Source organism: Oryza glaberrima, chromosome 3 (assembly GCF_000147395.1).
Source record: "Oryza glaberrima chromosome 3, OglaRS2, whole genome shotgun sequence".
Classification (NCBI taxonomy): domain Eukaryota; kingdom Viridiplantae; phylum Streptophyta; class Magnoliopsida; order Poales; family Poaceae; genus Oryza; species Oryza glaberrima.
Genome location: NC_068328.1, coordinates 15363705 through 15434011, shown reverse-complemented (window position 1 = coordinate 15434011; position 70307 = coordinate 15363705). Strand labels below are relative to the sequence as shown.

Here is a 70307-nt window from a genome sequence, read left to right as displayed (position 1 = left end):
TTGTAGTATGTTGTCCGGGCTAACCAATTAAACCTGCAGTGTGCAGATTGTTGCTAGCTACTCCCTCCGTTTTATAATATAATACTTTCTAGCATTGCTTATATTTATATAGATGTTAATAAATATAGACACATATATATCAGATTCATTAACATCTTTATGAATATGAACAATGCTAAAAAGACTTACATTATAAAACGGAGGAAGTAGCCGCTGCTTTCGTTGGCACAGATCCGATGCTGTCGGTGTCGGTTGGTGACTTGGTGCTCTAATTTCATGACTCCTTTCTTCACCAATTAATTTCTAGTATTATATATACCCTCCTCACGATCCACGGCGTTGCTTATGTCTGCAAAAGAAGAGGCTTCCTTTTGGATCAAATCACTCTCCTGCAGATGTAGGAATTCGTGCAGAAAATTTTGCATAAAATCTCTGCTGGAATCATGACATAAATTCAGATGTAGGGATTGCCCTTCAGAAGGTTGGCAAAAAGGGCAGTGCTGATGCCACAGGTGGAGAAAGCGTTCGTGCTCCCCCCGATTCGTAACCTCCATTTAGTCCCGGTTTTCAAACCGGGACTATTAATCCGGGACTAAAGATCGCTATCTTTAGTCCCGGGTAAAATAAGTAGGACTAAAGATCGATCTTTAGTCCCGGTTGGTAACACAAAAGATATTTTCCCGCTATTTCCAAATTCTTTTTAAACCCGGTTAGGGTTAAGAACCGGGACTATTGATAAACACACTGAATATTGATTTTCATTACATATGTGTTTCTAAAATAGAAAATAATGCATTAAAATTATTTAAAGTCGAAAAATTAATGACAATTACTTCTAAAAATTATTGTTGTCGGTAGTAAATTAAGTGGATAAAACGTAATAAGCATATATATGATTTACAATTAATAAAAATTCTAATAATCATATATAATTAGCATATGAATGATATTAAATTGTTAAAAATTGTAATTAACATATGTATATACATACCACATGCATGATTTAAAATTAATAAAAATTCTAAAAATCATATATAATTAGCATATGCATGATATTAAATTGTTAAAAATTAAACTTTAACATCTGTACATACCACATGCATGATTTAAAATTAATAAAAATTCTAATAATCATATATAATTAGCATATGCATGATATTAAATTGTTAAAAACTCTAATTAACATATGTAAATGCCACATGCATGATTTAAAACTTTTAAAAAAATCTAATTATCGCATATAACTAGCATATGCATGATTTAAAATTGTTAAAAACTCTAATTAACATATGTAAATGCGACATGCATGATTTAAAACTTTTAAAAATTCTAATTATCGCATATAACTAGCATATGCATGATTTAAAATTGTTAAAAATTCTAATAATTGTACGTAATTAACATATGCCATACAACAATTGATTTATATGGATAACCAATACATCCAAAATAGTTTACATCGTATACACAATAATTACAGCAATACATCGGCGGTGACGGTTGACTGTACGTACTTTCTCCTCACTATTGTTCCCTCCTTATGATCGCTACGTGAGTGAGGGGTGTCTTCATTTGATAGGAGGATGCTAGGGTCAATCGTCACCGTGAAAGGGGGTTGCCCATCCAACTTATCGTAATCCTCGTCAGTCTTGTCCTCAACTCCGACGATTTTTCTTTTGCCTGGGAGAACCACGTGACGCTTCGGCTCGTCAGGCCCTCTTGTAGGATTTAGATGTCGACTAGAGCGGGGGGGGGGGGGGGGGTGAATAGGCGATTTAAAACTAAATGACACCTAATCAAAACTAACCTAAATTGCTAGGCTTGGTGAGGGCCAACTCTAACTAAGCAACTAAGTTATGTTTTGCAAACCTAGAGTGATAGTGGCTCAATTATATCTCAAGGAAAGTAAATCACACTTCTATGTCAATGTTTAGTAATCCTAGGGTGATATGATCTCAAGTTTGTCTCTAGAAATTTAAATTGCACAAATGTAAATGCGACAATCAAATGAGACAAGGAGACAAGAGATTTTTCACTGAGGTTCGGAAACTCACCGGTTTCCTACTCCTCGTTGAGGCGAGCCTAACTCCACCGCTCAACCACGAAGCCACCGCACGCCCCCTTCGTCAAGGGGTGGGCAAGGCAGGAGCCGGCCCACGGAGAGGACTACCCAAGCCTCGATCACTAGGGTAGTTCTTCCTTCACTCTGAATGTGGTGAACTCCAAACCACTCACAAACCGGCGCCGGACCTCCTCCACAATCTTCTCGGAGAGGTCACCGTGCAACTCCTCCACAAGCCATCTAGGAGGCGGCAACCTCCAAGAGTAACAAGAAATGACCCGGCGTGGAGATGATCAATCAAGTGCCACACTAGCTCTACAAATGGAAGCAATGCACTTGACTCTTGGCTAATCAACCCTCTAACACACTAGATGGATGAACACAAAGCTCAAGTGGGTGTGAGAGAGGTGCAAGGGGTGTATGCAATTGAATTGGGTGCCAAGAGAGCCCCCTTGCTGCTGGAGGGGGAGTATTTATACTCCCACCAACCAAAACTAGCCGTTGGGGGCAAAATCCCCCAACTTTGTGCTCTGCCGGTCTGACCGGAGGTATGTGGCCGGTCAGACCGTGCTATTTTGCAACGGCTAGAAAACTAGCCGTTGTAGCGCTGTCAGAGGGCCCCATCAGCCTGGCCGGTCAGATCGGCATTGAGTGGGCGGTCAGACCGGCCTCGGCTCGGTCTGACCGAATACGGCTCCATCGGCTCTGTATCGGCCAACCCGAGTAGCACCATCCCGGCCTCCAGGGGGCCGGTCTGACCGCACATGTGCCGCCGGTCAGACTGGCCTTATGCGCCGGTCAGACCGCCTTCTTGTGGGGCCGGCCAGACCGGCCAGGGCACGCCGGTCAGACCGCCACGATGTGGCCAGTCTGACCACCCCTGGTCAGGCTAAGCCCAGTGAAAGCAAATGTGATTGTGTGTGTGTGATGAAAATGTGAGTACAAGTGAATATGCAATGACCTAATGTGGCAATTTAATCATCTCTTTGCTAGGTCATTACCCCCCTTGATAGTACGGCGAAACTAACAAATAAACTAGCAAATTTGATCGCCCTTCACCTCGATCAATTTTAAAATTAAAACACTAGTTTTACCGTTTTCTTTTCTTGGCTTCGCGCCATCAAATTTTAATCCATCGATAGTCATCCATGCACACACATGACGTGGACCTAACTTAAAATATATCTCAATAGCAACGGTTAGTCCACAATTAGTGCTTGTCATTAATTACCAAAATTAACAACGGGGCCTAGATGCTTCAATCTCCCCCTTTTTGGTAATTGATGATAAACACCACAAATATATATATAATCAAACATAGACCACATGGACATATATTGCAATGGAAATCAAAAGCTCCCCCTAAACATGTGCATATCAATCATAGACAACAAATATGGAGCCAATGCACATTTCAATTTCACATTTCAACAAGCACAAACACATAAGCAATATTTCAATGTGAACTTCAAGAAATATTCATCCATAAGCATAAGATGGTCACATATATATCAATATCGCATACACCATCCATCATCGCACAAGTTCACATCACTTAACCATTCAAACCACAAAAGTCACAAATCATCCTAAAAGGGCTCACAAATAAACATAGGCTATTACAAGACCACGAAGGGTCCAAATGACATAGAGTTTAACAAAACGACAAATAACACACAATATAGAGTAATAGCCCATACCCATACAAAATATAGCCCAAAGCACCTTAACCTATTAGATATGAGGACACTAACCTCACTACTACTAGTCCCAACCCACAAGACATAGAAACACACTTTTCTCCCCCTTTTGGCATCAAGCACCAAAAATGTCTTCACTCTTGTGGAGGAGAAGGAGGACGCGCCGAAGTGGAAGGATGAGGAGCATCACGACGATGATGATACACAAATGCTTGGGAGCTCTCCAACATTTAGACTCGAGAATCCAATGTACCCACTCTAGTGTGCAATCTCCCCATGGAAGCATTCAAGTCTCCAACATCCGTGCGCAAGCCACGAACATCCTCATGTAATGCTTCATACCCGGTAGACAAGCGTTAAATGCTTTCACTTAGGGTATTAATAGCCCCAAGTAACGGGTTGAAGTATTCGTTTGGTTGCATTTCAAAGTAGGCATACTGAGAATGGAAGAAAGCATTTGGATCATACCCATGAGGAGGAGGAGGAGGAGGAGGTGCTGAGCTTGAGCTAGCTCCAGGATGAGAAGAGGGCGCCGTCCTAGAGCACAAGGAGCTCCAAACTGAAGGCTGGGCTTGTACTGCTTGTGCTTCTTCAAATTTTGCCCAGCAGCCCCAAGCTTGTCTTGAATCAACCTCATGATGTAAGGGGCATAATAGATTCCCTGAGTGAAGGTCCCCTTGGAGATGGCAATCTCTTGCATCATGAGAGACACAATGTCGAACTGACGGCCCTGAATGATTGCATCGATGACGTGCCAAGCCACGCCCCTAATGTCATCATTGTTGCCAAGGCGAGGGAGGATGGTAGCTCTCACAATCCTGTTAACCACACAGGGGATAGTCTTCAAGCCGGCAACCTTCCCATGTGTGTACCGCACTCCATCTTCATAAAACTGAGAGAGATAGTCTATGGAGAGCGGATTGTGAGTGTGCTCCTCATGCAAGTCATCTCCAAAGTCCAAGCGAATATTGAGGAGCCGCCGGAATTGCCTCCTAGAGATAGAACACTGGAGGGTGTCGGACATCCACTTCATCTCACTATAGTCCCCAGCCACCCACACTGTAGCATAAAACTGCTGGATCAAATCTTCATTGTAGTCTTGCTTGAGGGTCACAATCCGGTCAATGCCAACAGTCTTGAAGAGATCCTGCAAACTCTCAAACTCTAGAGTCTCATTGATGTCTCTCCAAGAAATCCACTTATGCTCTGCAAAAGCTTTCCCTGCATAAACCTGCTCATACACACTCTTCTGGAAAGCGGTGTGAAAACGGGGATCCAGGGTGTCCCGAGGCCTCAAAAACTGATCATGATGCCTCAAGATGGTATACCGCGATGGATTCCTCATATTCACAACAAACTGGATGGAGGGATCAATGTGCATATCATCACTTCCTTCATCCTCATCCTCTCCACTTCCACTATCATCATCTCCACTAGCCTCCTCACTAGCCCCCTCAACATTTGCCTCAACCTCTTCATGACTTTGAGCGTAATCATCTCTACTCGATTCCTCAGGCTCACTCACGGGATCCGGAGTGGGCGCACGACGACCATGACGAGTGCGGGGAGGCATCACTGTCAAAGAGCAAAGGATGAAAGGATATTAGCAATAATTCTAGAAACAATTTGGAGAGGTGAAAATTTGCTTATATCCTATGGAGGGGTGGTCAGACCGCAGCCAGTAGGACGGTCAGACCGACGGCATCAGGCCGGTCAGACCGCCCATGGGGGCCGGTCAGACCGACGGCTGCCGGCCGGTCAGACCGGGCTCATACGCCGGTCAGACCGGCGGCTGACCCACGGTCAGACCGCCTGTGGCTCTGGGCAGACCTCCTCCCACAAGTTCAAGCATCCAAAAATTTTCACATCTACACATTTGAGTCTAAAAATTGCTAGAATAATATTGCACAAGATTGGAACTAGAACATCAAAGGGTTGGACCTATTTCATCAAGATTGGAACAACTACCCATAGCCCTAGGGTGAAATAGATCGATTTGAGAGAATGCACAAGAGGAGAGTGATTTACCGGTTGGAGGAGTTGAATCACACCAAGAAACTACCCTCTATTGGTGCAAATCGAAGAACACCTCGTGCTTCACCTAGGGTTCCATGCCATGGATCAAAAACTCAACAAAAACCCAAACCAATCCATGGAATCGAGAGAGGAAGCGGAGGAGAATCACTTACGGTGTAACCGGAGAGAAATCCACTGTCAAACCGAATGGATTTGATGGAGGGAGGTGGCTAGGGTTTGGAAGAGGAGAGAGGAGGAGTTTTTTCGAGTTAGGGAAGAAGATGGCTGAATGGGAGGAGATTGGGTCGGGTAGGGGAAGAATTGAGAAGAAAAAGGACAAAAGTCCTGGGCCCACCTGCCGGCCGGTCAGACCAGCCCTATGTGGCCGGTCAGACCGCCGCACCTGGCCAGTCAGATCGCGCTTATAGCGCCGGTCAGACCGCCAGGCCCCCTGCCGGCTGTGCACAGCCCTTGCACAAGCCAACAACCCCCACACAATAAAATTCAATAAAAATTTGATTTTTGGAGCAATTTTGTAATGTGTGAGTTGAAATATTGCCAACCATTCATAACATTTGAAAATTATGAAGATTTGCAATAAAACTCACTTGAGTCCTAGGAGGTGACCTTTTATAGTCTATAGGGTTTTTGGGCGAATTTGATTTTCAAATAACTTTTGAATGATTTGGTTTTTGAAATAGGTTTGAATACCAAATACATTTCAAATATTCTTCTCTACTAACTTTGTTTTGAAACTTTTCTCAAATTCCTTCTCAATCTCATTTTGGGGATAAATCTCATTTTAGCCAAAACTGAGAATCTAGTTCTTAAAAAAAGGGTCAAAATGGCATTTTCATTCAAAAATCAATTTTCTTGCAATGTGAGGCTTGGAAAACATGTAGGGAACCTTTTGAAACATTTTCCAAGAGATAGTTTTCAAATTACATTGATTTTGCAAATGTTTTGACTTATGTTGACTTGGGCATTTTGAAAATACTACTAGCACAACTAGTTGATTTGCTCACATATAAAGGGAAGTAGAGCACATGCAAGAGTGCAAAACTCCCCATTAATGTGACATGCTCCATTTTCGCAATGAAGAACCAAATGGCAACAAATCCAAAGCATAAGAGCAAATGACAGCAAATACACATAATGCAAAAGAAGCAACCATGGTGCACAATCTCAAGCCACATTAGAGAAGTATATGACATTTAACTCATTCCTCAACTTGCAAAAGCGGGTTTCATCAAGAGGCTTGGTAAATATGTCAGCTAGTTGATCCTCGGTTCTTATGTGGCTAATGACTATGTCACTCTTGGCAACAACATGGTATCTTAGGAAGTGATGGCGTATGTCAATATGCTTGGTTCTAGAATGTTGGACCGGGTTATTGGCTATCTTTATGGCACTATCATTGTCACATAGGAGTGGGGTTTTGGTGAAGGATATGCCATAGTCCAACAATGTTTGTTTCATCCAAAGCAATTGGGCACAACAACTACCCCCCGAAACATATTCCGCCTCGGCGGTAGAGAGGGCTACGGAGTTTTGTTTCTTGGATGACCATGACACAAGGGATCTACCAAGCATTTGGCAACTACCGGATGTGCTCTTTCTATCCACTTTGCAACCGGCATAATCCGAATCGGAATAGCCAACAAGCTTAAACTTAGCACCTTTTAGGTACTACAATCCAATAGTAGAGGAATGCTTTAAATATCTTAGAATCCTTTTCACGGCCACTAAGTGACACTCCTTAGGAGCGGCTTGAAACCGTGCACACATGCAAACACTAAACATGATATCCGGCCTAGATGCGGTAAGGTAAAGCAAGCTACCAATCATAGAACGATGAAGCTTTAAATCTACCGGTTTACCTCCCTCAGCAAGGTCGAGATGCCCGTTGGTTGCCATAGGTGTCTTGATGGGCTTCGCATCCTCCAAGCCAAACCTCTTGAGTAGATCCTTGATGTACTTGGTTTGGCTCACGAACGTCCCATCCTTGAGTTGCACCTCTTGAATAGATCCTTGATATACTTGGTTTGGCTCACGAACGTCCCATCCTTGAGTTGCTTGATTTGAAGTCCAAGGAAGAAGCTCAACTCTCCAATCATGGACATCTCAAATTTCCTAGACATCATATCACCAAATTCCTTGCAAAATACTTCATTAGTAGAACCGAATATGATATCATCAACATAAATTTGACACACAAAGAAATCATCATGAGTGATTTTTGTGAAAAGGGTGGTGTCAACTTTTCCAATTTTGAAATCCTTTGACAAAAGAAAATCTCTCAATCTTCCATACCAAGCCCTAGGAGCTTGTTTTAAACCATAAAGAGCTTTTGAGAGTTTGTAAACATGGTTAGGATTTTTAGGATCTTCAAAACCGGGAGGTTGTTCAACAAAGACAAGTTCGGCAATTTCACCATTTAGAAAAGCACTTTTCACATCCATTTGAAATAGTTTTATATCAAAGCATGATTCAAATGCAAGAAGGATGCGAATAGCATCATGTCTTGCTACGGGGGCAAAAGTTTCACTAAAGTCCAAACCTTCAACTTGTGTGAAACCTTGTGCCACCAACCTTGCCTTGTTTCTCACCACCAACCCGTTCTCATCTTGTTTGTTCCTAAAGACCCACTTTGTCCCTATGACATTGTGGTCTCTAGGTTTTTCAACCAAAGTCCACACCTTATTTCTTGGAAAGTTGTTGAGCTCTTCATGCATAGCATTCATCCAATCCAGATCACAAAGAGCTTCATCTACATGTTTTGGCTCAAGACAAGAAACAAACGAGTAATGTTCACAAATCGAAGTGACACGAGATCGAGTTTGAACATCCTTACTAATGTCACCCAACTCTTGGTCAATTGGGTGATCCTTGGAAACAGCGGTGTGTATCCTTGGTGGCATAGGTGGATCTTGTGCCTTCTCCTCCTCCACTTCAACTTGAGCTTGACTTGGCGTAGCGGAAGTAGATGGCTCATCTTGAGTGGAGGTGGATGGCTTGTCTTCCACTTCAATAGGCTTGACATCTCCAATTGACATGTTCTTCATAGCTCTTATCAAGCCTTCATCACCTACATCATCCAAATTCTCGTGCCCCTCTTGGGAGCCATTAGTCTCATCAAATTGAACATCGGCGGTTTCTTCCACAATACCTTTGTTCTTGTTGTAGACCCGGTATGCCTTGCTATTTGAGGCATAACCTAGAAGAAACCCTTCATTACACCGACTTCCAAATTTGGTTAGTCGAACACCCTTTCGATAAATATAACACTTGCAACCAAAAACTCGAAAATAGGCAAGATTTGGCTTCCTCCCAACAATTAGCTCATAGGAAGTCTTTTTCAATAGACGATGCAAATAAAGCCTATTGGTTGCATGGCAAGCGGTGTTTATGGCTTCCGCCCAAAAGGAATCGGAAACACCATATTCATCAAGCATAGTCCTTGCCATCTCAATCAATGTACGATTTTTCCTCTCCACTACACCATTTTGTTGATGTGAGTAGGTAGCGAAAAGTTTGTGTTTAATACCAAGATCATCACAATAGTCCTCGATATTGGTATTCTTAAACTCGGAATCATTGTCACTTCTAATTTTCACAAGAGTGCAATTAAATTCATTTTGGGCCCTTTTTGCAAACTTTTTGAAAAGCTCGGCAACAATAGACTTATCATGCAAAAAGAACACCCAAGTATAGCGAGAATAATCATCAACAATAACAAGACAATGACTATTTCTACCAATGCTCCTATAGGTTGTTGGGCTAAACAAATCCATATGCAAGAGCTCCAATGGTCTAGATGTGGACATGATACTTTTAGTAGGATGAGAACATGCAACTTGCTTGCCGGCTTGACAGGCACTACAAAGCTTATCTTTCTCAAAATTCACATCTTTCAAGCCCAGAACTAGATCACGTTTTGAAAGTTTGCTCAATTGATTCATGCCAACATGGGCTAGCCTCCTATGCCAAAGCCAACCCAATGAAGTTTTTGCAACTAAACAAGTTTTCAAATTTGCTTCACTATAATTGAAATAAACCAAATAAAGATTTCCATATCTAAAACCTTTAAACACACAAGACTTGTCAAGAAGGCTAGAAACAATAACCTCTTACAGGAAGAAAGCACATGACAAGCCAAGATCACAAATTTGAACAACCGAAAACAAATTGAAATTTAGAGATTTAACAAGAGAGACATTATCAATTGACAAATCATTGGAGATAGCAATTTTACCTAACCCAATTACCTTTCCTTTGCTATTGTCTCCAAAAGTCACTTTCTCTTGTTCATTCCCTCCTACTTCAAATGTGGTGAACATAGCCCTATCACCGGTCATATGTTGAGTGCATCCACTATCAAGCACCCAATGGCTCCCACCGGTGCGGTAGTTCACCTACAAAAGAAAATCAAGCTCTTTTAGGTACCCAAACTTGTTTGGGTCCTTGGAGGATAGAGACCAAAGCTTTGGGCACCCAAATGACATTCTTTTTACCACCGAGTATAGGAGAACCCACATATCTAGCATCAATGCTACCATCATGAGCCTTCCTAAGCATATAATGAGAATCAAACATGCATGTCTTAAGAGGCTTACCACCGGGGCAATCATTCACCAAATGCCCAACCTCACGACACTTGAAGTAATACTTACCATTGCTCTTGACAAAACGAGTGGCACGGTGAGAAGGTTTCTTACCCTTCTTTGGAATGAATCCAAGTCCCTCCTTGTTAAGGATGCACCGTTGCTCACTCAAAATCTTGTCAAGAGTGTTCTTACCCTTGAAGCACCTCTCCAAACTCTTGTTGAGCTTAGCCACTTGCTCCTTAAGCTCATTGTTCTCAACAACAAGTGAGGCATCACAAATAGAAACACAAGGGCTAGAGCTAGAGCTAGGCATATCCACAAGATCATCACAAGAGGTAGAAATGCTAGATGATGCAACATGAGCAACATGGCAAGTAGCACTATCATCAAGCAAAACACAAGATATGCCAACATTGTTGAGTAGTGCAAAGGAGGTTGTGATGAGCTTCCTTAAGCTTCTCATGAGAAATGGTGAGTTTCTCATGAGAAGTCTTTAGCTCCTCATACAAGACCTCCAAAGAAGCATGATCCTTCTTTAGAGCCTTGAACTTGACAATCTCCTTCTCACTATAAGCATGGAGCTCCTCAAACATACTCCCAAGCTCATCATAGGAATCATCATCACAATCATCATCACTCTTACTATCACTAAAAGATGTTACCTTAGAGGAGCCCTTTGCCATGAGACAAAGTGGAGCGAAGAGTGATGGAGCCTCCTTGATGGCAACAACAGCCATCTTCTTCTTCTTGGAGCTTGCATCATCACCACTTTCTTCCTCGGACCTGGATGAGGCGGAACTCTCCTCATTTGAGTCCCATTCCCCGATGAAGGCCTCAATCTTCTTGCCTTCCTTCTTGAGCTTCTTCATGAGCTTGTAGCCTCCACTCTTCTTCTTGGATGACTTGTCTCCATCATCATCCTTGGAAGGGCACTTGGAAGCAAAGTGTCCCTTCTCACCACACTCAAAGCACCTCAAGATGGAGAGAGTCTTGTTGGGTCTTCTATTTCTTCTCCTATTGCAGTTAGAGCCTCTTCCTCTCTCCTTTCTCCTTCCCAAGAGATCATTGAACATTCTAGCAAGAAGGGCAATATCTTCCTCCAAGTCCTCATTGGCTTCATTCACCTTGCCCTTGCCCTTGTCTTCAACTTCGGTTGGAGAGCAATGCACTTCTTGGAAGGTGAGGCTTCCTCCATCTCCTTCTTCAACTTGTACATGTCATTGGTGTTGATCTTCCCCATGAGGCTTGCGGGTGTCATCCTTGACATGTCGGAGTTGATGAGTATGGTGACAAGGGTCTCATATTTCTCCGGTAGAGCCCTAAGCATCTTTTGGGCAACCTCAAGATCGGTGTAGTTTGCCCCAAGCCCCTTGAGATCATTCACAATGACATTGAGCCTCCCATACATGTCATTCACACTCTCATGAGGCAACATGGAGAATGTCTCATATTTGATCTTGAGGAAATGAAGCTTGGCATCCTTGTACTCGCTTGTGCCCTCATGGATCTCCGCCAACTTGTTCCAAATCTCATATGCGGTCTCAAGGTTGCTCACTCTATCGAACTCCTCTTGGCTGAAAGAGTTGAACAAAGCATTCATAGCTTGGGCATTGAGTTAGAGGTTGCGGTGATCAATCTACGTCAAGGGCGTGCCGGTGATAGCAAAGCCTACATCCACAATACTCCAAATATGGAAGCTCATAGCTTTGATGTGAGTAGACATTTTAATTTTCCAAGTGGAGTAGTTTGTGCCATTAAACATGGGAGCCTTCCCTACATGGTTCACCTCGTTCAACATCTTCTCTCTAGGCGGTGAAGCCCAATCAAGAGAGACCAAGCTCTGATACCACTTGTAGGATTTAGATGTCGACTAGAGGGGGGGTGAATAGGCGATTTAAAACTAAATGACACCTAATCAAAACTAACCTAAGTTGCTAGGCTTGGTGAGGGTCAACTCTAACTAAGCAACTAAGTTATGTTTTGCAAACCTAGGGTGATAGTGGCTCAATTATATCACTAGGAAAGTAAATCACACTTCTATGTCAATGTTTAGCAATCCTAGGGTGATATGATCTCAAGTTTGTCTCTAGAAATGTAAATTAAGAGTAACAAGCAATGACCCGGCATGGAGATGATCAATCAAGTGCCACACTAGCTCTACAAATGGAAGCAATGCACTTGACTCTTGGCTAATCAACCCTCTAACACACTAGATTGATGAACACAAAGCTCAAGTGAGTGTGAGAGAGGTGCAAGGGGTGTATGCAATTGAATTGGGTGCTAAGAGAGCCCCCTTACTGCTGGAGGGGGAGCATTTATACTCCCACCAACCAAAACTAGCCGTTGGGGGCGAAATCCCCCAACTTTGTGCTCTGCCGGTCTGACCGGAGGTATGTGGCCGGTCAGACCGTGCTACTCTGCAACAGCTAGAAAACTAGCCGTTGTAGCGCTGTCAGAGGGCCCCATCAGCCTGGCCGGTCAGATCGGCGTTGAGTGGGCGGTCAGACCAGCCTCGGCTCGGTCTGACCGAATACGACTCCGTCGGCTTTGTATCGGCCACCCCGGGTAGCGCCATCCCAGCCTCTAGGGGGCCGGTCTGACCGCACATGTGCCGCCGGTCAGACCGGCCTTATGCGCCGGTCAGACCGCCTTCTTGTGGGGCCGGCCAAACCGGCCAGGGCACGCCGGTCAGACCGCCACTATGTGGCCGGTCTGACCGCCCCTGGTTAGGCCGAGCCGAGTGAAAGCAAAGGTGATTGTGTGTGTGTGATGAAAAAGTGAGCACAAGTGAAAATGCAATGACCTAATGTGGCAATTTAATCATCTCTTTGCTAGGTCATTACCCCCCTTGATAGTACGGCGAAATAAACAAATAAACTAGCAAATTTGATCACCCTTCACCTCGATCAATTTTAAAATTAAAACACTAGTTTTACCATTTTCTTTTCTTGGCTTCGCGCCATCAAATTTTAATCCATCGATAGTCATCCATGCGCACACATAACGTGGACCTAACTTAAAATATATCTCAATAGCAACGGTTAGTCCACAATTAGTGCTTGTCATTAATTACCAAAATTAACAACAAGGGCCTAGATGCTTCACCTCTGCCCTTCTTCCCTTTGCTAGACATGTCATTCACGTAAAAGACTTGCGTTACATCATTGGCAAGGACAAAAGGTTCGTCCGAGTATCCAACCTTGTTAAGGTCAACCGTTGTCATCCCACTGTCATCAATCGTTACGCCTCTACCAGTCAACCCAACCCATTGGCACCGGAACAGAGGGACCTTGAGAGGACCATAGTCAAGTTCCCATATGTTCTCGATGGCACCGTAATACGTGCCAGTTGTTCCATCGTGTCCCATGGCATCGATACGAACAGCGCTGTTTTGGTTCGTGCTCTTCATGTCTTGGGCTCTCGTGTAGAATGTGTACCCATTGATCTCATATCCCTAAAATGTCGTGATCGAGCCAGATGGTCCCCTCGCCAGGAAGGCTAGTTGTTGGTTGATCGTCTCGTTACCCATGAGATGTTGTCGTAGCCACGCGGGGAAAGTATCAATGTGATGCCGTGTAATCCATGCATCGGACTTACCGATGTTTCTGGCGCGAACTAGAGCCAAGTGCTCCTCGATGTAAGGAGCTACCAATGAAGATTGGTGCAGAACCATGAAATGAGCTTTACGGAATAAATTGTTGTCTACCATCATTATTGCTTTCCTTCCGAGGGTTCCCTTTCCCCGTAGTCTCCCTTCATGGCGTGATTCAGGTACCCCCAATTGGGCGAAGGTCTTCAATAAATTCTACGCAAAATTCGATGACCTCCTCTGTTCCATACCCCTTGGCGATGCTTGCCTCTGGATGAGCACGGTTACGAACATACTTCTTCAGAACACCCATGTACGTACCTCTCGAAAGGAAACATGTTGTGTAGGTACACAGGCCCGAGAATACCGATCTCTTTGATAAGGTGACAAAGCAGATACGTCATTATATTGAAAAATGACGGTGGAAATATCAACTCAAAACTGACAAGACATTGCACCACATCATTCTGAAGGGCTTCTAATATATCCAGATCGATGACCTTCTGCGAAATTGCGTTCATGAAAGCACATAGCTTTGTTATTGTTGCCCGAACATTGTCTAGAAGGATACCCCTTATTACAACTGGTAGCAGTTGTGTCATCAACACGTGACAGTCATGAGACTTTAGGTTTGTGAACTTCTTCTCCTTCGTGCTTATTATTCGCTTTATTCGTGGAGTATCCAGACGGTACCTTTATGCTCTCCAAGCATTCAAACATACTTTCCTTCTCTGCCTTGCTAAGAGTGTAGCTGGCTGGACTCAAGTAATGGCTTCCTTTCTCCTTTGGTTCCGGGTGAAGGTCGCCGTGTTGTTCCATATGCTTCAGATCATTACGTGCTTCCAGTGTATCTTTCGACTTTCCATATACACCTAGGAAGCCAAGAAGGTTTACGCAAAGGTTCTTAGTGAGGTGCATCACATCGATTGCGTGGCAGACGTCCAAGAATTCCCAATAGGGTAACTCCCAAAATATAGAGTTCTTTTTCCACATCGCCGCGTGACCATCTTTGCTCTCTATAGGTTGGCTTCTAAGCCCCTTTCCGAATACTACTTTAAGATCTTTAACCATAGCAAACATTGTTTTCCCGCTGCGATGTTTAGGCTTCGTACGGTGGTCCGCCTTATGTTCAAAGTGTTTGCCTTTCTTCCGTACCGGGTGGTTTGCAACAAGGAATCGACGATGACCCATGTACACAACCTTCCTACAGTGCTTAAGATACATACTTTCTGTTTCATCCATACAGTGAGTGCAAGCCTTGTACCCCTTGTTGGACTGACCGGAAAGGTTGCTAAGTGCAGGCCAATCGTTGATGGTTACGAACAGCAACGCTCGTAGGTTAAACTCCTCCTGTTTGTCCTCGTTCCACACGGGGACACCTTCCTTTTTCCACAACAGTTTAAGATCTTCGACCAGTGGTCTTAGGTACACATCGATGTCGTTACCAGGTTGCTTGGGGCCTTGAATAATAATCGGCATCATTATGTACTTCCTCTTCATCCATAGCCAAGGGGGGAGGTTGTAGATACACATCGTAACGGGCCAAGTGCTATAGCCGTTGCTCATCTCTCCAAAAGGATTCATGCCATCCGTACTTAAACCAAACCGTATGTTTCGTGTGTCCTTTCCAAAGTCTTTAAATTTTATGCGATGTTTCGCCACTGCGAACCATTGGCGGGGTGTCTCAGCATCCCGTCCTGTTGACGCTCTTCAGCGTGCCATCGCATCATTCTAGCATTCCCCTTGTTCCTGAACAAACGCCTTAGCCGCGGTATTATAGGGAAATACCACATCACCTTAGCAGGAATTCTCTTCTTTGTTAGCTGCCCGTCAACTTCTCCTAGACCGTCTCGTCTAATATTGTATCGTAGTGCTTTGCAAACAGGGCATGCTTCTAGGTTCTCGTACTCCTCACCGCGATATAGGATACAATCATTCGGACATGCGTGAATCTTCTGAACTTCCAGTCCTAGAGGGCAGACTATCTTCTTAGCCTCGTACGTTGTCTCGGGCAATTTGTTTCCCTCCGGAAGAATGTTCTTGACGAGTTTCAATAAATCGCCAAATGCCTTGTCACTAACACCATTTTTTGCCTTCCGTTGCAAGAACTCCATAGTGGTATCCAACTTTTTGTGCCCCTGCTCGCAACCTGGGTACAATGACGTACTGTGGTCCTCTAACATCTTGTCCAATTTATGGGCCCCCTTTTCACTTTCGCAGTCCTCCTTGGCGTCCTGCAACATCTGACCAAGAACATCCGCAACGTTGTTACCATCAGCATCCCTTTCCTCCTCGCCCATTTGATTTCCTTCAAATCCAGCATACTGAGCAAAGTCTGGAATATTGTCATCTTCCACTTCATCTTATTCCATTTCAACCCCTTGCTCTCCATGGGATGTCCAACGGTTATAGCTTGGCATGAACCCCGACTCAAACAAGTGGAAATGAATAGTCCTGGATGCAGAATACTCCTTCTGATTCTTACACTTATTGTATGGACAACAAATAAAACCCTTATGCCTGTTAGCTTTGGCCACTCTCAAAAAATAATGCACGCCGTCAATAAACTCTTTGAACCGCCGGTCAGCGTACATCCATTGCCGATCCATCTACATGAGATGAAAAAAAATCGTACACAAATAATTATTCGTACAATAATGACAGTCATACAATAATTATAAAGTAATTACAAACTTTTTCAACAGTCATACAATAATGACATATCATTATTCATACAAAAATTATAAAATATTACACCAAATAATTCTTCTTTACTATTTCTAAAGTTTTAAACTAATATTAATGTGTTGTACTTCTTTTAATTTCCATTTTAGTTTGTTTTCTATTATTTAAGATTAACTTTCACTATATTTTCCTTCTCAACTATTTTATAAAATCTTCTTTAGCAAATAAACTAAATTTCTATATATTCTTTCTTCCCCACACAAATTTTCTCTCTCATCAACTTACAACTAAATTTTGGAGACAAAAAAGTGTGCAAAACATAGCTCCAAATGTAATATGACAAAAAAAACATTGGAGGATGAAGTTGCTAACCTTTTAGGCACCTCCGATTTGTATCTAATCACCAAAATAACTTCACTAGAAATTTTGGCATGACCTCCCCTCTTTTTTGAAGAAATTTTAAAGCTTGCTCGGCAGCTGGAGGAGGAAGAAGACATATATATATAGGGGTGGGACTTTAGTCCCGGTTGGTGTTATGAACCGGGGCTAAAGATCCCCGGTTAAGATCTCGGGGGGGCTGACAAGCCCTGACAGCATTTGAACCGGGACTAAAAATCAAATATGCCCGTTACCCTTTTTAACCGGGACTAAAGATCATCTTTAGCCCCGGTTTTTATTGCAACCGAGACTATTGTGGAAGTCGGCCAACCGACGAAAGATGGTTTCTCCACTAGTGTGCATTAGAAACGGAATTAATTTATCACACATGCATCAATCAATTCTTTTGTCTGAAACTCATTGGCGCGAATGGATTAGTTAGGATTTCATCAGGACAGACGACAACTGAAGAAAGAAATTGAAGTAGATGGATTCCACGTCAAGGCAATAAACGCTTTTCAAAAGAGTGATCAGTAATGGAGCCACAGAAACGAAGAAGTTCAAGACACCAACAAACTTGATAGTCTAGTAACCACCAGCAACCATCAGTACGAACCCTAGCTAATTCTCATTTTTTTTTTCAATGCACGGTAGGTCGTGAAAAATGCAGCTATATCTGTCTCCCTTTTTTTTGTCAGCAGGTGCATTTTCTCTCGGACTAAGATTTCACACCAAATGATTTTGTCCATCTTGGGCGTTGTTTTGTTGATTGCCGGTGCATTTTACGTGATTCAAGCAACGATATAATCCAAGTAGCTCGAGAAAAATATTACTGAGGAAAATTCAAGCACAATATTGTCGTGCATATTGATAATCAACTAGGTTAATCTAATATTATTGTAGTCATATTGGTAAGGAACCAACCAATTTGTTTAGGTGGATGAGAAAGTTTGATTGTTAATATTTGAAGCCTTAATTATATGACTAGTGTTTGGCGGAGCTCTAGCTTGAGAAATCCTATAAAACTAGCTAGTTATGTCTGGATCTAAAATTACTGGAGCTAGAGATCGATCGGGGTAGACTAGTGTTTTGGTGAGCCACCTTCTCCACATTTTAAATTAATAAAATAAAGGCTTAAAATACTTATTTTTAACTTATGGCTCCTTATTGTGCATGAATCTAAGAGTAGAAACTTTGTCAAACATGGCCTGCTCAATAAATCATGCATGGCAATTAAGTTTCTTAATGTTGAGGAAAGTCTACATAATGACTAATGTACTATATATTATGTATAACATAAACAAAAAATATATCAAAACAGACATGGATTGGTATTAATCTGGTCTTAGAAAATACTACTACAAAACCTATTCTTTTGGATAATTGGTTACTGGGATTCCCTAACATATAACTTAGAATTGAAAATTTGTCATAAAATACTTTTTTAACCATGTCAATCGATCATGGTTTACAATTCTGAAAAAAATGGTCAGTTTTCGTGAAATTTCATGATTTTGACAAAAAATGGTCAGTTTCTCGAAATCAGACTTCAAGAGGGATTTTGCATGGTCTTTGATAAATTCAAATTTCAAACAATAATTCACTTAAATTGAACAAATTTTCAAGTTTTCAATATCACGCTTGGGGTCAAAATATAGCCCTAGCCCCCAATGGTGCACAATGAAGTCAGTTGTAGAATCTTTTCGAGAAATGAAAATAGTTGCACAAAAATTTATATGTTCAAAATAAATCCAAAGGCTGAGTCAGTTTGAATTGTTAGCTGATTTAACATTATGGTACTAAAAACAGGTTTCACTAATTAATATTAAGAACCTTGACAAGAGAACAAACCACTGCAGTCCATAATTTGTTGGAGGACCATGGATGGTGAACCATCTTGGAATGATTCGCCCATAATTTAATTAGTTGGTAGACCAGTAACAGAAACAAGAGAAGAAATATTTTCCAAACAAAAATAAAGGAGTAAATAAATAATCTGGGTGGTTGCATTATTGGAAGGTGTCGAGTCAGGAGGTAGCAAAAGCATGCAGTACTATTTAGACCCTGTTGGGATCCATGGACAATAGTACTAGTACCTATCACATCGGATATTATGATACTAATTAAAAGTATTAAATATAGACTAATGACAAAACATATTCTATAACCTTGGACTAATTCACGTGACGAATCGATTGAGCCTAATTAATCCATAAGTAGCCTATGATGCTACAGTAAACGTGTGCTAATTATAGATTAATTAGGTTTAAAAAATTTGTCTTGTGAATTAGCTCTTATTTATGCAATTAGTTTTGTAAGTAGTATATATTTAATACTCTAAATTAGTGTCATATGTCATATGATGTGACAGGACTAAAGTTTAGATCCAAACACCACATTGGTACCGAGTCCTACTATGCAATGAGAAGACATTATGTTTTAACGGAAGAATCGAACGTTGGTAGATCATTAAGATAACCTAAATTCCCCGTGTTTATTTTATCACCGTTTCTTAATTAGTCATTCATGAGTTGCTGCTCGCCGCATGCTTGTTCAATTCGCTGAGGAGTGCGAAAATTAAGCCTTTCTTTCGTTGATATGATTGATTAAACACTAACCGAAAGGCGAAGTACGTTGCAATTTGGTAAAGTGAAATGTAGCCAAGATAAAGGAAATGTGTATTAAGAACATAAGATTGTCCACTAAAACTAATTTCCTTTTTTCCTCCGCACAGACAAAAGAAGTCGAACAGAATTTATTAGATGTAAAATAAAATTACTGTTACATATTAGAACAACATAGTTCTGGAGAGAAAGTCCTAGCCTACACTCCTGCAGGAACCCTTTATAGCCCCGGTTTGCAACCCCTTTAGTCCCGGGTAATAAACCGGGGCTATGAATTTGGGAATAAAAATCGCTATCTTTAGACCCGGTTCAAATACCCGGTAACCAGGACTAAAGATGGCTAAGCCACGTGCCCGGCTGCGCCATCTTTAGTCCCAGTTGGTGTCTTTTTCCCTTTTTCATTGCTTTTTTCTGCTTGAATATTGATTTCAAACCGAACTCAACAATAAAATCATCCTCATTCACAAAATCATCCACAAATTCAACAACAAAATCATCCACATTCACATCACAAAATAATCCACAAATTTACATCACAAAATCATTCACACAAACATTAAAAAATCATTCCCAAATTTACAACACAAAATCAATACAGATATCTACAACACAAAATCCTCCGCGATGGTCACGCCCCGCTGCCCTCCACAGCCTTGGCCGCGCTTCCGCCCACAGCCTCGGCTGCGGCCCTCCGCGACGGCCCGCCGCTGCCGGCCGCCGCATCCCACGGAGGGGAGGGCGCCGCAGCCCTCGACCCGTCGCCCGCCACCCACCGGCCGCAGCCGTCGGAGAGGGGAGGGGAGAGAGAAGAGAGGGGATGGCTCGGGAGTGGAGGAGGAGGAGTGGAGGAGGGGAGAGGAGGAGGAGGAGGGGGAGGAGAGGGGAGGAGGAGAAGAAGAAGATAAGGATGAGTAAGAAGATAAGGTTGAGGGGAGAAAGAAAGAGAGAGAGAGAGATTTTTGGCTCTCTATCCATGCACAATTGTCTCTCTCCCTCCCACACGCTATTTTTCCTCTCTCCCTCCCGCGCGTGCTTTTTTTAATATTTAGTCCCGGTTGGTATAAACAGCCGGGACTAAAGTACTGATCTTTAGTCCCGGTTGTTGACACTAATCGGGACTAAAGATAATAGGGTGCCTGCCAAGACTTGACAATGAATGAACCGAGACTAAAGATGATTTTTAGTCCCGGTTGGTATTGATCATCTAGTCCCATTGGAATTATAAACACTACTACAAAAAATATTTTTCATGGCATCACCCTATTATTTTATCTGGCGGCTATACACAAAAACCGCCAACAAAAACGCAATGAGGGGTGGGAGGCTACGGACCGCCAGTAAAAATAGATTTTCGTTGGCGGCTAAATAAAGCGGGCCGCCAGCGAAAATATAGCATCTTCGCTGGCGGTGCACTTAACACACCGCCAGTGAAATGTAGAATCTTCTCTGGCGGCTGGTAGCGTGGGTTGCCAGCAAAAAAAAAATCCACCCTATTAAAATCTATCCATCGCTCCACCACCCGCCTCCCACAGCTAACTCCTCGGCTCCCCCTCCTCTTCCTCACCTCTCCCATCGCCTCTTCCTCACCGCCCACTCACGTGCAGAGCTCCTCTCGGCGATGGCGAAGGTCACGGCAACGGGAGGCTCCACAGCTCTCGGCGACGGCGCAGGTCACGGCAGCGACAGCAGGTGGGAGACGGCAGATCCGACGATGGGTCGGCGACGACGACTCAGACCACGGTGACGACGACGACGACCACGACCGCGGTGACGACGACGCTGCCGGCCAGGAGCACGGATGTGGCGGCTCCTCCTCTCCCCTCCCCTCCCTCTCCCTCTCCCAGATCTAGCTGGAAGGGAGGGAGCGGCGGCGACCGTGGCGATGATGGTAGCAAGCGGTGGCGGATCTGACGACAGGGTCGGCGGCACCAGAGCAACCGTGACGACGACGACCGTGACCGCGGCGACGACGACGACGACGCTGCGCGCTGGCGGGGAGCACGGATCTGGCGGCTCCTTCCCTCCCCTCCTTCTCCCTATCCCAGATCTAGCTAGAGGGGAGGTGGCAGCGGCAGCCATGGCAGCGACGGCAGGTGGGCGGCGGCGAATCTGACGACGGCGGCGACGATGACGACAGCGACCGTGGCGATGGCAGGTGGGCAGCGGCGGCGGATATGACCGTGTCGGCGATGACGACAACCGCAACCGTGGCGGCGACGACGCCGCCGCCGCTACCGGCGGCTCGATGCATCGCCGGCGGTTGTGAATACAATTGCATATATTGATGTTTTCTTGTTGAATGCTTGTTGAAAATGTGGTGAAAAATTGATGCATTGTTCTCTGTATGTGGATTTGAGTACGGATCTGATGCCGATTTGAATTGATTTTAAATTTGGATTGAAAAAAATTGCAGCTGCTCAGGATGTTGATTGCTTTTTTTTTGGAAAAAAATCTTTTCGCTAGCGGTCCTCTTAAGGGTCCGCCTGCACAAATAGATTTTCGCAAGCGGTCCTCTTACGGGTCCGCCTGCGAAAATTGATTATCGCAGACAGATCGCAACTGCCAGCGAAAATCTTAGATCTTCACTAGCCTTTGTTTTGTGACGGCTCCAAATACCGTCAGAGAAAACCTAAAATAACCGCCACGAAAAATGGTTTTCCTAGTAGTGAAACCGGGATGAAAAATGATGTTTAGTCCCATTTTTATTTAAACCGGGACTAATGTTGTTTCTTGCCAAACCCAGCAAAGATGATTTATCCAATATTGCTAGCGGGTGCTAGGATACGTCGGGCATCGTCACGTCTAAACAAGAAACGACCCCGTAAACAACGAGGTACGTATCTAATGATTTCGTCAATCTTATAATATACCGGTTTTCCGAAGATTTTGATATAGATATGGCGTACGTGTGTGAGTTTTGAGTATGTGTGTTGAGAGCATCGATCTGTGTTTGCAATGTGCTTTTATTTTTATTTTTTAAAAAAAGAAACGAGCTGGGCGAACCCGACAGCAACCGGGTGAAATTATTTCGTCTTCTCCAACAAGTGATTGGAAAAGCTCGTGTACTTTCTTTGAAAAACAAATGCTATATGGACAGTGTAATGACACAGACATGCATCCCCGATCGACGAGCATGCATGCTTTGCATGTAACATAATATAACAAAAGCTCATCTTTATAGGGAAAAAATGCTTAATCCTTAACAATCACGTTCAGTCTATTTTTCTACAAAATAATGGATAAAATTCGACATAGAAGCTGCACACATTATATACTTATATAGTACATCCCCACTAAGTGTAGTTAATATTATTTCTCTTTTCTCTTATTAAGCCACATTGTCTTAATTATTTTTAGCATTTGGATAATAGGTCTATAGTTCAAATTGCCTCTTCTTTCTTCTCTTGTAACATCATGCAATCTCAATTATTTTTGGCTCAAAATTCGTAATTATTTTTAGGCTCAAATTAAATTCGTAAGTATCGATTTGTTTTAGTTTTAATAATTATTTTGCATCTTATTTGTACGTACTATGTAACTTGATTTCCTGGAACAACATGGCGGGGTATTCACCTAATTTATTACAAAATTATTGGCTTAAAACCTAATAATCACATTCAGAATATTCTGAACAAAACCGTAAAAAAGAAGGAAAGGAAAATCCTTGTGAACATGCTCCATAATAATATCACACGCATGGCGATCGGGACGGATGGATGGATGGATTGTCACATGCATGCATCCATATATAAATCAAATCATGCATCCATGTGTTGCGTTGTTGCGTTGCGTGGTTCATCACCGACGACTCTGCTTTGCCGACGTCGGCGATGATTAATCAGATCGATGATATGATCGATCACAGTAACAGTAATCGGCTGACTTGTTGGATCGCTAGCTTCGTACAGTACTGTACCAGGTGTGTGCAGTGGAGGCGTACTCCCTCCGTCCCATAAAAAACCAATCTATTACTTGATGTGACACATCGTAGTATAATGAATCTGTACCAACTATATACAATGCAGGCGTAGTTGGTTTTTTATGGGATAGAGTGAGCACAATGTATTGGTGTAGCTTGCAGAATCAGAATCTTGTACGAGCCTTAGAGATTCTCCCCTAGTATATGGTTGCTTCAATGTTTTTTAAATTTTTTTGAGAGTACAAGTGAGGTCCCGTACCATAGGCTCACATGGCAAGTACATACTCCCTCCATCCTAGACAAAGCCAAATTCTAGGTATGAACCAAGTTGACTAAAATTAGAAGCTTGCTAGCATCTACCGGATGAAACGGAAAATACTAATATGTATCACTCCACAGCTCACATTACTACTTGATCGGTTTTTGCAAACGGTGAAGAGGCGTTTTCGCAAATGGCTGCTTGGCCCACCTCCCCTAAGGTGTCAGCGGAAATATCTATTTTCGTAGGCAGGCTGCCCAACCATGTGGAAAAATCAATTATCCCAGACGGACCACTTAACCCGGTCAATTGTGATAATAAATCTTCATAGATGACCGGATTATTAAGCGGCCTGCGTGGGATAATAGTTTTCCCCACGGTCATGCCAAACTAGACCTGCCTGGGAAGAGCGCGGTTGAGAGAAATATTTTCCACCTATCTTTAATCGAAATGTTTTTCAAATTAAAGTTTCCCAGTTTTCGATATAAAGTGGTACTAACTATTCTATAGCAGTACTTCTCAAAATAGAAATATTTGCGTCAACCCATACAAATATTGAATAAGTACAAATGGAAAGATATGAACATTTGTTTGCGATCTTTTTTTTACAAATGATTGGTCTCAGATTGCATAACAATAAAGTTTCATTACATATGTTCTTTTTTCCACTCTCAAAAGGGCTTGTATTTGTCTTCTATCACAATTAAGTGTGCTCTGATCGTCAACTCAATGTAGAATGTAACATATGACAATCAAATCTAAAAATAGCATATGTTTAAACACTACAAAAGACTATGACAACCATTGCACAAAGTTTGTCCACTTTAAACATGGCAAAAATTCTCCACATCGGACCAATCAAATACAATAAAAAATGATGGCAATAGAGAAGGAATACATGTATCTTACTGTTGACGTAAAACACGAGGCCTGGGAGATCTGCTTAACTGCAATGCAGGTCCAAAGCTCGCTTCGGGTGTGTTAGCATGCCAGTTGATTTGATCCTGCAATCAACAAGAAATAGAAACAAAGAGATCGCGGTTAAATCTATAAATGATAGCCGATCCGCTAAGTGCCGATGACATATCATTTATCTTTGAGCCGATGTCATATGTGAATCGATCGGCGACTATAAATAGATAATAAAGAACTAAACCTACTCGATCGGCTGTAGATATTACCAATATATAGTTCTTATATCGATATATGTTTAAATCAAGTGATTGGGATAGATCGGTCGCCATGCCGAGACAGTATAAATCACTTGGATCGAAATATATATTAATAACAGGACTATATATGTTTATAGCATAGCCGATCATATAGATCTAGCATGTATCGGCTAATACTCCGATACTACTCTATATCAGGATACTAAAACAAGTATAATATATCAAACAAAAGCTTAATATGCTTAAATGCAATAAGATCTTGACATAAAGGGCGGATTTAACATGTCACTGAAACATATAGAGCGAATATGGTTAAATCAGATAAGATCGGCTGAAACTCCGATACTACCCTAATCGGCAACCAGAAGGCAGGCTAGAGATTGATATTCTAAGCACGACTTAATAGATCAAACTCAACTGATGCAGCATTAAGTATGAAAAGAAGAACAATATTTAGACAATCAAGCCGCTGGAAGTTTCATAGAGTGGTGGATATCTTATATAATCTAAATCAACATCAAAATCTAACCTAATTGGCTGCCCTCTACTAACAGATGTTAGCCGATTGTAGGTTAGATAGTGATATTGCCAGAGATTATGTACAATATATGATAACTCGACAGATTACGTAAACAAGATTAGAGTATCATAAAGATGGAAGCACTAATCCCGATAACACAAGCCATCATAATAAGTTTTACCTCTTGTTGAAGATCGAAACCGATGCAGCTCAACCCGAAAGTAAGAACTCGTCGAAATAAAACTAAAGCAAAAAGGTGGCGATGCGCCGAAATTGTATTGAACGTGTGTGTTATTAATTACATAGGGCTCGGGGTCTATTTATACCTGAGAATTACAAGATATGTCCATACCGGACACGACTATTATCTCTAACAAACTCTAAGATACCACAAGTCTTCACGGCAGACTTTTGCCCAAGCATATCTCTAAGGAAATTACATAAAATGTCCTAATTAATAGATACAATTGCTTTCCCAGGACTCTATCCATGCGTGGCAATCATCTTCAAGCACCTTAACCCAACCCGATGTCGTACACCAAGTCGTATTGTTGGAATCGGCTGCATCACCTAACCAAGTCTGACTCCAACTCAGCTGATCCAATCATAGCCGATCCGGACTTCAGACGATTCTTACTCTGTTTCCATGACAATCTTCATCTTCGATCCCGCTTCAATCTAATCTTCATCTCCGATACTGATATTACCAAATTTGGTCGTTAACACTTACCTAAAATAGCAACTTCCACCAAAGATTTTGAGTTCAAGACCTTCTCCTATGTGTTGCTATGTTTAGAGAGAAACTTTGGGTTAAAATAAGATGAGCTCAGGCTGAAAGCCGAATATATGGAGGAATCATCATAGGCGGACGCACCTACGAACATGTATTATCGCACGCTGGTCCTTAAGAGGCCCGGCCTATGGTAATATGCCCATCTTTGCAGTGGATGTTTGTACACTAGCCTAGGAGCCCTAGGGACCGTACCCTAGGAGGGCATTCTCACGGCTCGCATTGGATTTGAACGAAGATCGGGGATAGGAGGTTTGTGAAAACCGACTCTGTAGTGAATAGTGCAGTAGTGTTGGTAACAAACTTTCTACGATAAAAAGGTGATTATCTCCTAGTACCTTTTTAAACACCACAAATCACCTATAATAGTTTTAGTTTCAAAAGGTAATTAAGAGTAAACAAGCTGTTTAGACGAATAATTAATTAATTCGTCCAACAAGCTATTATAAGCCCCAAAACTCTATATATAGTGTACTCGCATGCTAGATCTCCAACATGCATGCAAAGGAAGACAAGTCAGAGTACGTGTGGCCGTCCTCCACCCATTCCATCCAAAGAAGCAAGGGAAAGCTAGCTAGCTAGGACAGAGTACATGCGCCCATGCGCTCTACAGATACTACCCACGAAATCTCTTTGCCCTTTCGTGGTCACACGCACCGTATCCGGACCAAGATCATCAATCTCCCGCCAATTCACCTAGCGGATGCATCGTGCTATTGCTTGTTATAGCACCAAGCTAAATAACCCTTATGTCTCAAAATTTAAATATTTCTGCATAGATATCGGGATAAGCTTTTCTGCCTGAATTTGTGTCTGGATAAGAATTATATTACCTATTGGGTGCATCATGTTTTGCACTTTTGCTAGCACCAAGCTACTTCCTCTATTTCAAAATATAATTAGTTCTGAATATGGAGAGAGTACTATCTATACACACACACCACACATCGTCGGTGTACGCTGCTATAGTTTATGTATGGTGGTCATTGTGATGAATTAGATAATGATTTGTATGCAGCATGAACCAAAGTTTTTATTAGTGATGGGCGAAATGCAAGCTTCTAGGAATCAAATTGTTGGATTGGTGTCCAAAGCCTCAAAATCCTAGCGACGAACCTCTATAAGCACACCAAAAGGAAGAATTGTACGATACATGATGCCATACAACGAGGAAGGTGAATCAATGACAGAAGGAGTGGATGATCAATCGTTTGGAAATGGACAACCAATGAAAAATATAGAGCAAAGTCTGCATATCATTTCCAATTCGAGGGGATGATAATCTCACCGTCGACAAAGCTAAATTGGAAGGAATGGGCTCTGGTGAAATTCAAGATCTTGAATTAGTTGGTTTGTGATATAAAACCAGGTGTGGAGGACAGATCGGTTGCAAATCAGGGGGTTGGCCAAACAATTATTTCTACCAGCTATGCTTCCGAAACCTCGAAACCATTGATCCCTTGTTGTTCGAATGCTCAATCTCGAAGCAAATCTGGTTTGGTATGCTTGTGTGGCTATGACAAGGGCATATCATCCTGAGATATAACACTAATAGAGATCTATTGGATTGGTGGACGCAGGAAACAAGCAACACGGAAGCAATAAAACACAAAGGGCTCAAATTAGTCTTGTTGCTCTTTGGTTGGGAAATCGGGCAAGAAAGAAATGCGAGAATCTTATGAAGAAAATAAGCGATAGCTCATCAAATAATCAATTGTATCCAAGATAAGTTGGGTTGTTGAAGTTTGACCGACGCAAAGCATATTACGATATTGTTGCCAAAAGGACAAAAGACTGACATGTAAGCGTGTTTACAGTCATGAATGTATATATTTTTTTTCACTTTCTTTCAGTGTGTACTTACACTCAATTCTATAATATATCGCCAATCATTCTGTTTGGGCGTTATAGAAATTAAAAAAAAATGTTTATGGCGGCCACAGCAACCATCCGTTGTACGCGCAAAATTGAAGGACACTAGCTAGCTCACTGTTCGATCAGCATCTATCATAGTTTGGCGGACGGTCGAATAACCTGTTGCACTTTTGCATTATATATGCATGATGGTCGTGCACGCACCCACCGTCGACATATATACATGCGAGCGATCTGAGCTGTGCCATATCGATTTGCCTTTTCCGTTTTATCTGTCCTACGTAAGTACAGAGTTACACGCATGAAAAAATTGACAAAAACAAAACAGACAAATTAACAGTGGCATTTGGAAATATGGGTTATCAATTGGCATGATACACTCTCGCATCCGTTACTCCTTCTGTCCATGTAGACATATTATATTTTAGACAGGGACGGAGCCAGAAATTAACGAACTAAGAGTAGAACTCATTTAGATATAACTAATCGATTTAAGGTTTTCTCTAAATTTTTAATGGTGAAATTATTAAGAGAACTTAAAAACATAATTATGTAGGCAAGCCCATGGTTCAAACCCCAACTACCCTAGGCTTACCTCCCCCTTGGTTTTAGGTATCAATAGTTTTCGGAATGGAAATTATGTGGCTACTAATTTCTATTTGTGATACTTCATTTTGTACAAGTGAATTGTTCTTCCTTCCTTGTGAGATCATTTTAGATTAACTAGTGTGTACAATTGTTGTAACAGTTACCAACTAAGAAATTCTTTTTCCAAAATATTATGGAATTATTGATATAATTTATTGTGGTTTTGTATGCCCTAGCTGTAGCGAACGATTTATCTATCATCTTAAAAGAACCGAGAAATTTTTTAGAGCCCGGACAAAACTCTATTACGATCTCGGCTATTGGTATTATCAAACGATAATGGCAAGCCCAAGTAGTTGTGCACAGGTTTGTTGGTATTAGTTGCCCTCCTATATTATGTCAAAATGTTTTAAAAAGTGATAATTCAATCTCCACACTTAGGACGGCTAGATAATCTCCACACTTGACATGTTTCCTAGTATAAATGATTTTAGTTCAAACAAAGATAGTATTTACAAAGCCATCATGATGCTAATTAGTCATAGGAAAAACCTAGCGCAATTGACAAAAAGCGTTCAGTTTTGACTGCTGTAACATAGTTTAACTCATCAATCACTCACTTTCTGTCTGGATTAAATAAAGGACAAAATATATGTCAACTTATATTAATTGTATTAGATGGCTCATTTTAACTATGTCATTGTTTTTTCAATCAGTCATAGAAAACACTAGATTGGTTTTTTTTTCAGACGATTGCCTCTGGTTACTATGTATGTACGATACGAACTACTGTTTCATACTGAATTCTCTGAAGTAAATAGGCGTGCATGTCACCATGCTGTCTTCCTGCCTTTTATAGTGAAACCCCTGGCCATGGGATATGTGAGTCCAGCCATCAAGAGGAGCAGGTTGTTTGAATAGCCCAAAGAGCAAATGGCCAAATGCTCCCTCTGTGATTCACTGATTCTCTGCCTTTGCTTTTTAGAACTGTCGAAACAGTCAGGCATCCTGTCAAGAAAAAGGCACAAGAAACAGTACTCCGTGTAGGGACATGGTAGATTGGCGACACGGACAGGACAAGTGAAAATGTGAAATCAACAAAGGAAAAACTACCTCTGTCCTAGCAATTTATCTTAATTAATACCAAAGAAAAAAATTTACTACTGCCTCCAATTTTTAATATATAACACTATTGATTTTTTTATCAACATTTAACCATTCGTTTTATTCAATTTTTTTCACAAATGTAAAAATATTTCCTGCTTAAATAATATTTGATATTAAATCAAATGACAATAAAATAAATAATAATTACATAATTTTGAAATAAGAAAAATGGTCAAACATAACTTAAAAAAGTCAGCAGTGTTATATATTAAAATACGGATGGAGTAGCTAATAATAAAATAGTAGGGTTACTATATGAAGAAGTAAGGAGTATTAAAGTATAAAACCTTTTTAAACACTATTTTGATTTGTGGGCTGATGGTAGATAAGAAACTCCAAATCAACTTTTTCTGAGAAATTTGAAATGCTAAAAATCAACTCTTCTTAAAACGGACGAAGTACTACTTCCAAAAACATGCAGTAATAGCAACAAAGAAACATACTCCCTCCCTCTGTCCCAAAAAAAAAAAAAGACAAACCCTGGTTCCATGCCCAACGTTTAACCGTCCGTCTTATTTAAAAAAATTATGAAAAAAAATTAAAAAGACAAGTCACGCATAAAATATTAATCATGTTTTATCATCTAACAACAATGAAAATACAAATTATAAAAAAAATTTATATAAGACGGACAGTCAAAGTTGGACACGGAAACTCAGGGTTTGTCTTTTTTTTTTTTGAACGGGGAGAGAGTAGTATATTTAATCATTTCGTGAAGTTTTTCTTCGAGGCCTCTTCTACCAAGTACCTAACCTTCCCTAAACCTACAGCTATAAGCTTTTTGGCAACAGAAAAATATATAGCTCTCCGAGAAAAAGAAAACACCACTCGCTCGCTGACATATAGTGAGAGAGAGAGAGAGAGAGGAGAATGAGCTTTTGTTGTGTATAGTAGCAGGAAGTGAACAAAAAGGGGGGATTTTTTTTTTTTATTTTCTGTCCATCACCTTCTTTCCTGGAGGAGTTCTCCAAGAAGCAGAGAAGCATTACCGCAATGGGGAAGCCGAGCTCGAGCTGGTTCAGAGCAGCTTCAGGCTCGGGCATGGCGTCGGTGGGCTTCACTGGAGTGGTGGCGATGCTCATGGCCACAGCGTTCTTGGGGGTCACTGCCGACACTAGCTCAGACGACGGTTAGCTCCTCTTAATCTCGCATTTGCGTCCATTTTTCTTCAGCTCGAGCACGGTTTCGGTTTGGTTTCTCAAGAACTCTGCATTTCCAGCTTGTTTTGTTTTGTTCAGTTCAGTTTTCTGTGTTCTTGTTTCAGAAATCAATGGGGGATTTTCTGCTCTTGGTTCTTCCTTTCCTCCCCTTCTGTTTCTTGGTCAGACTTCTTAGACAAAGAAATGTTTCTTTTGCAGTGGAACCTTTTCTTTTGATGAATCCTATGGAAATTGCTTGTGAATCCACTTAGCCACAAGCAGGAACTTGTAATTATTTAGATGTTTCTTTCTGTTTGCTGCTTCTTTTGGGACATCTCCATTATACTGTAATTAAGGAGCTTATAATTCTGGTTCTGGGGGGTGATCAGATGCCAGATTTAAGGAGAATTGTTCTGCAAGTTTCTTTAACCAATCAGTCACCATGGTGTTAATTGCTAAGTTGCTGCTGGCATCTTCACTTCCTCAAGCTATTTTCCCTTCTTTTTCTTTTTCTTTTTTTTTGACTTTTCTTACTTCAACTGGTCAAATTTTCTCATATTTGGCTTCATCATACTGTGATTGATTGTGATTTCAAGGTTAAGGCCGATAGCAAATGCCATTAGTTTGGCAGGGTGGCTCCACTTTGTCATCATCATTCTGGTGCCATCGTTTGTCCTGTCCGGATAACCGGGCAGGAAAGATGTGCCTATGCTTCTTTTTATTCATTTCTCCACTCTTCCTTCCATGACTGGCTCCATAATTTTTACATATCAACGCAGCCTTTTCTCATTGGATTGCTAAAAAGTTAGGTTCTCTGTATAGTATGTTTCAGTTTGACTTATAGTTTTAAAAGTGCTGTTTTTTTTAATGCAAATTTGGGGTTTTGAGATTATGGGAGTTATATACAACTAATATTCTGACTACTTTTCTTAGTACCAAATTATATTAAACTAGGCAACTCTAAACCTTCCATTGTTCCAGCCATGTGTAAGTTCACTTGACAATATCTTTTCTTTTTTTTGGGTTCATGTTCAGTGACTGCCCTAAACACGTTCTACACAAGTCTGAACTCGCCCTCGCAGCTGACAAACTGGGTGGCGCAGAACGGCGACCCTTGTGGCCAGTCTTGGCTTGGGATCACTTGCTCTGGATCAAGGGTGATAACAATGTGAGGTGACACTTAGTGGGCACGCTTCAGGGATGAGACATTTGCTAATTGCCAATTGTTCTGATGTGTTTTCATGTCTTTGTAAATGAACTGTGGGCAGAAAATTACCCGGTATGGGGCTCAAGGGGACCTTGGGGTACAACATGAACGTCATGACTGCACTGGTTGAGCTGTTAGTGAAATCTATTTCAGATGGTTTTTACTACTTACAGTCTTTATTGATGATGGTTGAAAATTTTGACCAAGTTTTTGTTTTTGTTGCTTTGTAGTGATGCTAGCAATAACAATCTTGGAGGAGGTGATATCCCTTATAATCTCCCTCCAAATCTTGAGAGGCTGTAAGTTGTGATTTTGACTGGAAACTGGAAGAACAATTTTGTCCTTGTTTTCATTCTGTTAGTTCTGACAGATAATCTGACTTGCAGAAATCTTGAGAACAATAGCTTCACTGGGACTTTGCCTTACTCCATTTCCCAAATGGCCTCACTGAAGTATCTGTAAGTCACTTTATCGTATCACAATTTGCCACCTTCTCCAAGCCTCTCTGATTGCATCTGACCAAACCATGTCACTCTCCTTGATGTAGAAATCTTGGACATAATCAGCTTTCAAGCATCAATGTTATGTTCAACCAACTCACCAACTTGGCTACATTGTGAGTGTTATTTTATTTTTATATCTAAACAACCATTTTCTTGATACGCTTAATACTGACAAATTATTGGTAAACTGAAACTAATTCTTGTAGGGACCTCTCTGACAACACCTTCTCTGGCACTCTGCCAGACAGCTTCAGCAACTTGACAAGTCTGACCATGCTGTGAGGACATATTTTCATATCCTTTGATATGGATATCTTGTTGAAACAAGCAAACAAAATCTTGTACTACGTAAAATGATATGTTTCCCTCTTCAGTCATTTGCAGGATAATCGGTTTACCGGTACCATAGATGTCCTATCTGATCTCCCTCTAACTGACCTGTAAGTTGGTACACTGTTCACCTACTAATATTCATCTCTATATCTCCTTGTGATCCAAGACAACTTCCTCTTGCAGCAACGTTCAAAACAATCAATTAAGTGGAGCAATTCCTGATAAGCTAAAAGGCATAAGTAATCTGCAGTAAGTTTTTTTTCGCCACCTTGTCAGTCTATCACAGGGTTCACAACTTTGGAATGAAAAAACAAAAGAAGACCAAATTCCTAATGAAAACATTTCTCAGATTTTCGTAGAATTTGATATTCTTAGTTAAATTTAAATAAATTCGGAATTTTGAGCTGGAGAGGCATTGGTACAAACCTGCTGCCGTAAGACCCAAAATTTCAGAAATTCATTCCAAAATTGTGAACCTAGTCTATCACGGTTCCAATATTTATGTGATGGATATTGTAATTCAGGATAAGTGGGAACTCCTTTAGCAACAGTCCAGTCAGTCCTGCACCATCATCTCCACCATCCACTACTTCACAATCCCCGCCGCGACAGCCTTCTACCAGAAATCCTCGTAACCGTAACAGAAATCCACCAATTGGAAGCAATGGTGATAACGGTGGCAATGGCGATGGCAGTGGCGGTGACGGTGGAGGCAGAAGTTCTAAGATAGGAGGTGGGGCTGTTGCTGGGATTGTCATATCTTTGGTGGTTCTTGGAGCAATGGTTGGATTCTTTGTGTTCAAGAGAAAGTCAACGAGGCATCAACGTGGAGGAGATCCTGAGAAGAATGAACCTCTCACTCTTAGACCAATTGCTTCAGGAAAATTCAATCGTAAGTTAGCTGGAACCTTGAATCCTAGAACAACTATTCAGCATTACTGTCCTTGAGCTGTTAATTTTGAAGTAATTTCTGAATTCTAAACAAATTTCTTGATGTTCAGAGCTGAGAACAATAAGCATCATATCACCAACTGCAAAGGAAGGATTGCAGAAGACTGTCTCAATGAACCTGAAACCGCCATCGAAAATCGATTTGCACAAGTCCTTTGACGAAAATGATCTCACAAACAAGCCTGTTTTGGCAAAGAATGTAGACCTTTCTTCCATCAGAGCAACTGCGTACACTGTGGCAGACCTGCAGATGGCAACGGAGAGCTTCAGTGCTGACAATCTTATCGGTGAAGGCTCTTTTGGCCGGGTTTACAGAGCAGAGATCTCAGATGAGTCAGATCATAAGGTTTGTCACTGTAAGCTGTGATATTTTCTTATATTTTGTTTCCAAATGCAAAAACGCATCATCTGCAAAAGTACATTCAGTTCATTCTATGGATGTCAAGATCAACTGTTCTTTAATCCTTTTATTTTTATTTTTATTGGAAAGGATAATCCTTTTACTTCTATAGTATCTCCTTTTACTTTTACAGTAATTAGTAAGAAAATAGCTGCATATACAATAATAATCGAACACCTTAAGCTCATATAGGCTGTAGTAGCGTAGTCATATTGGTAGTTTCATTCCTGTATGTCAAAATCTATAATCTACTCGTACGGAGGACAGGAACTTCAAACAACACTTCATTGCAAATGCTATGATTATATTTTTTAATTTTCATCATTTTATATTCATGTCAATTTCTACTTTCCAGGTACTGGCTGTGAAGAAAATCAATGTATCTGCCTTTCCAAGCAAACCATCCGATTTCTTTATTGATTTGGTAGCAAAGATTTCAAAATTAAACCATCCAAACCTCTCAGAGCTTGACGGCTACTGCTTGGAGCATGGACAGTATTTGCTGGCATATGAATTTTACAGAAACGGTTCTCTTCATGACTTCCTTCACCTGTCTGATGGATACAGCAAACCACTGTCTTGGAATAGCCGTGTCAAGATTGCATTAGGATCTGCAAGGGCATTAGAGTAAGTGAGAAAGATTCATCAACTGGTACATTTGTTCTGTAACTGAATATGTATTTTTCTTTTCAGGTATATGCACGAAACTTGCTCACCGTCTATCATCCACAAGAATTTCAAGTCATCTAACATACTGTTGGATAATGAGCTTAACCCCCATGTTTCAGATTGTGGGTTTGCAGAGCTTATTCCCAACCAGGAACTCCAGGTGATAGTGCTGAACAATGTACCATTTGATATTTGATAGCCTGCTCTGTCCACTTACAAGTTACAACTTTACAGACTGCATGCTCTGAACCTTAAGAAACACTAACATAGTTTTTTGTGAATTGGAGGATATCTTGAGGTCATCTGAAGTAACAATAACATATTAAGATCTTCCTCAAGTGTTCTGCTAATTTAGAAATGATCCTATTATGTATGATAATTATGGTTATGGAACATAGCTGCAGTACATAGAGCACCTAGTCAATCAGAAGTTCAGAACATAGTTTCTAGCAGTCTGATATGAACGCCTTCAGAGCTGGATATTTTTGTTCTTTTTAACTTCAAGCATCATCTGTGTATTTCTTTTATTTTACTTTGTGCAATCTGAAGTGAGCCGTACAGATGTTAACAAAAAACTTTCTGAAAAAGCAACCTTCATATGATATAATTTTTCTCCTCATAAATCCTTATATAATGGAAACTTCAGGAATCAGATGAGAACTCAGGATATAGAGCTCCCGAGGTGATCCTGTCTGGACAGTACTCTCAAAAGAGTGATGTGTACAGTTTTGGAGTCGTCATGCTAGAGCTCCTGACTGGCAGGAAAGCATTTGACAGGTGAAAAGTCAGCTGTCCATACCAACATTTCCCTTGAATCTACACTCAAATTCCTCTGAAATGACTGAATTGAGAAGACAATGAGTCCTTACAGTAACAGAAACCAATTGTTGTCTGAAACTATTGCAGATCCCAACCATGGCCACAGCAGTCGCTAGTCCGATGGGCTTCTCCGCAGCTTCATGACATCGATGCGTTAGATCAGATGGTAGATCCAGCACTGGAAGGACTGTACCCTGCAAAATCCCTCTCTCGATTCGCCGACGCAATCGCGCTCTGTGTCCAGGTATAAATACTACCACCATTGTAGCAATTCTATTCTCCTTCCTTCCCCAATCTCACTGCACTGTTGCTAATCTCTGATCATCTCCAACTTTCAACAGCCTGAGCCGGAATTCAGGCCACCGATGTCGGAGGTCGTCCAGTCCTTAGTCCGGCTCGTGCAGAGGTCAAGCATGGGGTCAGTCCTCAGTGGTGGCGAGAGCATTTCGCGACGATACGACGACTCCGGTGACTACACATTCTAGGGTGAAAAAGAAAAAAAAATGCTTGCATGTTTTTGTCAGTAGTTTTTTGTGACAGCTACAGAAGTTACAGATGTTGCAGTTTGCTCAGCTACACAGTGATTTGTAGTACTGATAAGCCGTTGTCATGTAACCTGTAAAAGTATGCCTTTGGACTGCCAAACTCTGTTTTTGTTTGTGAATAACAATGGCAACCCCTGCCCTGGTGGTGATGCTTTATACATTCTGGTTTTCTTACATGAAAAGAGTGAAAGTGGAAAACAAATGATGCCTGATTCATTCAGGTATATATGGTTCTGCATCCACTTGTCTGAATAACCAGCATTATATCCTCATTTATAATCTGAACTTTATATCAATTCCTTTATCATGTTAATTATATATGTATGTACATCAGAAAGAATCACTATCAACAATTCCTCCAATAAATAAAGGGAATTGCTAATCCCAATGATTCCTTAGCTTTGGTCACTAATGGCAGCTACCCTTTCAATAAACCTTTATGAGGTAAATGAAAATTTACCATCATGCATGCATGCATGCCCTTTGTTTGAATATGAATTCCCCCCGGAATGAAAGAAAGAAATTAAAGGGTATATAAAGAATTGGTCTGAAGATGTGTATATGTCACTCTACTAGCTAGCTAGCTTATATGACGAGGCCAAGCAAGGCGAGGAGCAGAACGGCGGCGACGGACGTGGCGGCGGCGGATGCGGAGGAGGCGACGGCGAGGTCGTGGCGGCCGGTGTCGATCTCGATCTGGAAGCGGCAGGTGCCCTGGGAGGGGTCGGAGGTGGTGATCATGGAGAGGTTGTTGAAGTTGCAGGAGCCCTTCATCTGGTTGGCCGCCTGGAAGAACTGATTGAACGCGTACGAGACGTTGCCGCGGGCGTCGAGGCCGCCGCACGACGAGCCGGTGCCGAGGCTGGTGCAGTCGGCGTACTGGCACGCGTAGCCGACGGCGCCGCCGATCGCCGGGTCGGCCGGGCTGGCGTCCGGCCGGAGCACGCACCACTGCCGCGACAGGTAGCGGACGCCCCTCGCCGGCGCGATGCTCCGGCCGCCGGCGAGGCGGAGGTTGTACTTGCGCGAGCCGTCGTAGTTGAACACGCCCCAGTGGCGCTCGAAGCTGCCCGGGTCGATGCTCTTGGCGTCCTCGTCGAGCAGCGCGAACACGTAGACGTCGGGCATCTGCGGCCGCCGCGGCGTGCCCTTGCCGGCGAGGATGCGGTCGAAGAGCCCCTGGTTGAAGCGCTGCGCGTTGGCGGCGTTGGCGCTCTTGTCGCCGTCGGTCGGCCACCCGATCTCCCCCACCACGACGGCGATGGCGCCCAGCCCGTGCTTCTCCAGCGCCGAGATGAGCGTGTCGTAGTTGGCGTCGAACACGTTGGTGTACAGCACGCCACCGTCCTGGACGCTGGCCTGCGACGGCGGCGACCCCGGCGACGGGAAGTAGGCGTAGTCGGCGGGGAAGTTGGGGTCGGCCTGGAGCGACAGGAAGGGGTAGATGTTGATGGTGAGGAACCCGCCATTGTCGAGGAGGAAGCGGACGAGGCCGACCATGAGGCCGGCGATGTCGGGCCGGAAGTCCCCCGCCGACGGCCTCCCGTCGAGCGACTCGTAGACGTCGGCGTTGAGCGGGACGGTGACGCGCACCTGGCGGGCGAGCCCGGCCTTGACGAGCGCGGCCTGGACGTTCTGCACGGCGGGCAGCGTGGCGGCCTCGAACTTGCCCTTGTAGGACTTGAGGAAGGGCTCGTTGCCGACGGCGACGGCGCGGATGTCGACGCCGAGCTTGGAGATGTAGGAGGAGACGTTGTGGAGGACCCACTGCTCGGCGGCGGCGACGGAGGAGGAGACCGGGGCGAGGAGCTCGTTGGGGAGGCCGACCATGACCTGGATCCCCGTGTGGCCGAGCGCGCGGAGCGCCGAGGGGTCGGCCTCGAAGAGCTTGACCTTGTCGAAGCCGTTGTCGCGGAGGAGGCGGACGGTGACGTCGCCGGGGAGCGGGTGGAGCGCGCGGGTGCCCCAGTTCGCCGCCAGGGCCCCCGCCGGCGTCGCGCGGGACAGCAGCGCCGCCACCGCCCACGCCACCGCCAGCGCATGCACCGCCGCGCACGATCCCATCATCGTATGCCAAATATTTGATCGCGTCTCCCGTGTGCTTGAGGTGTGGAGGGTCGGTGGTGGTTGTTATAAGAGGGGGACTTGGGTTGGGTAAGGTAGTTATTTGGAATGTGTAGCTAGGGTTGCATGCATGGGAGGGAAAAGAAACAAAGAAAGTTTGTGTGTTTTGGGGGTTTGAAGAGGGAAAGGAAAGCATATACTAGGGACTTAGGGAGGATTTTTGGGAGAAAGGAGATGAAGAAGAAGAAAGGAGAGGAGGAAATCTGGATGGCAAGGAAAAGAAGGGATCAGATACCCCCCATGTGTAGGGACGGAAGTGGATCGTAGTATGATACGTGTGGTGCTTTTTTTGACCTTGGAAGGTAGGAAAAGAGGGGAATCGTTTTCCTCCAATCTGTTGGGATAGGAGAGGAGACAATGGTCGCAACAGAGAGAGGTGGCATGGCCGCTTCGACACGACGGCGCCGGAGCTTCTGGTTTTTTTTGGATTCATTTGCACGCGGCCACGCACGGCTAGTCGGCTCCAGCCTCCAGCTGACATTACAATTTCAAATGTGTGTTGTGTTTTGCTACTGGCTCCGTTTCACGACTGAAAGTGACATTGGCATTTTTTTTTTCAAAAAAAAAAACACAAGTACAAATGTAGGCGCTCACCCTATAAACACGCACAAACACACTCTACTCTATAAGCAGCTCAAAGAGATTGGGCTAGCATATCTTAAAATTAACGAAGTCACCATGAATGCCTCACCATTGACAAGTACGTCGTGTCTACTGCCGAAAAAATAATTAGCCGCAAAATTTTCATTACCAAAAGCATATTCAATTGAGCTACTGCAAGTTTCACCCTAATCTCAGATGTGGTCGGTCGAAACTCGAAAGCGACACAAATTGCTATCTGCAATGCGTTCTGCCTTCTTCACAATCTTATATACTCCTTCCTCCGTTCCCATGTTATAAGACTTTCTAATATTGTTTATATTAATATATATGTTAATGAATCTAAACACATATATATGTGTCTAGATTCATTAGCATCTATATAAATACGGGTAATCCTAAAAAATCTTATAAGTTGAAACGGAGTTTTTTTATAGTCTTATAAGTTGAAACAGAGTTGAAACGGAGGTACTGCATAATAGAACTCGAGAAGCATTACGCGCTTTTCAAATAGTTCTTGCATAATGCGATTTTTAATTTGTACTGCTAAGTACGACGAACGGCTTACGGTTATGGCAGTCAAACAATAATGTACAGTATCAACTAAAAGTACAGCTGAATGCTTTCAGTGGATTATTTGTCCGATCAATATAAATAAGCATTCCGTCTTTTGAAGAAGATTCAGGTGCCTTCGTTCAGCATGCTCTTTGGCCCCACATACATAGACCCCCAGTAATGTGTTGTGCCTTCACAACCTTTATATATATCCTATTATCTTGCATAACATAGCTTGGAAAGCATTATGTACTTTTCACATGGTTATTGTTGTATAATGCCCTTTTAAATCTGTACTAGTTGTGTATTAGCTTATAGCACTCGCGGTCAAACAATAATATTGTCAACATCAACTAGTAAAAGTAGAGTTGAAATCCTCAGAGTGCATTATTTGCCTGATCAATATAAAAACATAGATGCCACCTTCCATCTTAGGAAGATTCAGGTGCCTTTATTCAGCATGCTCTATGGTCCCGCACAAAAGAGACCCCACTGTAATAATCCAAAAATTCATGTCGATTAACTAGCCGAACCCTGACCAAAAATAAACCCCAATCGATATCTTCTTAACACATAAATCTAAAGCATCTCTTGTAGCTTTTAGGCAAAGTATAAGAACAAGAACAGATTAAAGATTGATAAACTACCTAATAAAACCTGGTATTCAAGCCTTGTTCTGAGCTGCTACAAATGTTGGCATTAATAAACGAACTGAAACCAAAAACAGGTAAGCAGTAACGTACAGTTCAAAATTGATTGGTCCAGTATGTATACATAGCATAGTACATTACAATCTTTCGATAGCAGAACGAGCTTACATGGTAGCTTAAAAACATGGTATAGTTTTCACCTGATGACATTGAAGTTTTCTGGATAGACATGCGTGCTTTCAACATCTCCTGAAGTTCAAACCTTGTAAATTGCATTGCCATGAACTTGTCCACAAAACCAGGACATTCTCGAGAAACCTCTCTCATTACATTTCCAAAACTTCAATCCCTGCAAGTTGTAGAAAATTTAGTACCAGAACAAGTCAACAATCAAAAAAACAGAAAAACTCACTAATAGCAACAATACGAAAAGCAGATCAAGACAACTATAAAGGTAGGAATGCGATTACTGTTGCAATCTTAGTGAAAATATTTTATATATAGGTTGCTGCAAGAATCAATCAGCATAGAGAAAATTGAAGAAACCTTCATAAAGGCTCAATTGGAATTGATAAAATCTGAAATATAACTGTAAAGAACCAACTATATAGGAGCAACTAACCAGAAAAGGCTCAATTTTTGTATTACATTTTTGGTAGACTATGAAGGATACGATTCAGTATATAGGCAGAGCATATTTTCAAATTATCAATAGCCACAATAAAATTATAAAGCAGTTGCTGCAATAACAATAATTGCAGCCAGTTCGTGTTTATCATATCTTGAAGGTAGAACAAGTCGTAACAACAGGAAAATGTAGATAGCTTCACCTCCTAGAAATTAAGTTATAAAACAGAGGGGAGCTAGCTCAGCTATCAATTAAACATGATTCACAATAGGAATAACAAAAACAAACAATGATTTAGAATTCAAGTAACACAATAAACCATACCCACACAAATTCTGAGAGCAAATTCCACAAACACGTTATTGCCAATGACTTTCGCTGCTAAACAAAACTGTCATCCTTTAGTTAAAGGAAAGCACATTGGTGTTGCTGATGTAGTGCTACTATCTGGTGATGTTTGCTCATAGTGTAATGATGTGTAGCCTACTTCTGTAGTGCACACATCTTACTCGGTGAATTATGTAGCGTGTCATTACCAATTCAACACAAAATGAAAAAAAAAAAGGAACTAAGCAGTTAAAAGCTTAACCTCAAATAAAATGTAGTGCATCCTAGCTCATGCTAATTTGGGATAACTTTGCATGCACACCATAATTGCTTTAGTAATCCTATTTCGCTAAACGCTTGTGATTCGATACAGATTTTAAATAGTTCCTATGTTGCTAGAAGAACGATTACTAATGCAAATTCAACACAACAGGAAAGTCTGCAGCAAGTAATCCAAACAAAGTGATAGCATGTTATTAGTTTATAATTTGTCCAGCCAACTTACCAGTACTTAATTACGCCATCCCATCCACATGTTGCAACCTTGCTAGTCTCCAAGGGATGCCACTCACATCCAATGCAAACTCCATTGTGGCACTTCAACGTCTTAAATCTCCTGCAGCTTTTCCAGTCCCAGAACCAGCAACTACCTTCACCATCTCCTGACATCACGAACCTCCCATCTGGTGAGAAGTTCACTTGACAAGCGTAACCTGCCACAATGTGACCCGCAAACCGCTTCTTCTTGTTAAGTTGAAACCTCTCCTTGGTACTGTATATCAATATCTGATTGTCCAAGCTCTGTGCTGCCAGCCAGTTGGAATTCGGGTGCAGTGATATTGATGGCATTGAGTGCATGTGTGGTTCACTGATATACTTAATCACCACTGGGATGCCGAACTCCCACACACGAAGCGACTTGTCATCGCTTGATGTCACAAACCTCCTATTATTATCTACAAAAGTGATGGTATTGACTGCTCCCAAGTGCTGGTCGTACTCTTGGGTTATCTGCCCTGACTTCATATCCCACTGCACAATCTTCTTGTCACTCATCCCAGCGAGGAGAACATGCTGCTTATCCTCATCCGGGTTGAGCTTCACTACATAAGGGACCTTGCCAGTAGAGAAGGTCGAGATCACCTGCCCGGTCTCAGTATCCCAATACTGTATATTCCTGTCATACCCAGCACTCAAGAACTTAGTCCCATCATTAGAAAACGATATATCTCTGACCGCCTTAGAGTGCCCCATGTACGTCCGCATACATGTCCTCGACTCGAGCACATCCCAGATCTTAATCTTACAATCCATACTCGCAGACAGCAAAAGGTGTCCATACTTGGGGAAAAACCTAATCGCCGAGACCCCCTTGGTGTGCCCAACCCACTCGTGCACACACCTCTTGGGAATATAGCAGCGCTCGTTGCTCGCCTTGGCATCCTTGGGCGGTGTGATCCATGACCGTCCTTGGTAATCCCTCTCCTCCTTCCCATGGAAAGTACTCTTGGCAACCATATCAGACTTCTCGCCCTTCCCTTCGCCGCGCGCCTCCTTCTCGGCCTTCTTGGCAGCGTGCGCCTCCGCATACTGACGCTGCTCTTCAGTGAGCTCCGCGGGTGGTGCCTCCTTCTTGCCGGCCCAGGGGCTCTGCTTGTTGCGGAGGATCCACTCGTCGGACGCCGGGTTCTTGGCCTCCGGCGGTAGGGGCTCCTGGTTGGCGCCCTCCTCGTCCTTGGACTGCAGGCGGCGGCGCTTGTGCTCGGAGGGGGCGAGGTTGTAGACGGTGTCGGGCTCGGCCGAGGGCTGGGCGTCGCCGACGATGTGGAGGCCGGAGGGGTCGGCGGCGTAGCCGAAGCGGTGGAAGGTGTTGTACTGCTCGTCGAAGAGGAAGGGGAGGACGGCGGCGTCCTCGACGTGGCCGAGCTTGTGGTTGCGGTTGCCGGAGGCGGAGGAGATGGGGGCGTGGGGGTGCTGGGGCCCGAGGACGGGCGCCCAGAGCTGGTCGGCGGTGGGGTTAAAGGGGACGAGGTGGAGGGAGGGGTCGAGCGGGCGGGAGGTGGACGCGGCGGCGGCGGAGAGCGCGAGCGCCGTGTCGTCGACGGCGGGGGCGGCCGACTTGGCGGGGAGGCGGAGCGGCGAGGCGTCCGGCGAGGAGAGGGGCTGCTGCTCGTCGTCGTCCTCGTCGTCCGGCGTGTAGGACGACTGGAGGAGATCCATGGCGCCGGGTGGGGTTAGGGTTAGGGTTTCTGGGGAAATTTGGGGAGGTTTGGTTTCGATTTTGATTCGATTTGCCCTTCGAATTGGAGTTCGGCGGCGAAAGACGATGGGAGGAGAAGAAAGAGGAGGTAGGTCGGATTGGGCTGGGCCGGGCCGGGTGGGATATATATACCGATTGTGAATTGGGTCTCCAATCGAAATTTCGAATACGGATACGGCTACATACGACTCGTACGATACGAGTACTTGCGAATTTGGGATGGGTAAATTTACGAATTTTTACCAGCTGATCTGAACATATTACGCACTTAAAATAAGACGGAGGGATTAAAATAAGACGGAGGGAGTATATTCATATCTGGCCTAAAGCTTTAAATCATAACTCAGCGAAAAGTGTAGAGCTGCGAACATTTTTTGGCTTATGAGACAGATTTGGAGATCGGTCGTGCAATTAGACCCTAGTTTACCATGCTCCAAATAAAATTTGAAGATATCAAATACTTATGTTTTTGTGTATGACTACGTACATGCAACTCGTAGTCACAATTATTTCGGAAGCTGTATTTTCTTGCCTGAAATGTATCTACTACTCTCTCCATTTTACAATGCAAGACTTTCTAGCCTTGCTAGATGCCAATAAATCTAGACATATATATGTAATGTGTGAATGTGTGGAATACTAGATTCATTAACATCTATATAAATGTGGGCTATGCTAGAAAATCTTACATAAAGTCTTGTAATTTTCTTTTCTAGAGTTCTGCATTATCATTGAGTATTCACACTGAAAATCTTTTTGTATGATTCCAGTCTGAAATGAATTTTCACATCTCCAGTAGATGGCATTGGTTAGTTTTGATTGAGCAGTCTCTAAAAGTCTAGAAACCTGTTCTCTTATAAGCAAGCAAGCATTCAAAAACGAGCAACCCATCCTAGACAAATAAATTATGTGCAGTGACAAATCATGTTGCACAACTGGCACCGTTTGGAAATGTGTATGGACTATGTAGTCCAGTTATCCAGTGTCCCTTGAACTGCAACGCTATAGCCAGTTCATTGGCATCAGTACAACAACATCATCAAAAATCGCGACAATTGTTTCTTCAGCAAATACAGACTAGTGATCTTGGCACATTACACTATCCCATAATAAAGTTACAGGTTCTCAATCAAAGGGCGATGCCGTCGCTATCTTAAAAAAGCCGCATCAGGGCCCTTGCAACTCCAGGCCGGAAGTTGAAGCCTCCGTGTGAGATACTGCTGACAGGTATAGGCCGTCAAAAATCAGGACTCGGACAGATGATATGTTGCAAATACTGCTGTTTGCTAGTGCTGACGTTCCAATATGCTCATCCCTTATCATTTCACAAATTGTTGCGGATCTTTCACTTGTTGTCACCTGCTTCAGGTCAAACAAGGTACTTGGTCATGAGATACAGCGGAGACTCAGTACATTATAGAGACGGGTCAACTTTAAATTTTCTTCTAACAATCAGTCGTGTTGGACCAACCACTTTGTTGAGTGATTTTATCGAGTTAAGTGTTATTGATAGAAGTGCAGGACATAAAAAGGTTGTGTCATGTATCAATAACCATCTGTCAGAGCTGATAGTAATTTAGCTAAATCTGTCCTTCATGTAAGGAAATCAGACTAATGGTAATTGGTCAATCAGCTGGATAGATTCCCAGAGCCCCAGAGGATAGAAGTAATTTAGGCAGATAGAAAGATAACTAATTTACAATTACACCTAAGAACCAGTAGAACTGGTGAAATAGTTTTGGGATAGTTGTTGAGGTTGAATGCCAAACAAAATACTTACTTGAATCGGGATCAACATGTACGAAGAAGCTCGCAGCAACTATGAGATAGCATAAGATAAGCATAAGGCCTTTAAAATAGTTCGATGTTCCTTCCTGGAAACATTTATTCAGAATTAGAATGTGCACTAGATCATAAAAGTAAGATCTCTTGTAATTGTATAAAGTATGAACAATACAGAGGATGCTAATAAGTTCTCTAAACACACCTGCAACATAAATGCCACCACCAGTACTGTTATAAAAAGAGTTGCTGTCTCGAACAGTTGAAAATTCAAGTCCATTTGTTGGCCCATTATCCAGCCAATTACCACACAGAATGGGATCTGCAAATCATGTAAAAAAGTGTGTTGGTTGGAACAGTTTCAACATTACTACAACAACTAGTTGTCATTAACATGGTCTTGTAACGGTACAGAGCTTGCAAAACCACAGCAGATTAGTTGCATGCTATTCATTTATGTTCTTACCACAAACATGGAGATCTGTGTTGATGATCCTATGGCAACTCCAAGTGTAATATCCTTTGGAATAGGGTGAGATTAAAAATAAGAAGATAGCACACGATTAACATATAAACCATATTGAAATAGTATCCTTTGGTTCCTTACAAGTTTGTCTTTCATGGCAAACATAATGGCACTTGCGTGCTCAGCAGCATTTCCCACGATTGGAAGCAGAATAACACTAATAAAGGCCACTGGCATGTTTAATGATTCAGAGGCCCCCTGTTATAACATATGAATGATGCAATGTTAAAGGGTAAAAAATACATTTCCTCGCTTAATATGGCATAGAAGCAGCAAATAATAAAGGTAAGTAACTAGCGAAATCCAGGTCTGATGGGAGCAACATATAACAGGCATGATGTAATCTTCAACGAACTCTTCAATACCTGTATGGCGTCTACCAGGTACCCAGAGAGAATCGAAATCCAAATAGTCAACACAAAAAGCCAACAGATAGCTTCACCCTGTGTTATCTCCTTTTCTTCCTCCTCATCCTCAGTTACTTCTTCTTCCTGCTACAGGATGTTGAAGTGTGCACAGTATAAGCATATATAACGACATGCAAGAAACAAATATTTCAAATTTTATTCTTTCTGTCTTGTCAGGTAGGTTTTACTTGCCCTAGGTGGATTCACAAAGTATGTAATTGGAAGTGCCCAAACTGTTGGGAAAATAATCTGGTAACATGACACTTACGGAATGTCAGAAAGGTGGCCAAAAGTCATGTTTTACTCTGTCAAAACTCATAGAAGGGCACAAGGAGTAACAGTGTAGAGCTAACAAATTGATAAAGAAAAAAAGGTTGCCATCTCATTACATGCATCATGTGCAGCTTGATTACTTGTATTACATGATACTGAGGAGAAATTGAGTATTACAATAGATAGTTTGAGGTGATCCCAAGCCCTTTTTACATAATTAACATTGTTATTTCTTTACGCATATATGGCTGTTCAGTTTTCAAAGTGTGCAGAAATTAGCGCTTCAGCTACTTACTTCACCAATTGGACTGTACAGACTTCGCTGGCTCTTTAGTTGAAAAAACAGATAGCTTGCATATGCCACAAGCATGATGCAGCTACTAAACCTTGAAAGGGAAACTTCGGATTTTCCATACTGCACTTCAGAATGTGTAAAGTGAAGTACTGCTGGAAACATTAGACCCAAGACAGCCATCAAAAGCAACCCTGAGTTTACAACGGCTGACGCCTGCATCCATAAATGTATGTCAAAACTGAGGCTACATATGAGAATTGTAAGGGAAATATAATAAGGAGAACTACTGTATTGTACATAAAGCTACCTTGTTGAAGACCTGGTCCCTGCTGGGATGGACAAGACCCCCAGCGAAGAAAGCACAACCGAGAACCAACAGCATGTTTGAGAGTATAGAGCCTAGTAGCGATTGCTGGACGACACGGATCATCCCGTTTTTCAATGCGTACAACGAGATAATCATCTCAGTCGCATTGCCAAAGGTAGCATTCAACAGCCCCCCAACTGCAGTTCAGAAAAGTTTGAATCTTTACCATCCGACGAAGCCAAGATTTGAATGAAAAGATAGGACAGGTACAAAATGAAAGCACATACTTGTCGGACCCGTGTAGAGAGCAAGCTGCCTGCAAGAGAGGAAGTAGCCACAATGTCAGGAGAATTTTGACACAATAGTAAGTACAACTAACTGGGTAATTACAGATTTACAGTGAATTCAGTAATCAGTAGCACTTACTCGGTCGCATATCCCAATCTCTCAGCCAAGGGCGTGATGCCGATTAAGCTGAAAAGGAAAACCCATCCTTGCTGTGTCCACAGAGAAGGAAAGAAAGACATATTCAAAAGTCAGTCGCTGTCACAACAAAACAAGGAAATGGAATGGAAAAGACATCTCCATATGGAAGGTTCTAATAAGGCATTTAACACAAACGAGTCAAATGTTTAAGCAAAACAATAATAAATGCTTAAGCGTGGGGGGGAGGAAATGGGTTGCAGCATAGTAGTACGTGGTTGGCGGAGAGGTAGTGGAGCATGACGGCGAGGGGGCCGAAGGGGAGGAGGACGTTGATCTTGGCCTGGAGGATGACGACGCGCACGCTGGTGAGCGCCCTCCGCCACTTGCTCCCCGTCGAGAGCGACTCCGCCACCGCGGCGAGCGACCCGATGTGCTCGAAGTCCAGCGCCTGCATCTTCCCGGCGGCCGTCATCGGCGACGGAGACGGCGAGCCCCCGCCCTCCTCCAGCTCCAGCTCCTCCATCCCCAGCTCCGCCTTCTCCGCCCCCATCATCCGCGAACCCAACCCAATCCGACGACGGAATCCCGCGCGCGCCCCTCCTCCTCGGATCGATGGAGCCTGGAGGATCAGGGGCGCGACTCGAGGCTGGGATTCCTCCTCAGCTCCTCGACGAATCGGAGAATTGGTGCGTGGCGTCGCGGCCGGCGAGGGAGACGACGACGACCAACAAGAAGAAGAAGAAGAAGAAATCGCGCGGCGCGACGGAGGCAGGCAGGCACGACGGGACGAAGTTGCGAGGCGGCTTCCGCTTTCCGATCCGTACGCCTGGATCCGGGCCCGGGCCCACACGTCAGCCCGATATCCCCGGGGGCGAGCGCTCTCGTGTCATACCGGCGGGGGGCGTACCCCCCATGTGGGTCCCGATGGTAAGTGTGACGCGTGGGGAGGGGGGATAGTTGGGTACGAAGCGGGTGTGGAGAGTGGCCCGGTGAGAAAGGAAATTATGGGTGCGGCACTCTCTTCTCTTATTATTATTTTTTTTAAAAAAAAAAAAAGGGGTGGTGCACTTGGGTGGTGACTGGTGAGTGGGTGATGAACTGATGATTAACACACTATTTTTTTTGAGAAGATGATGATTGTCACTTTGGCGGTGCTGCACTGAAGACCCATTAGGCCCACAACCATGTCTCAAAATAAGTTAATTTTGCACTAATCACTGCATCCGAGGAGTTCGTGAAAGTATGAAATATATGCACTAGGAATAGATAAAGACAATAATAATTGTATTGGGATTTGAGAAAGTGAGGGTATTATGATATTTTTGGTTCTGTATTGGTATGTGTCAAATGAGTAAAAAATAAATTTATTTTAGGACAGAGAGAGTATTACAGGCAGTAACTATAAACATCTTTGAAAGACCATTAAAAGAACACTCCGGGTGGACATATTTCACCAAAGGAATCTAACCAGTGAAGTGCTTTTCTCACTTTTTTTTTATCATGTGTTTTTTTTTATTATACTGCGCAGCCGAAAATTGCGCAGCAGGCGCTAGCCTAAGATAGTACCATTAATAATAAATCAGACCTAGATAGATCTTGGTTGATTAGTTAAATTAAGCAGCTGATCAGTTTTAGAATGGACTATTAATCATAAGCAGGGTGGGCACATGGGGATGTCACACCCATGCACATGATGGACGATGCCCCGAGGAAAGGGAAGGAAAAATGAAATCTGTTTGATGGCGATCGACTAGCTGACTGACAAGAGTGACAGTGGTGATAGCCACAAGGACAGATCCAGGTACATCATCTGATCTGCTGGGGAGGGGGTTTGACTGAACAAAACAATGCACAAGTGCCTAATGCATTGCATAATACAAGTACTAACGTTGTTGTGCCTATTAGTGGCTAAGCATAAGATTAGGAAAATGCTACGGAACGGTATTCCGTTCGAATGGGATGATACATCTGAGATAGTATCATTACGTTTGAACGGGGTATCAGTCAATACCTATTATGTATTGAACGATACCTCAAAGCTATCATCATGTTTAAACAAGATACTAACTCTAAGATTTATAAATTAAATAGAGCCAGACAGGTTACTAGCAAGTGCACTGCTCCTAATCTTGATGGCTCGCATGCCCGTACCAGGCTCTACGGAGAACGAATCCACCTCCCACGTGATCATTCGCGAAACTGCATCACATCGAAAACAATGTTACTAGTACAAGAGATACTAACCTAAGCTTAAATTTGCATGATTGCATTGCATCCAGACATCCAGTACAGTTTAACGGTTGTTTTACGTACTTAGACTGCGTTCGTTGTTCCTAGTTGAGAGCTACAAGTAATGTACAGTGAACGTAAAATGGGGCGACTCATTAGCGCATAATTAATTAAGTACTAATATGATTAATATGATTTTTAAAGCAACTTTCGTCTAATTTTTTTTAAAAAACGAACCGTTTAATAATTTAGGAAGCGTACGCACGAAAAACGAGATTGAAGTTGGTAACATGAAGTAACGAACACAACCTTACACCCTCCGTCATTAAAAAAAAACAACTTCTAAAGATGAATTTGGTCCTCAGAAGTTTCTTTTTTATGAGACGGAGGAAGTACGTTGGTAGTGGTGCATGTGAATTTGCATTGTAATCGCAGAAAAAAATATTACTTCCTCCGTTTCATATTATAAGACTTTTTAGCATGACCCACATTTATATAAATGTTAATGAATCTAGACACACACACATATATATATATATATATGTATAGATTTATTAATATATATAAAAATGTGAACAATGCTAGAAAGTCTTATAATAGGAAACGGAGGAAGTATATATAATTTATGCAATGGAAAACAAGCATAATTTAACTCTCATTAACCTTGAGGTCGATTCCATCTCTTTGCCTGATCTCAAATACTAGCTCGGTTTAGACTTCAACACGGAGCTGAGATAAAAATATTTTTCAATTGCAGATATAACGCTGGCATGTTGTTTCGGCAGATCTGACATAAGTATATCATGAATTCTGAGTTAACCAAACAATACACTTAGAAAAAGAATTAGGCCAACAATTAGGATACATTCCAGAAAAATGAAAATTATTAGGCAAAAAATGGGTATCAGATCAAGGCTGCCTCAGATCAGTGAGCAAATACATATATAGGCATATATGTTAAACCATGCAACAAATATGCCTATATACAACTAATTCACAGAAGATCTAAACTAACAATGTACTCCTAGAGTAGTATACCATAAGCACAGCCAACTCTTTACCAAGAGCTGTTACTGGTTATACCTTTAAAGATACCTAGGTAAATATTTGGAGGAGAATTTGTCATGTAATTAATAATATCTGATGGACTTTTAGAAGAACATAAAAAGATTGTTGGAATATACAGTACAATGCCCTCTCCTATATGCCGCATTACATGTGTCAGGTCAGGTGGAGATACAACCAAAATCTGATACTTCTACTGAACCATCTGTGATCTTCAAGCAATAACTACTGGTATGAACATTGTACAAAAAAGTATAGCTCTAGGCCTAACAGACAAAAGAACGGGCCACTGAACGTTGATGCACAACACGATCACCCTGGTTGAACTGGTAAATCATTTTTCTGTGTCAACCAAAGCAATATCAAATTAATTATTCGACCTTGCATTTGCAAGTCCTCCTATAGTTGTATCCCTTAATTACTGATAGAACTAGGCTTTCGCACTCTATTCAACGGTCGATCCAATCCTTGAACAGAAGCATCATGTATAGAGGGACATTCAATGCGGCAATGACAACAATTGACTGAATGACACGAAACAGCCTTTGAAGCACCCTCCTTATTTTCAATTTGCTTGAGCGAGGCACCTTTCCTCCATCTTCTGATATCATTTCTGAGCTCATCTCAACAAGAACCGATGAATCAGGCTCCGGTTGATTCTTTCTGGCTGTTGGCCTTGCAACAACATTTCCCCTGTTACCAAAAATAGAAAATATTTCAGTAAATACCATTAAGTTTCAATATCTGGTAGCTACAATCATCGTCCAAAAAGCACATACCGTCCTGTAGTTCTTGAGTCTGAGCTAGTGCTGGGGGTTCTTGCCACGGCCTTTTTAACCAGGTGCATGGAACCCTCTGCATCCCAGACCATTTCATATTCACCATCTTCCTCGTCATCTTTTTCTTTCGTTCTTGAAAACAATTCAGCAGCCACTGACCGCATGAAGCTTACAAATGAGTTCACGTACGGAAGAGATCTGAGACCATTTGTTGGCCACAAGATAAGCAGAAGAAGCGTCACCACAAACTGGAAGATATACCTATATAAACAGAAGATAGAACATATTATAAACAGTTTTAACTGTAAACTGATCACTTTAAACAACAAGCTGGAGGTGCATATTACAAGTATTACCATATATAGATATGAGTTTGTTTAGGCAGAAAACAAAGATTCGTCAGAACCTCATGTTCTATATCAGTAGAATTTGCTGGCAGCTTGGGCCCAGAAGATAGAAGCATAAAAGATGGATAGAGATTCCCCTGTTGCCAACTTATTGTACCAAGGGTATGCTGCAGCATTAATCATTTCATGAGATGCAAACTTGAAACATATGGCAGCATAAAGCTTAAATTTTCTAACCTCCGTTACTGGTCCAAAAGGAGTGGGATGAACTACTGTACACTGGTCATGATCATGGCCTGAGAGAACAAGAACCTGTAGAGGGATTAGCCATAGTTAAAAGTTCAAAAGATGATTTAAAGCACTGGAAAAAGCAAAAAAGCTTACAGGCTTCAACAAGTGTAGCAAGAGGTCAGAAGTCTCTTTGCTCAGATAATTCTGGTAGCTGCATACAGAACATTTCTTTTGTCAATCCTTTGGCTGTGCCATATGGTGATATGGAAACATTTGGAATGATACATCTCAATTAGTTTACAGGTACAAACATATAGTATGGAACAAAATATTGATTACATTAGAGGATTCAAGCCCACGACTTGAGGACTAGAGCCCAATAAGCCAGCTTATGCATTTTTGGGGATTATGATTCAACACTAGAACTTGTTGTGGCTTAAAAGCTTTATAAAGTATAAAAGCCAAAAGGCATAAGGCAACAATCCTAAGCCAAAACAGACGTGCACTAGGGCAAGTACACAATTCGAACTTGTATCTGTGATTGGTATAAAACTTAAGCCACTCAACCTATTTCTGAACCAGCAGCCCAACCAAAAGACCACTGGTTGGACCAGAGAAACATAAACTAAGAGACTGGCCTGGCCTGCAACAGGTCCGGTTTCAACAAATGTACCTAATACAGCAATACTTATACCGAAGAGTTTGATTTAACCAGTCGCATGTTATTGTTCGTTGCATGCAATGTTGGTCCAGAAAAGGAAAGAAGAACAATAGTTTGAGTTAGGACATACGTTATCCCTTGATCCATGGCTGCATTAGATACCCTCTGTAACAGAATAAAATAAATCAGCAAATTGTGTATTTGATTGATTTGAGTTCCTTAAGAGGGATTAGGTCAAAGAATTACAGCAGTCTGCAGGAATTCACCAAGGCCGGTTAAATGAACTAAAGGAGAATAGGAAAATTTCTAGGAATTCTTCCTTTTTCAAATAACAAACAACAGAGTATACCTGATTGATAACAGGTGAAGAACGATGTGGACCGCAAGGAGAATTGTCAGGTCGGTAGAGTGGAATATGTGTTAGTAGAACCTTTGGGTTTGTTTTGTTACCTTAAAAGATAAGACCTAGTCAAGACTCTGATAGTATTATAAGATTGCATAGTCATCAGTAGTTCTGTACAATCACAATGCCATACCAGGTGACAATGCTTTGATGAACTCCCAAGAGGAGGATCTTTCTTTGCTTTCTTTAGCTCCTGCAGCATATATTAACAATTCTTTAGCTACAGAAAGAATCATCATCAAAGGAATACTGCAAGCAACATGAAATCATTATTCTTTTTTTTTCTTGAATGCACAGGAGAGCTGCGCATCATTATATTAAGACAAACAAGAAGAGTCTAAGAAGACTCAAATACATAAGGACTTGCAAAAGAAATAGAAAGGATCAAAGGACTGCAACCAACGACCTAAACAAACAACATCTACAGCCAAATGCCACTAAGGCCTTTTGGCCCTCTAATGTCCTCAAACATGGTCTCATCTCTAGTGCACCACAAACATGGCATCATACCTAATGTCCTGCATGATGACATTGAAATTAGGTGAGGCTCCCTCAAAGACACATCCTTTCCTATGCTTCCATAACCACCAAGCCACCAAAACAACTAAGGAATTGAAACATTTGCGATGTTTCTTGTCAACTTGAAATCATTATTCATGAAAACTAATTTAGATCCTAGAATATGAATGCATTATAAGGTGAAACTTCCTCTAAAGTGTAGCCCGTCGCAGTCTTCTGAAAAGAAAAAGGGGAACTCGATAGCAGATAGCACATAGTCAAATGTGGAGGCATGGTAACCTACCATCAAGAGTTTGGGCATCAACAACAACAAAATCCACCTTCCCAGCCGAAAATTGGTAATTTCTTGATCCAAATTCTTTTTCATACCGAGAAATCACCTACAAGAAAGAATAAATAAGATTATAGGGATATTATAGGTTGTAGTATGTTAACATTTTGTTTTCGCATCCTTAAATACTACTATCCCTGTCCCAAAATATAAGCATTTTTAGGGTTGGACACGAGTATTAAGTAGATACAATTAAATGGGGGGTAAGTTGTGATTGCTTGAGAAGTGGAGGTAGGTGGGGAAATTGAATGGTGGAGGATTGTAATTGGTTAGGAAGAGAATTTTGGTGGAGAAGTTGTTATAATTTTGGACAAATCTTGAATGCTAGAAATTGTCATATTTTGGGACCGAGGGAGTGCAGTGTAACTTGAATTTAGGTGGAAACCATTGTGAAGTTATTTTGTTGATGTCAATGTAATTCAGTTATGGTCTGTAAACTCACATGTCAAAATAGTCTGGAAATATGAAAAATAAAAGCCATGAAAATGAAAGGGGGAAATCACCTCAGGATGAATTTTGTGAAATGCTGAGTAGCCAATATCATGATTTCCTGAAAGGTAGTAGATTGGGATGTTTGGATTTGTTATATGTTCATTCATGCTGAATATATGCTTAAAGCGAGACAACGATTCATGCCACCTGAAAGGTTTTAACACAAATTACAAAAGAATATCCATTGAAGTGCATAACAGTTTGATAATTTTGTGACGGAATATCACTGAAAAAGGTTACTAATAAAGAGAGATCACAAACTAAGAAAAAACATAGATCAAGTATTAACTATCAACTAGGTCATTAATAATAACTCTAGGGGAAACAACATACCAACATTAATTATTCCAGGTGTTCTAAACAATAGCAATAACAAAGGAGAAGGGAGAACACCATAAAAATTGAACAGGTGCAACAAGGAGTGAAAGTATTGTTTGTTCATGGGTGAGAAGCTGTAATGACTAATGAGGAGAGCTAAGCAGGAAAATGTAGTCACTATTGGAACCAGTGTAACCAGTCTATCAGTAGCTCTAGAAATTAGAAGGGACCCTGTCGCGAAGATGAATCATTTTACTACGTCCAGGTTCATTTCTTAGGTAAAAAAAGAAAACCTCTACTGGCGGGGGGATGACCGTCCCCACAGCTTTTCATTAAGAAGAAGAAGCCTCAACCAAACTGGCTGAGAAAAGCCATGAACCCTGGCCCCCCACACGCATACTTACCCCCTACGGGTCAGTCCTTAACCCGTGCTTTGAGGCCTCTGCTCCCTACACTAGGGCCCTTCCTCCGTAGGTAGATTCTTAACATGTGTTTTTATGAGGGGTCAGCACATGACTTTTTTCAACTAGGCCTGAAATTCGCTCCCAAGGGGACTGGGGAGTCAAACCCAGGACATAGAGGTGCAACTTGAGCACTGTAACCGCTAGGCTATAGGCCCTTTCACTTCTAGGTACACTGAGAAACTTCATGATATATCACTAATTATTTTCATTACTATTATATATTTCCTAACATTTGAGAAGGTTATTACATAAATATTTTCTATACCAATGAACTTTGTTTAACTTAAAAATGTCAGCTGTAAACTTTTATTGGATTGTGAAATAGGAGAGACAGTTTTTTTTTTTAATTTCAAAAAGAAAAACACCGGAACTGGCCGTAATGTTTTCTGGAAGACTTGGGTCGATGACAATTGACAACATAGTGGTAATTGCTCCATAATACAATATGTAGTCTTAAAATATTTGATACGTGAATCCCCAGTGAGAACACATCTTGATTGTCTTATTTGTCAGTCTGTTTAAAACGTAAGGATGAAATATGCGATTTTATGTAGGAACATGTAAAGTGCTAGCTTGTGTCATATAAGACATATATGTGATTTTACAACAAAATATCATAATTAATTAGGCACCCATCGGTTGCCTATATTGGCTAATAAGCCAAAACGGCTTATTAGAAAATAAAAATTAATTTATAGGTAAAACTTTTATAGATTTGTTCGTAGCAACTTACTCCCTCCATTCCATAATGATCAGCGCATAACGAAAGTGGAGATATTCCGATTTGATCAGCGTATTAACGCTGGTAGCATGTGCATGTTGGATGGATTAACTAGTTATCACGGAGATCGAGTAGGCCATGCGATTTTCGAGCTGCATGCAGCATGGAACATCCCTTGCCTGTGCAATCATGCAGCGGCAGTAACGTTGTTTCGTTTCTCCAAGCCGATTAATATGGAGATTAATTACAAGGATTAAATAGAAAACGGGTAGAGGGTCTCTCCTTGGTCTTGATGCCACAATGAAATATGCTGATCATTATGGAATGGAGGGAGTAAAAGCCAACTTTTAAAAAATTACGTTAAAAATATTTTAAATTAATTTCAAAATCCAGTTCGAAAATTCGAATTTTGGCTTATTGTTTGGCTTTTTAGGCCAAACGATGAGGCTCTTACTTTTAAAAAAAAAGAAAAGAAACAGCATCTATCAAATGTGTCCTTACAAATAATATGCTGTAAAATTGATTTTAGTTATAGTTATCACATATCTAGTTATGTCACGCTATATAGCCCTATCACTTCCAAGACACATGAACAAGATAGAAAATCAGTTCTAACCAACACACCGCAATGTAATTAGGAGATATAGAATCTACTAAAAGGTGAAAATAGAATTCAGTCCCGTGCCTTACTCTTCATTGGACATATATGGGCCCCCATCAAAGTGATCACCAAGAAATAATAGCACGTCTGGCTTGAATGGAAGTACAACAGACTGAAAGGACCTTCTCATGTTCAAATCCGTGTAGAATTCAGCAGCTTGCAGCGCAATTGAGCTCGGTGGAAGGCCAAGGGAGGTGCTGTCCATAAGCTGCAGAGGATTCAGGAGAGAGTAACATATGTATTAAGCTATTTTTTGTATGTTCCAACGTAACATAACGGGTGTTTTCAAAAGTCGTGCAGCTCTCCTGTGTGCTCTCTAAAGAATGGCACAATCTCATGAAATAATGCAGGGAAAAATTAACCTGTGGATCGGCAACAACAGCAATCTTCACATGATTATTCTGTCCAAGGAAGAGATAAATGAGATGTATGATTGTTAAGACAAGATAGTGCAACAAAAGAACCATGCAAGCTTGGTTGCCTAGCGAAAGATATATCCACCTCGTCCCTTGTTATTTCAATCACTTAAGTTTAAGGAATTATTTGCTGCCTCTTTCAAATGCTATTGAAACATAAGACGGTGTTACCAAGTGCAAAGTGTATATCATGGGGTGCTCAATTGTGCGTGATTTGCAGTTGTAGCTGCCCCCAAAATCATGCACAGTAATGCCTAAGTAATTCACCGCTAACGCGCCAAGTTTACACATGAGTGCATGACAGATAACAAAAGGGAGGTCGAATTAGCCTCATTCCGAATCAGAACAGAATGGTCGACACCAACAACTAAACTACTAGTAGCAAACTAGAACCCTCAAAATGGGCGCCCAGAACCGGGACACCAAAAAGCTAACGGCAGCGTTGCGTACTGACCGGAGACAGGGACGAGGGCGGCGATGAGGAGGAGGAGGGCCAGGAGCAGGAGAGGCGGGCGGCCCAGTAGGCGCCCATCTCGCCGTAGAGCAGCGCGGCCGCCCAGGCCGCGCACAGCAGCAGCGTCAGCCGCGTCACGCTCTGCATCTCCCCCCCACACACACACACTCACTCCGCCGATGTGGCTGGCTGGCCGGCCGAACTGCTCGCTGCGGCGGCGGCGGCGGCCGGCGAGATCTGCCAACGAAACCCCCGGTCCGGTCGGTTCGTTCGGGCTCGACTCGAACTCGTGCTCGCGTGTCGGGTTTGGGTCAAGTTCGAGTGAGACGAGTCGACTCGACGCAAAGTCATCGCTCTCACGTGGGTGCGAGAAAATGGACATTTAGCCACGTTCAAAACACGGTTTCGCTATAATATCATCTCGAAAACACGTTTCGCTAAAATGCCAATATGAAGCGTGTGCTCACCGTCACTTTGCCATTTTGGCCCTTTTGTGTATTTTCGAAATCATTTTCACTCCTCCACCGGGTGATAAGACAAAATTGCCCTTCATGTCCTCCGCCGCCGCCATTGAGGAAGAGGAGCTCGTCCTCGCCGGTCATCTCCATGTTCACCACGAGCAGCTCACTGTCTTCCTCCTCGTCCTCCTCCATGGATGGCGTCTAGAGCAGCGCTATATGGGAGAGCCAGACGGTGAGGTGGCCGGCGAGTCCTCCGACATCTTCCCCTCCCTCGACCTCGCCACCTCCGCCGACTACCTCACTGCGGTCAACGACGACATCCCTGAGGTCGCTTCGCCGCGGTCGACGATGGCGGCTAGGATTTCGAAGCGGCCCCATGGCCTCGCCGGCGACGAAGGCGAAGGGGCAGCTCCATGGCCTCACCAGTGACGGAGGCGAAGGGGGATGCGACGGAGAGGCAGCAGCAACTGCTGGCGAGCCTCGCCGGCGAAGGAGGCGGAGAGGGACGCGGTGGAGAGGCAGCAACAGCTGCTAGCGAGCTAGAGCACAAGCCTCCGCCGCCACGAGGCCTCCTCGGCGACCTCGCCTCCGCCTCCGCGGTGCCGTCTGGCGGCGGCGGGCAGGGGCAGCCTCCACCCGCCCGACCTCGAGGACGCCGCCGCCGCCGCTTCGTCTACAAGCGCCGCCGAGTCCTCCACCTCAACGACCTCGCCTCCGCCTCGTCGAGCATCCCGGCCATCGACATCGGTGCACTGGTGGGGGTGGGGGTTCAGCTCCCGGCCGTCGTCATGGCCATCACCATCGTCAGCTTCCCCCGTCGGCGGACAAGGCGTCGTCGGCGGCGGTGTGGAGGCCGTATGTCTCCCTTCGCTGCGGCGTTGCCATGCCCGCGTCGCCATCGCCGCCACCGCCGCCGCCATGTGTTCGCCCGCCACTTCCTCCATTTCGGCCACGCAGACCACCTCGCCGCACTCATCGTCTTCCTCCCATGAACTGGATCGATCCTCTTTCAACCAGCGAGCAAGAGCAATTTGATCCCATCAAGCTACATTCCAGCGAAAATGAAATTGAAAATACACAAAATGGCCAAAATGGCAAAGTGGCGGTGAGTGCATGCTTCATATTGGCATTTTAGCGAAACGCGTTTTCGGGATGGCATTCCAGCGAAACCGCTTTTTGAAAGTGGCTAAATGTCCTTTTTCTCCATGGGGGGCTTGCCGATCAGATTCATTTGCACCGGCTTATACTGATTTTTTTTATTATTATTACAGTACTAGGCGTATACTGATTTTTTTTACTACAGGACACTTGTTAGGTGTGGTTTTAACCCTAGGACATTGACTAAACTTACTTTTAGGGAAAACACTCCATAAACGTGGTAATTTACTAGTGGACACTGCACGGAGAAAGAAATCGCGTGAAGTATCAAAAATGCCCTTGGGCCCACATGTCAGCTCTATCTCCTACCTCTCTTCGCATCTCTCTTTATATTCTCTCTAAGAGGCGCACTCGCACGGGGCGACACCGGTCGCGGCGGAGATGGCGAGGACGGCGCCGGCGGAGTGGAGCGGGACGGCGGTGGCGGTGGATGAGCGCGCGGCCGAGCGGAGTGGCAATGGCGGCGAGCGAGCGCGTGGCAGGAGCCGCGGCAGCGGGCGGCTGGCGAGAGCGGCACGCACCCCATGGCTCCCACCTCGCCAGCTGCCGCGTCCGGGCATCGCTTCGTCCTCCCCCTCCTTCGTGGCCGGCCCTCCACGCGTGTCCACCTTGCTGTCGACCGCCGACTACCCTCCGCGCGGAGCAGCCGGCGGCGGCATCCACCCTCGCCGCGGCATCCGCCCTCGCCGCGCCACCCGCCGTCCTCACCACCGCCAACCCACTCAATACCGCCACCGAGATCGCCAAGCAGGTCGCCGACGCCCGTCCCGTCCTCGCCTGCCGCGCGCTCACTCGCCGCTGCTGCCACTCTGCTCGGCCCATGATGCCGCTCCACCGGCCGTGCGTTCGTCCACCGCCGTCGCTGCCCCGCTTCACTCCACTAGTCGCCGTCCTCGCCATCTCCGCCGCGACCGATGCCGCCCCGTGTGAGCACGTCTCTGAGAGAGAATATAGAGAGAGATGAGAAGAGAGATAGGAGATAGAGCTGACATGTGGGCCCAAGGGCATTTTTGATATTTCATATGATTTCTCTCTCCTCCCTAACCGGAAAGTATTATTTTAATCGGCGTGGTGTCCACTAGCAAATTACCATGTTTATGGAGTATTTTTCCTCAAAAGTGAGTTTAGGCAGTGTCCTAGGGCTAAAACCACACATAACAAGTGTCCTGTAGGAAAATTTCCCTTTTCTTAATTAATAAACCTTTCATCCGATAATACTCCCTCCATCCCACAAAGCATGACGATTTAAGGTTTCAGAAGCAAATTAGCTTAAAGAAAAAATTACCAAGTTGCCCTCACTTATTAATAATCAGATATCATTTCATTGAGTGCAGGGCATTCAACAGGAATATTTATATATCTCTGCACATTGAAGCTATGGCCACAAAAGATACACGTGGCAAAGTAATCATTAGCACATTCAAAAATTCAAAACAGATGGCCATTAAATTGCTCAAACGACATGTTTTGTGGGACACTGGTAGACCCTTTAAACGTCAGGTTTTGTGGGACGGAGGTAGTACTTTTCTTAAAAAAAATACTTCAATGTTTATTTTAAAACTAAATCATTTTACCATGACACTACATATTTTAGTAAGAGGCATTTAACTGTCAACTAGTTACTTCATTCATCCAAAAGTCTATAACATATTTTTTTTACTAATAATTATTTTTTGAGTAAATTACACATTGCACCATATATGTTTACCTAAGTTACAATTTGGACTACCCTTTAATAAATATTTTCACTTTACACCATTCTTTCTTCAATTTGTTTCACCTTGCACCCTTCTTCCTCATCTAACTCAGCGAGCTAAGCAGCACACCCGAGCCCAGGATTATGTCTTTAACTATATCTATCTCACTCTATTTCTTTGAAGTTTTCATGCTCCCAATGTGTTCGATGAAAAGTGGTGGTGATTCATAGCATGTGTCATGTTCGAACTCATGGGGAGTCATTCGACATGATGCGTAGTCTGTGACTTGCTCAACAATGAAAACATGGTGAGACCACCGGCACGAGTTGACCCCATTGATTCTTGGATAAGGAGATGAGATATAGCTAGATCGAGGAAAAGAATCTTGGAGAAGTACAGGAGGCTGGGAGAGAGGACCTAGAGGAGAAGATGGGTCCGAGATGCAATAAAAGGGAAGAAATAGTGGTTTAAAGTGAAAACATTGACAAACTGGTGATTTAAAATGAAATTGTACAATTCACTCTTAATTTTTTTTACTCAATCTGTATGCAATGAGTAATTAATTCTTGGATGCATCCAGTCCCATGAGACTCCTCATGCATATAACGAGTAACTAATCCTGCGCTGCTAAATGAAAAGACATTTATTAAGCCTTAAATGCATGAATACTACAAATAGGATCATTTTATTTGGAAAAAAACAGAAGTTAAAGTAGAACTTCAACTTTTGGATGTAGGAAGTAATAACTTGATTTACATTTCAGGAATCTCAACCATGGATGCACATCCAATGACTGAGCCTTTTATTCTACATTTGGCACTATAAAAAGATCAACCATTCAATCTCTTTCCTTCATAAAGCTTAACAACAACCCCTTACGATACCTCTGTTTTCTCGCCACTACCACCCCTTATTACCTCATAATAATTCTACTTTCCTTGCCATGGCCCAACCGTCATCTCAGCTTACATATCTCTAGCTAAGGCAATGTTGCTGCCACTTGGCCATTAGCTATCGTCGATCCACCACTTCCTAGGCCACTCTCTGAGCCTTAAAATCAAATGGTTTCTGAGACATACCTCTAAGAAACACCATCTTTTTCTCCTCCTATTGATGTTTTGTCCATCTTTTTCTTCTCCTATTGAGACATACCTCTAAGAAACACCGTCTTTTTCTCCTCCTATTGATGTTTTGTAGTTAGCAGAATGCTCCATGTTCGGCAATGGGGGTTGAAGATCTATGATCACTCTAATCTCATAGATGAATACAAAGATTGACAACCATACTCCTACTACATAGTATACTATTGAGTATAGCATTAGTAAGTACAACTTATTACTTAGTGCGAGTGTGTATTGTGCTTTGCGGTGGTATTTTGGCATATATTGGCCGACCTCTCTCTAGGAGGTCTTATATACTTATGTACACGCACACACAGTGCCACCTACATGTGCCTATCCTATTCTCCCTACTTCACCTTTTGTCACATTGTTGGCTTGCTGCTCCTTTTTATTATTATTAATATTTTTTTATTTTTTTAGAGAAGGGTTAGCTCTCAAATAACCTAATCTGAAATTCGCTCCTATGAAGATTTGAACTCAGGACCTTGGAGTGCTACTTAGGTCACTGCAACCACTAGACCACATGCCCTTTCACGGCTTGCTGCTCCCGGGCATGCACATTCCTCATGCGCGTTAGACGGGGCGCGTGCTTTTTGTCTCATGAACATAGGGACAGGTAATGATACTTGGTATGGACACGATACTCCGAATCAACTCATTAATATGAAACGACTTATAGTAGGCAAGCACATTTAGTGTAGGATGACGAGACATGCAGGTGCACGTTATGTTGAGCAGGACCCTAACACCTCCCACTACCCCATATGGGGATTATTCTACTATAATGCAATGCAAGTAGGTACCGCTAACATGTGGATTCGAAACAAATGGGACCTACATATTAATGACGTCTATCTATGTCCCCTGCTAGAAATGTACTGAAAATATCATCGCTATAGAAGGGTGTTTGTGGAGAGAGAAATAATGTCCAAAGGTCGAAGACACAGATCGTTAGACATCATCCAACCCCAATGGTGATATGAGACCACTGCCATTTAAGAATGGGTTTATCGGTTACCTGATAAATAGCAAAGCTGCTATATACATGCTCACACTATTAGAACGGGTTCACCATACCATTTTGGCTAGGATTACCGTCACCCCATGCTAAGGAAGCTATCACAGTAAACACGTGGTTACCGTGAAAACCGTATGATTACCACGAGGATTTATGTGGTTTTAAAAACTGAGAAGGTTACTGCACATGATAACCGTGTGATAACCGCATGGTTTTGCAAACCACGATGTGGTAACGCATAGTCAGTATGAGCGATGCATAGAACATATCACGTCAGCCTTTTTCCCATGCCATTCGAAGATAGATTTGCTAGGGAAGCAGCACCATGATGCTTGCTGGGATGCCGCAAGAGCTATATATCGTACAGTGGACGGTGCAATAACAGAGAGGTTGATGACACAAACAGATACACTGGACATAATTACAGAAACTTCATGCTAGCAAGTAAGAACCAAAATCAACTACTTAGGGAGGGGCCTCTTCGGCTGCTTTGTACAGCGCTGTTTCACAGCCATGTTACAGCTTGTTGCTGCACCAAGTGAACTGGGTGTAGGCTGCAGGGTACCGCTGCGCACGACAGCTGAACGCGCCCTTACACGATGGCCTGAGTGGCACCTTGTGATTACGCTGACCTTTGATGATTGAGCACAGGCGTTTTTCACTAAGCATGGTATTCTGGGTTTTGGGGGTTTGTATCACTAGCGTCCTGCACATCTGAACCATCCTGCTGCTCAAAATATGCTGTTATGGCTTTCAGCTTCCCATTGAGGAAATTCTTCTCTACCTGCCAGAAAGTAATAGGAAAAGACCACTTAGCATCAGAAGAAAAGACCATGGATAAACAATTAAGTTCCACAAGTAAGTGCATCAGAAGAAAAGACCATGGATAAACAATTAAGCTCCACAAGTGCATCAACCCTTCTTTTGTGGCCAAGTCAGCTATACACAAATCACAGGAAATGGATATACCTCAACTGCCCAAGGAGGATCAACTGACAGGCACATGTCTGCCAATTGATTTTGGTCAATGTTACGAGGAAGAAACATCACCACCCTCGAAGCGATTGATGTACCAAGTTTAAAGAGAGAATACCTGAAAAAAATCCAACCAGAGCATGTCAACATCTGTGAATGGAACGATAAACAGAATACTCGGGAAGAAGGAACTAACCCATCACAAGGCTTAAGCATGGTTTTGATATCATATACATCTACTTTGGCATAGTCTGGTCCACCCCAAGGAGGCGACATAAAAACAGTTTCTCCCTGTGTAAAACAGTTCACCCACAGTAAGCATATTAAACCAACTAATGCAAGAAAACAACAGGCATGTGAACAAAGGAAGATATTCCTCATCGTCCTGTCAGAGTTTAGCATGTGAACAAAGGATGTTACTGTCAAGCAGTTCCAGATCAAGGCCAGGGATCGTTGGTTACCAGATCTCTAGATCCACATCAGGAATTTGGTGAAATGCCCAGATGACATATAATCAAATGTGCATATGGATTCCACGTTTATATGCGTTCTAGAACTAGTGAAGAGCTTGGTGCAAAAACTTTCTGCTAGGTAGCAACCTGTAGGTCATATATATTACAGTAAGAGTTTATGGTGGTGCATAGAGCCAAAATATGGGAAAGGGTTGGGTAGTTAAAATGCAATCTCTGATTTCGTGTCACATCTGAACATATTTATTGCAGTACTACATGTTTCCACTTCCTTATTCACGACAAATACAACCTGCATCCATATTCTTGTCGGGCACTACCAGCTTTTGACTAGAAACCAGAGGTATGGAATAGGATACAGAACGAGAGGTGTATGAGTATGACAATGACCAATCCAATTGTACTCCTAGCCAAGTGCCAGTTTCATGGGGATTATACAAAGAAGGATTCTCACAAAACTTGGAATTAATTTGGTTATTGATAAAACAGAAATTCATTTTGTACCGAACATATTTAACACATCCAGGAAATGCCACCCATGCACATGGATGGGCACATGCAAGCATAATCATAGTAATAATGCAATTTCATAGGAAACTATGAAAATGGGTAACTAAAGGAAACAACAAATCCACAAACGTAAGATTAAAGATGAAAAGATTTTTAATAGATAAGAGTATTAAGATGTACCTTCAGACGAGGCGCCACATGAATAAAATCACCTCTAATGAAGTCTATATGATCATGTACTCCATAGACAGTTGCATTATGCTGCGCGCAATCAATCTTTTGTGGATCAATATCAATAGCGATAACATGCCTGCACCTGAAAAAATGGTGTTACTAATGTAAAACCATGTAGTTGGAGCTGCATCAAGAAACAGAGGATTCCCCTATCCAAACATGATTGTGAATAGGCAGTGGCACCAAATTCAACAAAAAAAATATTCCCCAAATGGTTATATCTTTGTGCCACAGTGTGCACTGTGCTCTATGCAAACATGAATAAATATTTAAGAAAATATTCAGGCCAAACTGTTAACATTCTCATAATGTAAGCCCGGAAATGCAGTTCCATGTAAAGAGTCTCAAGTTAACAAATTATTCACATGTAAAAAGAATGCATGAAAATGTGATAACAGTAACGCACTTGTTGGCAAAATGGATGGCATTTCCGCCAACTCCTGTGAAACAGTCAATCACAATGCCGGCACCAACGCGAGATGCATGATGCTTTGCGATGAGCTCTGGTGTCACTGAAAACCATCCTTCTTCATCCATTTTTATACCACTATCAAAAAGGGAGAAAAGTGAATACCGCTGAGCCCAGTACTTGGCAATGTCATTGGAGATGTTCCCTGCCAAGTCTTGACATGAATGATCTGTGGAATAACAGAAATGGTTATTCAGAGATAAATAAACCGAAGATTAGCAGCCATAGCTATGATAAACATTTGCACGACATTCGGTAGAATCATCTTAAAAGGTATCAGGTACGACAACTCCTACAAGGCTGAAGCTGAATATCTTACATGACTTAGATCTCCTTACTCTCTTTTTCTTTTTGGTACGACCAATCTCCTGATTCATCTCTGAAATTTCACTCATTGAACTATCATTCTGATGATGAATATTATCAGTGTGGCGTGCTTCATCGGTGAAAGTTACCATACTGCATAGAGAACGGATATTAACAAGAAATAGATTATGTCAAGGAAGTATTATTTGATATGATCCAACATACCATTGATTTATTCTCTCTCCATCAGGAATATCTGATAAATTGCTCAATTCACTGTAACAAGCTTGCCCCTGCTCATCCAAATGCTTGTCACCACCAGCCTGATCTGATCAGAGATAAAAAATGTATGATACTAAAGAAAATAGAAGTACGAACAATGTCGATGGGAATAGGAGATCATGCATTCATGCCTATGAGAAAATCCAAGAAAATTAAATAAAAATGCAGAACTATTTTGCAACTACAAGCAGGAACATAATAGTGCAGAACTTGCAACTACAGGCAGGAAATCTCTGGAAATGTTAGTGCCAGAAAAATGCCATGTTAACAATCCAGGTTGTTGCAATTATCAACATAAAAAAGTATACTGAAACTTTGAGGGCACACAACATCAGATGACGGATCAAACCGTTAAGGACTCTTACCATGTTCTTGTGCCGGTGTGCTTTTATTTTGTGAGCCAAATTCGTCCAGGTCTTCAGGTATACATGTGTTAGAATGTGATGCAAAATCCTCCAATCCGTGAGGAGGATACCATGTAGACTCCTGTGTCAAGATGTTATAGAAGTAATACCGACTGTAGAATGGATCCCACAGGACTCTCCAATCACCATATTCGAAGTAAAAGCTGCTGTCAGACTTTTGGGCAGGATTATTATCCACAGGAGATGGCTCTGCTGAACTTTGACAAGTTTCATGATCAACATCCTTATTATCATGGGATGTTGAAGGAGTTTCCCCAGATAGTTGATCTTTTATTGTTGATAATCCTCCTTCCATACAAATCTCAGCAGAGGAGAATCTAGATTCATTATCAACAGAGTTTTGCCCCAGCATCTCCTTGTTCAATTGCAAGACAACTTCTGCAGTTTCATTTTCTCGAACAGGAGAATCTGCTTTTACTGGGTTGTTCATGTTAGCATGAAACTGACAAGTCTCATGTTCATAGTTATCTTCAGCTTTGCTACTTGATAATACTTTAGAAGAGCAGAGATCACCAGACTCTTCCTGTTCATTAGCATAAACAATGTCTTTGTCCATCTTCTCGATATCACCTTGGCAGACTTCATTGTAACCCACAGTGATCCTAGATGAACTGCATGGGTTAGTTTGCTCCACACAAGCCATCAACTGAACAATACTTTCAGTTTCTTTAGTACCCGTGCATGTCCTTGAATCATCATCGATTAGAGTATTTGCTGCTTCGTAGGAGACTCTCCTTCCATTCTTCTTTACCTTATTGGGTGCATTCTTTTTCTATAATGACGAAGGGTGAGCTACAGATTAATCATCTGGGGAGCAGTCGAGAGTGAAGTAGTGCAGTGAGCACTTACCTCTTTACTTGTGCTGAATGAAACAGGAAGCCCCAAAGAACCCATCAGGTTGGACAATTCTAAATCTTCAACAAACAAATCGCCTATTGATACCATAGAAGCATCGCAAACACAGAAACAATATCATAAGAAATTGCTGCAAACTTACAAAATTAACACTATATTATGAAATAATGATCTTTTATTATTTTTTTATGCTGTGTGTGGGAAGTGCAAGAGTTATAATGCAAGCTGATAGTACAAGCAGGGAGATTACAGAAAACAACAAGCGTGTAAATAAATTAATGGATTGCAAAGGAATACATATTACCTTCATCTGTCTGTTTGGTTGGCTTGTTTTGGACTTTATCTGTTTGACAACAGCCCTGCACAATTGAAGGTTCTCAAATTGCTTGTAAACGACAAGCTAAAAATCAACATGACACAAATCTCAAAGCATTTAAAATTTTAAATATTTTGAATTGTTCCACTTAAATAAAAGACTTGAAAATTTGTCAGGAAAAAAAAAAGATAAAAGGCTCATATGACAAATACATGTAATATTTAACCAATTGTATCCTGATGGTATTCTATTCTAGCCATGACACAGTTCACTGACTGGTCTTCCCAGAAATTCAAGTGCAAGGCCAGCCATTAATGTTTAGATCAACAATGAACTATTGCTATCAGAAATCAATGCATTAGCTAAGTGGATCACAACTAATCTTCTGTAAATGATTCAAAAAGTTGTCAAGAACAAACAAAACTTTGAGTTCCCCATGTAGATGTGCGTCTTAAAATTCCATTTACCCTCCCCCAAAAAACTAAAGCAATCATAAGAGATTATCCACCATGCACAAATAATTATCCTTAAATTGGAAAACTTCATACATCCTATATAAAAGCCATAGGGAATAATGTCATGAGTCAATGAGTCATACGCACAAGATATAGATAGTTCCATGTTTCACAAAAAATCATCCAGGTCACACATATATGCATACAATGTTTAACTGATGCAAGCTCTTCAAGGTGAAGCCAGAACCACCAGCAACTCAAATATTACTAGCAGTTAAGACTAAAGATGGAGATAATTAGCAAGGACATAACTAAATTTCACCAATATTGCTCATGAAACAGTGCTATAAGAGTCTAGGAGTTATGTGTCCTACCATAATTCAAAGTGTTGCATGCAGCACCGTATTAGTAAGCAAATAATTGCATAGTACTTCTAGAGCATATGTTTATTGTCTCACTCACCAAGCTGAACCCTTTTGCAATGTTCATATTCATCCCCTATTAAAATTAGGTGAACCTTTATCATGCTTATCCACCCTCTCTACAACCTACAAAGTGTGATATATGCTATTGCTATGCTAAATATTGTTGGCAAACTTAACATAACAAAACACTCTTTTGGAGCAAACCTCCAATAATACTTTCCCAAAAAAGTAAAACAGGGTCCAATATTTACAAATGCAAAGCAAATTTATTGTGTTGACTAGAAGTTCACTGAAGAAGTATTCAGTAGACGTGTTCCTCCTGCAGCTGAGATTTTCCGCTGGTGAATTTCAAGTATGTTCTAGTCCATCCATCTAATTTACCCACACCTCAAAATGACCAAAGATTAACAAAAACCTCCATATTTGTTCTAACAAACTAATTACTCAGCAATGTTAGTCAAACACCGGACAAGCTTACGAAGCATATAAGCCTCATTTTGACAACGCTCAACGCAAGGCAAACCATCCGAATCCGAAGAAGCACAAGACGAAATATAGGAATCTTACGCCGGAATCGATATCATCGGAGCGCCAGCTCCTGTGGCTCACGTCGGCGCCGGCGGCGTACCAACCATCCCTGCAGCGACCGAATCAACAACAACAACAACAACAACAACATCATCATCATCAAATTAAGTTGTAGAAAACAGAGGAGATGCCGAAACCCTACAAAATCCGAACAACCAAGCTGGGCTGGAGAGGAGGAGAGCTCCGGCGGGAGAGGGGCTTACCAGATGTGCGCTTCCGTGAGCCTGAAGTGCCGCCCCAGCTTCGTTATCGCCGGCGGCAGGTCCTCCGCGTCCCCCGGCATCGAGCGCCGGAGATTAGAGGGGCGGGAAGAGGCGGCGGCTGCCGACTGGCGAGGCCGGCGAGCCGGAGGAGAGCGGAGGGGGGAGTTGGCGGCTTTGTCGGGTGGGGAAAAGCGTCGGAACTCGGAAAGGAAGGAAGAGTAGGGTTTTAGCGCAAGGGCGGGATGGAAAATAGCCTCTCTTTTTTTTTTCAAGGGTTGTAAATGTGCATATTTTGAAAAAATGCTACAGTAATTCGTTTATCTAGAGCCATGCCATCCAAATACAGGTGAAATGGGTCGCATGCCATGTCGTATAAAGGAGACTCGTTTTTTGTTGGCTGTATTTTTATATGGACGCAAATACGCTTGGGGATATGGCTACATGAGGTCGTGGACCACAAATCCCCATTCTGAATCGGCAGAGACCCTAGGCGGTGGGTAGTGGCAGTGGAAAGCGGCGACGATGGACAACAGCGGCAGTCGGTCGAGCCGATGTAGCAAGGAGTGTCCCG

General features: G+C 42.5%; 6 protein-coding genes across 9 annotated transcripts; 1 reads left to right on the top strand and 5 right to left on the bottom strand.

Moving 5' to 3' along the window:
• The first annotated feature begins 30761 nt into the window (after positions 1-30761).
• Positions 30762-36679, top strand: LOC127767293 (protein STRUBBELIG-RECEPTOR FAMILY 7-like). The gene is made up of 16 exons (XM_052292574.1): positions 30762-31080; positions 32126-32258; positions 32359-32430; positions 32528-32596; positions 32684-32755; positions 32845-32913; positions 33007-33078; positions 33175-33240; positions 33317-33382; positions 33658-34025; positions 34135-34430; positions 34840-35111; positions 35178-35313; positions 35800-35930; positions 36060-36216; positions 36314-36679. Exons 1-16 carry the CDS (start codon positions 30945-30947, stop codon positions 36455-36457), a joined length of 2259 nt encoding a protein of 752 aa, XP_052148534.1. The 5' UTR covers positions 30762-30944; the 3' UTR covers positions 36458-36679.
• Positions 36680-36775: 96 nt separating this feature from the next.
• On the bottom strand, positions 36776-38599 carry LOC127767295 (glucan endo-1,3-beta-glucosidase 5). The gene has a single exon (XM_052292575.1). The coding sequence runs from the start codon at positions 38582-38584 to the stop codon at positions 37103-37105; it is 1482 nt and encodes a 493-aa protein (XP_052148535.1). The 5' UTR covers positions 38585-38599; the 3' UTR covers positions 36776-37102.
• A 1825-nt stretch (positions 38600-40424) lies between these two features.
• Positions 40425-43721, bottom strand: LOC127768172 (uncharacterized). The gene is made up of 2 exons (XM_052293709.1): positions 41907-43721; positions 40425-40795 (listed from the first exon to the last, which is right to left on the bottom strand). Exons 1-2 carry the CDS (start codon positions 43619-43621, stop codon positions 40789-40791), a joined length of 1722 nt encoding a protein of 573 aa, XP_052149669.1. The 5' UTR covers positions 43622-43721; the 3' UTR covers positions 40425-40788.
• An 867-nt stretch (positions 43722-44588) lies between these two features.
• LOC127768474 (vacuolar cation/proton exchanger 2) lies at positions 44589-48645 on the bottom strand. 3 transcript variants are annotated; one of them, XM_052294058.1, is made up of 11 exons: positions 47949-48645; positions 47678-47748; positions 47539-47567; positions 47252-47448; positions 46945-47157; positions 46335-46460; positions 46051-46167; positions 45910-45963; positions 45649-45765; positions 45442-45535; positions 44589-45023 (listed from the first exon to the last, which is right to left on the bottom strand). In XM_052294058.1, exons 1-11 carry the CDS (start codon positions 48228-48230, stop codon positions 45007-45009), a joined length of 1317 nt encoding a protein of 438 aa, XP_052150018.1. In that variant the 5' UTR covers positions 48231-48645; the 3' UTR covers positions 44589-45006. The 3 variants fall into 3 exon arrangements, with proteins under 3 accessions (XP_052150018.1, XP_052150017.1, XP_052150019.1); XM_052294057.1 differs by having other exon boundaries at positions 46335-46463; positions 47949-48640; XM_052294059.1 differs by having other exon boundaries at positions 44589-45020; positions 46335-46463; positions 47949-48635.
• A 1930-nt stretch (positions 48646-50575) lies between these two features.
• LOC127768568 (uncharacterized protein C630.12) lies at positions 50576-58080 on the bottom strand. The gene is made up of 13 exons (XM_052294175.1): positions 57769-58080; positions 57261-57299; positions 56928-57106; positions 54746-54881; positions 54195-54291; positions 53526-53585; positions 53339-53439; positions 53120-53154; positions 52482-52539; positions 52335-52409; positions 52107-52264; positions 51751-52011; positions 50576-51664 (listed from the first exon to the last, which is right to left on the bottom strand). The coding sequence occupies exons 1-13, from the start codon at positions 57913-57915 to the stop codon at positions 51421-51423; spliced, it is 1590 nt and encodes a 529-aa protein (XP_052150135.1). The 5' UTR covers positions 57916-58080; the 3' UTR covers positions 50576-51420.
• Positions 58081-63199: 5119 nt separating this feature from the next.
• On the bottom strand, positions 63200-69937 carry LOC127768637 (uncharacterized). Of its 2 annotated transcripts, none has more exons than XM_052294255.1 (12): positions 69737-69937; positions 69513-69582; positions 68054-68108; positions 67744-67826; positions 66835-67666; positions 66413-66515; positions 66201-66340; positions 65819-66050; positions 65359-65494; positions 64395-64489; positions 64193-64316; positions 63200-64007 (listed from the first exon to the last, which is right to left on the bottom strand). In XM_052294255.1, exons 1-12 carry the CDS (start codon positions 69814-69816, stop codon positions 63885-63887), a joined length of 2073 nt encoding a protein of 690 aa, XP_052150215.1. In that variant the 5' UTR covers positions 69817-69937; the 3' UTR covers positions 63200-63884. The 2 variants fall into 2 exon arrangements, 1 of the variants encoding a protein (XP_052150215.1); XR_008016605.1 differs by lacking the exon at positions 63200-64007 and adding an exon at positions 64660-64797 and having other exon boundaries at positions 64301-64316.
• Positions 69938-70307: the final 370 nt, after the last annotated feature.

Excerpts from the sequence above, each read along its gene's own strand:
- LOC127767293 (XM_052292574.1), top strand. The coding sequence starts at position 30,945 with ATGGGGAAGCCGAGCTCGAGCTGGTTCAGAGCAGCTTCAGGCTCGGGC. Across the intron at positions 34,026-34,134 it reads TGCTTCAGGAAAATTCAATC|AGCTGAGAACAATAAGCATC; the intron begins GTAAGTTAGCTG and ends CTTGATGTTCAG. Across the intron at positions 35,931-36,059 it reads GGCAGGAAAGCATTTGACAG|ATCCCAACCATGGCCACAGC; the intron begins GTGAAAAGTCAG and ends AAACTATTGCAG.
- LOC127767295 (XM_052292575.1), bottom strand. The coding sequence starts at position 38,584 with ATGATGGGATCGTGCGCGGCGGTGCATGCGCTGGCGGTGGCGTGGGCG.
- LOC127768172 (XM_052293709.1), bottom strand. The coding sequence starts at position 43,621 with ATGGATCTCCTCCAGTCGTCCTACACGCCGGACGACGAGGACGACGAC.
- LOC127768474 (XM_052294057.1), bottom strand. The coding sequence starts at position 48,230 with ATGATGGGGGCGGAGAAGGCGGAGCTGGGGATGGAGGAGCTGGAGCTG. Across the intron at positions 46,464-46,944 it reads TGTACAGTCCAATTGGTGAA|CAGGAAGAAGAAGTAACTGA; the intron begins GTAAGTAGCTGA and ends AACATCCTGTAG. Across the intron at positions 45,766-45,909 it reads CACAGATCTCCATGTTTGTG|ATCCCATTCTGTGTGGTAAT; the intron begins GTAAGAACATAA and ends CATGATTTGCAG.
- LOC127768568 (XM_052294175.1), bottom strand. The coding sequence starts at position 57,915 with ATGCAGAGCGTGACGCGGCTGACGCTGCTGCTGTGCGCGGCCTGGGCG. Across the intron at positions 57,107-57,260 it reads CTGTTGTTGCCGATCCACAG|CTTATGGACAGCACCTCCCT; the intron begins GTTAATTTTTCC and ends AATCCTCTGCAG. Across the intron at positions 53,440-53,525 it reads CATCAAAGCATTGTCACCTG|GTAACAAAACAAACCCAAAG; the intron begins GTATGGCATTGT and ends TTATCTTTTAAG.
- LOC127768637 (XM_052294255.1), bottom strand. The coding sequence starts at position 69,816 with ATGCCGGGGGACGCGGAGGACCTGCCGCCGGCGATAACGAAGCTGGGG. Across the intron at positions 69,583-69,736 it reads CTCACGGAAGCGCACATCTG|GGATGGTTGGTACGCCGCCG; the intron begins GTAAGCCCCTCT and ends CGGTCGCTGCAG. Across the intron at positions 64,317-64,394 it reads ATGCTTAAGCCTTGTGATGG|GTATTCTCTCTTTAAACTTG; the intron begins GTTAGTTCCTTC and ends GATTTTTTTCAG.